The sequence below is a fragment of the Oncorhynchus tshawytscha genome, linkage group LG27, assembly GCF_018296145.1.
Source record: "Oncorhynchus tshawytscha isolate Ot180627B linkage group LG27, Otsh_v2.0, whole genome shotgun sequence".
NCBI classification, from domain to species: Eukaryota; Metazoa; Chordata; class Actinopteri; order Salmoniformes; family Salmonidae; genus Oncorhynchus; species Oncorhynchus tshawytscha.
This window is the reverse complement of record NC_056455.1, coordinates 10,600,126-10,672,214: the sequence shown is the minus strand read 5'-3', so window position 1 is coordinate 10,672,214 and position 72,089 is coordinate 10,600,126. Positions and strand designations below refer to the sequence as shown.

The following is a 72,089-nucleotide window of genomic DNA, read 5'->3' as shown; positions in this document are numbered from 1 at the left end:
AGTCGATGATGTGTACGCAGAGGAATTTGAAGCTTTCAATTCAACATCTATTCCACGTTGATTCAAAGTAATTTCATTGAAATGACGTGGAAACAACGTTGATTTAAGCAGTGTGTGCCCAGTGGAGTAGGTCTTGCACGATATTCTATGTAAATTGTACCAGTCAGCATTTTAAATCCTATTTGATCTTTTCAACTGGGAGGATAGAACACACTCCATTTGGTTTTATATTCAACTTACAGTAACATTTCCCTTAGACAAATGGCCTCTCAAAGGTAAGAAACATGATCAGTTGCAATGATGGATTGAACAAAGGGAGTCTTTCATACTATTTGTCACCATTTGATGTAAGAAAAAAGTAAAATAAGCACCATTGTGCAAAATGGAGCATGTCTGTCATGTGAATAGTCCTTGTTTTTCAGAACCCTGTCAATACAGCATCCTTGAAACACTGTCAAGGGGTTTGTTGACATTCTACCAGAGGGCCGAAGCATAGAGACATATTACCTGCCTCTTTCCACAATGTTCAGACTACGGTGGACTCATAATAGCTGGCAGTGCAGCTTGTCATTGACCCACAACAACATGGCTACATCCCAAAGTCATAACCCAACCAGCCAAAATCTCTCTGAGTGATTTCTTAACCACTGAATCAACAGGAGGATCTTATTTTGCCTCTGTGTTTTTACCTGCCTATTTAAAGACAATAACAACACTACCTGCATTTCTTTTCCGGCATCTTTGCCTAATGTAGATATATCTTTAGGTACCATACATGTCCATTGTGGTTGTTAATTAAGCTGTTACTCCTGGGTCTGCATGCTAGAGAGCCCTGGGCCAGAATGCAGTAACCAGGGCCTGCTACTGATTCATTTGGGGGCTTCTCTCCAAGGCCTGGCAGTCACATGAGGAAGCTGAGCTCTACTGCACAGAGCTGGTCTCCAGGGATGCCTGTCAAGGATTCTGGATTTAACAAGAATCATAGATTCAGTTCATGTAAATCCTACTTATTGCTCAGTAAGGAAAATGTGATATGCTGTGAATTGGAACTTTTAACCCCCCCCTCCCACACACACACACAGTTTTGTTTGGGAATTGTACATGCACCTAGATTTTCAATAACTGTGTAATTGTGTGGTCTGTCCATGCACTTGAGTGTGGTGAAAAACCGTGCTTGGCAGCAAGACAGTGAAATAAAGCAATGCACATCCCCATATGTCTAGCAATTGGTCCACTTTTGATGACCCTTCTGAGTGTTCACATAGGTCACAGGACAACGTTCAAGTATGGTTTATAGATGTGATTACTACAATGCATGTTGTCCAAATATGCTCAATGCTAAACACATGTTGCCTTCACAAAGACGTCTCAGAAAACGAGACGTGCGATGAGTCATATGATCCGCACCCCCTAAAGGCATATTCAGTGGTGTAAAGTACTTAAGTAAAGTCGTTTTTGGGGTATCTGTATTCACTTTACTATTTATATTTTTGACAACTTTTACTTCACTACATTCCAAAAGAAAATTATGTACTTCTTACTCCATACATTTTCCCTGACACCCAGCAGTACTCATTACATTTTGAATGCTTAGCAGGACAGAAAATGGTCCAATTCACACACTTATCAAGAAAACATCCCTGGTCATCCCTACTGCCTCTGATCTGGCGGACTCACTAAACACAAATGTAAATGATGTCTGAGTGTTGGAGTGTGACCCTGGCTATACGTACATTTTAAAAAACATGAAAATTGTGCTGTCTGGTTTGCTTAATCTAAGTAATTTTCTATTATTCATACTTTTACTTTTACTTTTGATACTTGTGTATTTGAAAACCCAATACTTTTAGACTTTTACTCAAGTAGTATTTTACTGGGTGACTTTCACATTTACTTGAGTCATTTTATATGAAGGTATCTTTACTTTTACTCAAGTATGAGAATTTAGTACTTTTTCCAACACTGGGCATATAATAATTTCTCGTGATTCAAATGGGACCTCGACACAGTAGTTACACAAATATATATTGTTACGAACCCAATAACTAGCCTATTAATATTGTTTCACTTGCTTTGTCTAGGGGTTCTAGGCCTAGTGACATGGTCTGTTACCTGAATCAATGTGTGCATTTATGTGAGAAATCAGCTTTTGATGACAGTGTTGGATGCACATGTGCCCAGGAGACAGCTACTTACCGAGTTAAGGGCCAGCTCCATCTTGAAGTATTGGATGGCCATATATGAATTTTGTTTAAGTGAGAGCGACAACTTGGTAATATTTTGCTGGACAAATTTCTATTGTCATTATTACATTGTCATACCAAGAGAGCACAGCCTACAATCATTAGTCTTACTGTGTTAATCATGTTTGGTGTCTGATTCGAGCATAATAATCAAGAGAATCATCTAAATTCCTTCCGATTTAGCTTCAAATGCATCATGATGTCCTCTGTTCGCCGGTTCTACTGAAGTTCTAAATATAACTGCTGAGGCAGAAAGGGTAAATGTATCCCCCTCGCTGTGTGAGGGTGGCTTGTCATGTGAGATTTTTCAATATACTTTACCCAGCAGAGTTCCCCTGCAAGGTCTCTGTGTGTCCCTCTCTGTCTAAGTAGTCCTGCTTCAAAATGGGACTTCAACAGTGCTCATCGTGAATGACAACGGAATCCGACATCAGCAACAATAGAGCACTCAATAGGGCCATATCTACAATAGGATTAGATGTGGGTGCGAGTCTTGGCTGGAAGGGTTTCATACCGTGCCTATTGCTTCACACGTGTCTTGATGTTTTGGACAAGGAAATATATATTTTTCCTGACTAACATTGTTATAAAGCATTCCCGATTGGAACAATTCCAAACTTTTTTATCATCAGAATGTGTAACACTTACATTGTAACAAGTGTTGTTATGACATTGTTCTTACGCTGTATTAAGGTTCAGGATTACTGTAATTACAGTAACTACAATACTTGTTGTATTACTTACAAGTAAGATCAGCATCTGATGTATGCTTGAAGGACTGAAACTAAATGTGTCATCCCATCTTGTGGTCCTGTCCAATGTATTATGTGCATTGACAAGAAAAGGCACATTTCATCTTGCTATGCCACCTGGTATTTTGTTTAAAAGCTGTGTGTGTCTGTGTTTGTGTGTGTGCGTGTGTGTGCGTGCTCTTGGCCTGCTAACTCTCACACCCTCAGATTGTTGTATCTGGCAGGCTGTCAGTGTGGAGAACTGCGAGCAGAGATGATTAAACAGTAAACTGGGGCTGTGTGCCCTTCTCTCTCTGCTCTGCCTTGTCTGAAGACCACTAAATAACACTAGGAGGACTCATGTGCATGAGTGTAGTGAAAGAATACATGCCACCATCTTCTATTCACTCACACATACAAATCCATTCATCCTATGATGAATAGAGGGAAGGTTCTTGAAGACAAACATACACTGAGTGTACAAAACATTAAGAACGCCCTTTAAATGGCACACATACAGTCGTGGCCAAAAGTTTTGAGAATGACACAAATATTAATTTTCACAAAGTCTGCTGCCTCAGTGTCTTTAGGTATTTTTGTCAGATGTTACTATGGAATACTGAAGTATAATTACAAGCATTTCATAAGTGTCAAAGGCCTTCATTGACAATTACATGAAGTTGAAGCAAAGAGTCAATATTTGCAGTGTTGACCCTTCTTTTCAAGACCTCTGCAATCCGCCCTGGCATGCTGTCAATTAACTTCTGGGCCACATTCTGACTGATGGCAGCCCATTCTTGCATAATCAATGCTTGCAGTTTGTCAGAATTTGAGGTTTTTTGTTTGTCCACCCGCCTCTTGAGGATTGACCACAAGTTCTCAATGGGATTAAGGTCTGGGGAGTTTCCTGGCCATGGACCCAAAATATCGATGTTTGTTCCCCGAGCCACTTAGTTATCACTTCTACCTTATGGCAAGGTGCTCCAGCATGCTGGAAAAGGCATTGTTCATCACCAAACTGTTCCAGGATGGTTGGGAGAAGTTGCTCTTGGAGGATGTGTTGGTAACATTCTTTATTCATGGCTGTTTTCTTAGGCAAAATTGTGAGTGAGCAACTCCCTTGGCTGAGAAGCAACCCCACACATGAATGGTCTCAGGATGCTTTACTGTTGGCATGACACAGGACTGATGGTAGCGCTCACCTTGTCTTCTCCGGACAAGCTTTTTTCCGGATGCCCCAAACATTCGGAAAGGGGATTCATCAGAGAAAATGACTTTACCCCAGTCCTCAGCAGTCCGATCCCTGTACCTTTGCAGAATATCAATCTGTCCCTGATGTTTTTCCTGGAGAGAAGTGGCTTCTTTGCTGCCCTTCTTGACACCAGGCCACCCTCCAAAAGTCTTCGCCTCACTGTGCGTGCAGATGCACTCACACCTGCCGGCTGCCATTCCTAAGCAGGCTCTGTACTGGTGGTGCCCCGATCCCGCAGATGAATGAACTTTAGGAGACGGTCCTGGCGCTTGCTGGACTTTCTTGGGTGCCCTGAAGCCTTCTTCACAACAATTGAACCGCTCTCCTTGAAGTTCTTGATAATACGATAAATGATTGATTCAGGTGCAATCTTACTAGCAGCAATATCCTTGCCTGTGAAGCCCTTTTTGTGCAAAGCAAGGATGACAGCAATTGTTTCCTTGCAGGTAACCATGGTTGACAGAGGAAGAACAATTATTCCAAGCACCACCCTCCTTTTGAAGCTTCCAGTCTGTTATTTGAACTCAATCAGCATGACAGAGTGATCTCCAGCCTTGTCCTCGTCAACACCCACACCTGTGCTAATGAGAGAATCACTGACATGATGTCAGCTGGTCCTTTTGTGGCAGGGCTGAAATGCAGTGGAATTTTTGGGGGGGGATTCAGTTCATTTGCATGGCAAAGAGGGACTTTGCAATTAATTACAATTAATCTGATCACTCTTCATAACATTCTGGAGTATATGCAAATTGCCATCATACAAACTGAGGCAACAGACTTTGTGAAAATGTATATTTGTGTCGTTCTCAAAACGTTTGGCCACGACTGTACACAACCAGGTCTCAATTGTCTCAAGGCTTAAAAATCTGTCTTTAACCTGTCTTCTTCCCTTCATCTACACTGATTGACGTGGATTTAACAAGTGACATCAATAAGAGATCATAGCTTTCACTTGGATTCACCTGGTCAGTCTATGTCATGGAAAGAGCCGGTGTTCTTAATGTTTTGTATACTCAGTGCAGAGTACTATATGTTGATGTAGAAGAAGCCTCTAGAGAGGAAGGTTGTACAATTAGAAACACAACAGTCTAAGGACTGGCAAGGACCAGGATATATTGGTCACATCTGGAATCTTAACGGTGGTTGTGACAATCCAAACCATCTTGTAGGTCATTGTGAATGTACATTGCTAATTCAGAAGAAAATTAGGTTCTCCAGTGCATTCCTCTCCTCTGACATCAGTTTGTCATAGCAAGAGGCTTTTGGGGATTCATTTTTACAGTTTATTAGTTTATCACAGACTATAATCAACATAGTTTTGATTTATGCACAGCAATGCATCAGAAAACATTCTACATCGTTTGGATTTGAGGTATAATTTAATGGAGATTACTCAAAGTATTACATCCATTGGAAAAAAGTCAAACAAGCTTATGCTATTATCTCATTATATTGAACATCAAATGTCTCAGATTAATATCTTGCAGTCCCTTTTAAAGATATCTCAACTATGACAGTCATTTACTTCATCATCTACTTCTTGAGGCACAAAGCACCTGATGCAGAAATTACTGTATACCAACAATTAGAGTTTCTACTATCATTATTAATCAGTCTATTTAATAGTTTATCTGTTGTTTTCTCATCCTGTCATTCACAGTTTAATATTTTAAATTCTCATGTTGCAATATTCATATTTCAATATTATTACCATAGGCATTCGCTGTGATGTTTTATTTAAAATCAATAAAGGCACAGATCCTTTCTGCCATGTCATTTAGACTGGAACGTTCCGTTGAAGGTATAGGGTGTCAATAATGACTTCCCCAGCTGTAACTGCCTCCCGCACGATAAGCAAAGACAAACCTGTCTGGAAAGCCAGCAAATGCTGTGATTCAACACAGCCTGACCATATTCTTCACACACAGCGCCTTCACAGCAAGGGAAGGTGTTTACGACTTCACGGTCACATCTCACGATGCAAATTATTAGTTTTGATTCCATATGTCCATGGCTGGGATATGTTTACAATGATATAGATGTGTTTATTTACTGATATTTTGAGAGTTTATTTAGATGGGCTTAGTTTTAGATATCTAAATATCTATTCTGCTCACTCACAGTATATCCCACATAGAAGGAAGTGCTCTCCTGATAGCAGTAGCTACAGGCTTGTGGACATACAGAGAGCATGATGGGTGTGAATGACCACTGACCACCTGTTTTATGTCTTAGCCCGCTTGCTGTGCAGCATATTTCATGGCCTACTGAAAGTGTTCATTTTAATCAAAATTCCATTGATCTTTTTGAATTGTTTCTATTTCTCCTTTATTTAACCAGGTAGTCCAGTTGAGAACAAGTTCTCATTTACAACTGTGACCTGGCCAAGATAAAGCAAAGCAGTGTGACAAAAACAACAACACAGAGTTACACAAAAACAAACGTACAGTCATTAACACAATAGAAAAATCTATGTACAGTGTGTGCAAATGTGGAAGAGTAGGGAGGTAAGGCAATAAATAGGCCATAGAGGTGAAACAATTACAATTTAGCATTAACACTGGAGTGATAGATGGGCAGATGATGATGTGCAAGTAGAGATACTGGGGTGCAAAAGAGCAAGAGGATAAATAACAATATGGGGATGAGGTAGTTGGGTGTGCTATTTACAGATTGCCTGTGTACAGGCACAGTGATCAATAAGCTGCTCTGACAGCTGATGCTTAGAGAGGGAGTTATAAGACTCCAGCTTCAGTGATTTTTGCAATTTTTTCCAGTCATTGGCAGCAGAGAACTGGAAGGAAAGGCGGCCAAAGTAGGTGTTGGCTTTGGGGATGACGAGTGAAATAGACCCACTGGAGTGTGTGCTACGGGTGGGTGTTGCTATGGTGACCAGTGAGCTGAGATAAAGCAGGGCTTTACCTAGCAATTCATCTATTCTCCCTCATCTAATTTACAAAACATTTTGGTAATCGAACTAAACCATCGGTTTGTTATTTCAATAAGTTGATCATGAATCCACAGCTGCTGTGACTGCACTACACTGCACAAAATTATTCAGGGGCTTAGTAAATATTATCCCCCAAAATATATGATTTTCACTTACAAATTCAGGTTTTACTTCAAAACTTGTAATACCTTAATTAATTTGTATGTGTTCAAAGAGCATGACATTTGAACATGTCAATTCAATTTAAAATTCAGTGTATAATTTACTACATATTCACAATATTTACTCTCAGCTTAATAATTAAAGAATTTCACAACAACTTGCCATGTGGCCTCGTTTTTAGAGGATTGTGGGTAATTCTAAATTGTTTGACTTTATGATACTTTTACACAACTTCATATGCATGTTTCTGCATCAGTATTAAGCAGCTTGTTGTGCTATGAGGTATAATGGATCATGATGAACTGATATGAAAACCACCAGGCAAATTGACGTTCAACGATGAGACCACTCATTCCCACCATCAACAAGGTTACACAACCCTTAATGCTAGAGACACATGCAGCATCTTACAATGGCCACAGTTCTACCTCCACTGACTGCTAGTGGAATGTGCACTGTGTTCAGCAATGGGTTAAAATGGCAAATAATAAAAGACATTAAAAAATATTTGACATGATCACTGAAAGTAACTGATCAAAAAGATGAAGTAGATCGAACTGTTTTGGAATTGTATATTATACATAGTAATACCTCATGTTGGAAATACTCAAAAAGATGATGCAAAAAGCTCATTTAAAAAAAAGTAGAGTTAACACAATATATATTTTTTTTTACAGTGTATAGTAATTCAGTGATCCCAGTCATCTGGAATTTAACAGGAAAGTGAAACACAGGGTCTGTGAGCGGACCTAGGTGCAAAACAACTTAATTGTGCACTCAAGGCCATCTGTGAGAAGCACAAATTGTAGGCATGACATTATGTGAACTCCCTACCAAAGGGCTTGTTCAAGCCAAGGAGATACATTGGCAATGTTAACACAAACAAATATTGAGCAGTGGCTTGTGTTTGTGTCACATGCTCTGAGCACTGAAAGAGTGTGTTCTGGCCTTTGCCTCAGGACTAGGATGGAACAATCTGGGCTTTGAAAGAAGACACGGCTCCTTTCTTTAAAGGGAAATGCTAAGAAGTCAAAACTCCCCTGCGTTAATATTTTGAGGAATTTGAACGCCTCCTTACATGTTGTAATTGATGCAAACCTCTCACAATTGATATAAAGCCAATAACCATACTGAATTATGATTTATGCAATGCAATCATTATCTATTCATCATTAGAAGTGAGATAACAATCTACAAAATTAGAATTTTTCTTCGGCCTACAGTACATGTAATACTATTTATAAACGTTACACTGTGGACCTAATTGCATCTATGACAAATAAACAAAATACAGGTATAACCTTTTCTTTATCCTTAGGCATGAAATTAACAATTTGACAGAGATGTACACTCCCATTCAAAAATTTGGGGTCACTTGGAAATGTCCTTGTTTTTGAAAGAAAATCACATTTTTTTGTCCATTAAAATAACATCAAATTGATCAGAAATACAGTGTAGACATTGTTAATGTTGTAAATTACTATTGTAGCTGGAAACGGCAGATTCTTTCTGGAATATCAACATAGGCGTACAGAGACCCATTATCAGCAACCATCACTCCTGTGTTCCAATGGCACGTTGTGTTAGCTAATATAAGTTGATCATTTTAAAAGGCTAATTGATCATTAGAAAACCTTTTGCAATTATGTTAGCACAGCTGAAAACTGTTATTCTGATTAAAGAAGCAATACAACTGTCTTTCTTAAGACTAGTTGAGCATCTGGAGCATCAGCATTTGTGGGTTCGATTACAGGCTGAAAATGGAAACAAAGACCTTTCTTCTGAAACTCGTCAGTCTATTCTTGTTCTGAGAAATTAAGGCTATTCCATGCGAGAAATTGCCAAGAAACTGAAGATCTTGTACAACGCTATGTACTACTTCCTTCACAGAACAGCGCAAACTGGCACTAACCAGAATAGAAAGAGGCGTAGGAGGCCCCGGTGCACAACTGAGCAAGAGGACAAGTACATTAGAGAGTCTAGTTTAAGAAACAGACTCCTCACAAGTCCTCAACTTGCAGCTTCATTACATAGTACCCGCAAAACACCAGTCTCAACGTCAGCAGTGAAGACGTGACTCCGGGATGCTGGCCTTCTAGGCAGAGTTCCTCTGTTCAGTGTCTGTGTTCTTTTACCCATCTTAATATTTTATTTCTATTGGCCAGTCTGAGATATGGCTTTTTCTTTGCAACTCTGTGGTCTGTTAGTTCATGTTTCAACAATAACTTGTTACAGAGGGCAATTGGTTTTGCAGCAAGGAGCACATACAATGTAGAAACATAAAAAAACACATTTGAATCACAAAGATACTAAATGTAAAGGTAGTACATACAATGCAAGTCATTAGTCATGGGTTGGCAGCCATCAATATTAATGTTCAACATGAGCACTAGCAATAGTACAAAGCAAGGCCTTACATAGAAGGTAAGTACATTTTCAAAAACATCAATTCAACATCATCATCATCAAAAATATGGTGACCTAAAACTAAACATAAAAAATGATGATTACATGATCATCATCATCAACATCATCACCATCATCATCAGCCTATGTAATGGAATCCAATACAATAAAGCTAGTTAGGACATGAATCCAAGGGTACTGTGAAATGTATAGCGGGGAAATAGTTGGGTTAGTTAAATCTGATATATATTTTAGTTTAATCGGATATTAATTTTTGTTTAATCTGATATGTATTTTCTACACCCCCATAAGCACAATGATAGGAGATCAGTGCAAGAGCAATAAGGATTTTTAGGGGCATTATGATGGTGAAACTGAAACACAAGTGCCCCCAAAAGCCCCTCATTCTCCCTGCGGTGTTACATTTGAACTTCACTGGGCACCACCGCCTGCCACTATTTTGACTATTTATTCTGCCCCAACATAATCACAGTATCATACCAACAAACATAAACTTGGGCTAATTGGTTTTAAGATGAGAGGGTGAGTCCCAGAAGCGGGACTTTGCGGGCCAGTTGGATTCTGATCAAACTCATCTCGCCCACAAGATCCCGTGACTGAGACCACACGAAGGCCATTCTCATACACATGACAATTACTTATAGATACAATATTACATCATCATCAGCTTTTGTCCTCAACTCATTTTCAAAGAGTGCAATTTGTGTGTAGGCTATTGCATAACTGACATTGGGTTATGGTCTAGGTTGGGGTTTTGTCTGGCTATAAAACCACTCACTGTTATTGAGAATGTGTCAGTGTCAGCCTGCTATAATAATTAGTTAATCTAGCTACATCCTACAATAAGGCTGATTTCATGAGAACAACGGCTTTACAGTAGCCTGCGTATTTTATACACATTATGTGATTACTGATTATGCAATCCTCATGATTTAAATCACTGTGCAATCCTTGAACATATCCTTTCATAAACTACACACTTGATTAGCATCACGCTGACATTTCCTGTACAACAACTGGATTATAACGTGCACATTAATATCGTATTGCTGCAATATACCCCTCTGTATAGAATGTAAAACAACGTGTTTTAATATACAGCTCTTGTGTGCATTTAGTGAATTCACTGGGCGTTAGTTGAGTCCCAGACAGTGTCTGGTGCTCCATAGAGAGTTCAGGTACTCTCAGACACAATCTGTCTGCTACTCTGAGAGACCACCCCTTGAAAAGAACAGCACATTTAATACGACAAACTAATCATGCAAACCTAATATCAAAACAGTAGCATTATCTAAACATTCACAGACAAGTTTAGCGTTCATTGTGCTATTGATGATCCATAACAAAGTCCTATAATTATTAGATCATCGGAGTGACAGCAATAAGAATTACCCTCGCACCTGCTGGCCCTCCCAGCCCGGGTAGACAGACGACTTGTCAGCCCCTCCGACCTCTCAAGCCAAACATCTTCCGTGAGTCATGGATATAACCTCGCTTTAAACTTACCATGATAATATCAGACCAGTCAGCAGGATAGGAAGGAACGACTGTCTGATTTTATCTGTTGTTGTTTCTTTAAGTATCCGTGCTCCTAGTGGTGAGCTCAGCGGTGTCTGGCGGACTTGACTCAATGCATTAAAATAAAATCTCGATTACCAGTGCCTCAAACATTGCTTCGTGGTCACGCCACGAGGTAAGAGAGGCCGTGCAGGGGGTGATGCAATCTTAAAAACAGACAACAGCAATATGGCATTTATCCAAATATATTTGTTTTTGTTGTTAATTATAGGCTGTTGGAATTCAGAAAAACATTCTGGGGGGGGGGGGTCGTATCAGAGTCAGAGATGGCGTTGTCCTTCGTTGTTTTCTGCAGCTATCGGAGGAAAGTTTGGCATATGCTAGGCCCACTGTAAATGGAATTATGAGTTTTATTTTCCTGAAAGTATTATACAAATATTGAAACAGGGAAATGTATTCCTCGAAATCTATGGAGCTTCACACTGTTTTGTGCGTTTATGGTGCCCAGAACAGGGCTCCGCGCGCGCCAAAAGATTTTCACAATAAGGCTAATGATGAAAGGGTTTGAAAATGCAGATGAAATGGAATGTGACAAAAACAAAACATTTCGTTGTTTTAATGTAAAATTCTTACAAAAGTCCCCATGTCTCTTTTAAAATATGAATATATTGCGCAATTTAGCACTAATTTAGCACGCAATTTAGCACAAATTTAGGCAATTGCTGCCTATATGTCACGTTTCACTCTAGCTACAATGTTATGTACACATTGTAAAGGAAAGATTGTATGGACGCATTAAAAACATTAGTGTTTGCTACCCCCTATTGATGGTAAAGTAGTCCCACACAATGTTTCAAAAGTCATGTATGCAGTCGAAGTAAAAATCAGCGAAAAAATAGACTATTGTGGCTAATCACGCTTCCCATTATAAATTCTACTTCGAGTATGGTAATGTTACATAGATCTTTGATTTAGCAGAAATGCTATTGATAATCTCCTAAAAGGCACGGACGGGGTTCGAACCCGCGATCTTCGGTTTACGAGACCGACGCCTTACCACTTGGCCACCGCGCCTGCGCTGGTTAGCGCATGAAAGAGTGTTCCATATCTCATGTAGACGTACGTGTTACACAGCGAACTCGTGGTGGCCCTATGCAGTTAAATTCCACTGAATGTTTTAAATTTAGAATCATTTTTTTCATGGCTTATGCCGTGTGCATGTATTTTTTGTATGTTCTACACTCAAACTATTTAAATTGGAAATAGGTAATGTTTTGTTTAAGACAGAAGTAACACAATTTCACTTGAACGGGAGTAGCTAGTAGGGCCCCTAACAATGCATGTCAAATATAATGTATTTTAGGATAGGCCTATTTAAATGAACTGTCACTTTGGAAGTGACATTTGGTTTGAGTAAAAAAAAAAGAACAAGGAAAATAAAATGTTTTACATGAACCACAAGGGGAGGCTATTACACTGCAATGTCTTTCAATACTTCACAAGGCTAGCTAGTACACACACACGCTCATACACACACACGCACACACACACACACGCACACAATTTAGGCAATAAACAGTCCAATTAAAATTATTATTCAATCAGCTTTTTATATTTAAATTACCCTTCAAAAATGTGATATTCAATCAGGTTTTCTTTGTGGCAGACATGGGACACATTTGTCACAACATTTTAAGAATGACCCAGCTAGTAATGTAAAATGAATGTAATTGCGATTGGCCAAACATTTAGATATTTTTTAGGTGCAGTGAAATATGTTATTTTACAAGGTCAGCCATAGTATTACGGTGCCCTTGAATGCCTTGTTCAAGGGCACATTGACAGATGTTTCACCTCGTCGGCTCAGGTATTCAAACCAGCGACTTTCCGGGTTACTGGCCCAACGTTAACACGTCTGTAATTTGTGCTCAAAATACTTATTGAGGCCTAAACAGGAATGCAGAAACGACAAGACACCTAAGCAGAAATGCAATATAATCTGTAAAAAAAAAAATGTTTTGTTAACGGCAGTGTGTGTTCTGTGCTGTTGCCAATGTGTTCTTAAAGGCACAGATGGTTTGGTCAGCTGAGTTACACCAGTTGTTTTACTGGGTCCTTTAATCTTCTCTGTCGGTGGGTTCTTTGACAGTGGGAGTGGGCTTCAGTCCTACAGCCTGGAGGGAGGAATAAACAAACACCTTTGAGAGAGAGAGAGACTGCTAGTGGTGGGGGAGGGGAGAGAGGAGAAGGAGTCATGAGACAGGAAATGTAAGCATGAGATGTATCCTTATTTTCAGACTGTTAATTTCAGAACACTGGGAACAGACGGACTAACATTCAAATTGAATTGCCTTTTCTAGGGGGGTGTTACATTGTTACTGAGGGTACATCGTTATAGAAATACAAATCTGTATTTTAGAATACTGCAGATAAATGTAAGTGTTATTTCTGAGTCTGGGAAAATGCACCCCAGAAAAGCTAACGAGTTGAACTGCTCTACGGTATTGATAAGGATAGTCAGTACATTTGTATTGCCTCTACATTTAGGGATATAATATGCACGAGGCTGGTGGAGCTCTCACTATCTTCTTCTTCCCCAAAACCTCAGAGAGAAATGCTTGCCTTGGGGCTTTCATTTGATCAGATATCCTAGGGGTTGTTTCAAAGGCTTTCCAAAATGAATAAGACTCATTACCATTGGGAGTGAGTCAGTGTTGAAAACCAACAGATGTTGTGGATGAAACCTTGACCTGCTTATCCCTAATCATCAGTACCTAGAGATGAACAAAAGCTTGCTCTGTTTTATGTTAAACTATTCCTGAGGTTTGCTGGTGCTAACAATGTCTTTATTACACTAGTGTTGGCTTTTCTGCTTAGTAAGTATAGCAAGCAACTATACTGAGCCATATTTAAAACAAAAATGAAATCTAAAAGCACAAGTTGTGTTTAGTTTGTCTTTGCTTGCTACATCACAGCACAGGCTCGGCCAACATAAATAGAACTTCCACCACAGCTAATGAAGTCCCAAATAGTTGTGATTGTTTCGGAAGTAACATGAGCAGAGTGATTTGAGAAGGACAATAGAAATGCAATATGTCATGATGCAATGTTCAGGACACAAATGTTTTGAATGAGCTCTGCTCCTGCCATAGTGTCTATGACATACAGAATGTGTCAGTCAAGATTAGTTGTGGAGGGTGTCTATTGTTTGTTTCCGTGCTCATTGTTTTGTTTGTGACTGAATTGTAGGTTGAGATTAAAAGTGACTGCAGCTGCTGGCTGCTACTTTGTCCCCTGCTGATCATTGGTGGAATTTCATTGTGTGCAGTTTATCTCAGGGTTACATGTTCTGTAGTCTGGGGATGCTGATAGGTGCAGGGCTGCCCAGTTAGTGAAATGAGGTGAAAACAACACCAATAGTAGGAGATTATTTGTTAGTTCACAGGAATTGTGAAATCCATAAATACAGGGTATAAAGTGGTGAAGCGTGGAAAGTTATGGAATTTGTGGATTACAATAATCATCAACCACAACCCAAAGCATTTCTATGAGGCCTAAATTATGATCCTTGAGCTAAAAAAAACTATTGTTAAAACAATAAAAATTGGTAACAAATCTGTAGCTCACTAACCAAATTCAGGATAAGAAAGTCACTTGTATAATGAGGATGGATCTTATTGCATACAGTAGTGACTGCCCACAGACATCAATACATTTGAGTCATTCTTATCCAGAGTGACTGCACACATTTTTGTACTGGTCCCCTATGGGAATCAAACCCACAACCCTGGCATTACAAGCTCCATGCTCTACCAACTGAGCCACACAGGACCCGGAGTCAATATCAATTCCACGTTGGTTCAATGTAATTTCATTGAAGTGACACGGAAACAACGTTGATTCAACCAGTGTGTGCCCAGTGGCTAGAATCAACAAACACAGCAACACACAAGTTAGGTTATTCTTACTTTTCTGCTCTGCCAGGTCCTTATTATAAATGCCAAGCACCTGCCTATAACATCCAGGATATATCACTCTCTCCAGTAGCCAGAGCTCAAGGTTCTGTCCAGAGCTCAGTTGGTACAGAAAATGAGTCTCTGGCCTTGGACATCCTGATCCACACAGGAGGACATTCATCCTAGCAGTCATTACAAGCCATATCCATTGTCCATTGCACTTCTGTTGATAGGATTTTGTTCAGTGACTTTAACTAGGCTTTTACTGCCCATTATGGATGAAGAACAAAGGCTGCAGAACATCTAGGCTTTATAGTAAAGAACAGGTATCTGAGGCATGGAGAATGTAGGGGAACATTTGAAATGAAACTGAAACAATGGTGCCTGCTCCCGTGGAGTTTGTAAGGTCATACAGCATTGATTTTGTGCTCAGAACAGCTCCGTAAATCTGTAAACAGAATCGTAAATCAATTCAACCCTGAGAGCTATTTCTTAGCCTGAAATTACATCATTATGAGGCATTTTTATTCATGTGACGAAACACCAAGAAACTCACTTTCTCCCTCTGAGAATAAGACAACTATTTAATGTAGCTATCTTTTTAATAATGCATTGCCCCTTGCTATAGACACACCGGCCAAACTGCTCTTTGATAAGCAGGGCTTGTTTTTCCATTCATGAGGGGAAATATGGGAGTGAGTGTGTCCATGAAAACACAGTCGGCTTCAAATGAGAAATCCACCACTATGGAATATTACCTGATACACCCACAGAGTACAATATAAAACACTTGTGTGGCCAGAGGTCTTAGCACTTGTAGTTTATTTTGTCCAAACGGAGGTCTTTGAGTATTTGTCTCTGTGGTCATACAATGTAGATGTCTTCATTTGTGTATGTGGCGGGGTATTGTTTGCTTTGTATTTTTGTAGCAGTGGATCTGTTTGACGAGTCTCTCTGATGTAGTGAGGATGTCATAGTCAGAGAATGTGCAGAGAATGCTGGGAGGTGGCAATACGAACAAAATCAAACACAATATAGAGAGGACAATATGTTCCTAACACACCCATGCACACACAGACTATTTTGTCAAATGTGCATCTACAGTACTATAATAGTCACTTCCACCAAATTAAAGATTTGTAGACTGTACTTTAGCTCTAGATTTTGTTTCTTCTCTAATCCATTTGTTCAGGTAAAAATACAAAAAATGTCAGGCAAAACTTTAGATCAAATTTCCTCTCCGTGAATATTTCCTCTCTGTAGGTCTGCGTTCCATTGGGGGAGTGTTAGAGAGAATCTGCAGGATTAGAAGCAAATAAGACAAAATAAATCCTTGTGTCCATGACAACTTACAACTCATCTTCGATGAAGAGCGACGTAAATAAAATCTTTCTCCCCAAGTCAGGACTTGACTGCTCCAACATCTCACCCCTCCCGAACATTAATCCTGGCTCTCCTTGATACCACTGGCCAGCTGCTTGTCCTGTGATTGCTCTCTTCTTTTTAAGAGTTACATGTCTTTGAGCTTTGTAGCTTCTCTTGTTTCTATTACAGATGCTGACCAATGTGCCCAAAGGAGCGAAAAGAGAACCACTGAAATCAAGCGAAAATCTGAAAGTAAAATTTGTTTTAGTGTGGCGCAATCAAGGCAAATGCAAGTGGCAGGCGACACCATGGATGTTCGTTGGGGTAGTGTGAATGGAAAATCGGTCATTGTGGGAAGGGTTTGTTGAATCTGACCCTGGCTGCTACAAGACAAGCAAGTGTGAAATTCATATGAAAGGTAAGCAGCTGATAACGCTATACAACAAAGGCAATATCATCTCTCCCCCTTTCCCCCAATGTTCTTTTCACTCCTCTCATCTGCTTATACCTCTTCTCAGTGGCTGTTGTGTGTTTTGTGGCATTTCGCAATCTTCACTTTCCATTGAACACATACTAGCTTTGATCTAAAAAATAACCCAACTTCAGATTTTATAACAAAGCACAGCTATTTCCACCACTCTCCATGACTAGAGAGTTTATTTTTTAACCAGACTGGATAAAACCAGACTGGATTGCGGATGAGGACTCCGTTCAGCTTTGTTTGTTCAAAGCCACTTTCATTTTTATAATTGTCACCCCTAAGTCTCATCACAAACTGTGATCATATCTGCTAATAGTAAGTGGGCTATTTCTAATGTTTACCAAGCAATTAGGTGCAAATCACTCATGCCTGCGGGGACTGTTGCTATAGTTACAATAGGATTCTGCAGACTATCATCTGGTCCTCGCATCCTCCAATGGGGTTGCAGTGAAGAAGCTGCAACATGAAGTAAAGATGCACATCTTTCAGCAATCCACTAGTAAGAAACAGAAACAGGTTCATGAGTATAAGAAAGTAGTCGAGAGTGGCAAGCAGGCGACTGCGCCCAGTCATGGCGGACCAGAGAAATCAGAACCGACGACACACTCAGCAGGAGAGCCAGGTGAGAGCTTCGACCATTTTTGAGACTTGACTGGTTATTGTACGAAAAAAGTACTTTACGGAACAAACAAAAAACTGTGACAGTAAAACAAGATTATCCTTAAAATCGAGTCTCCGACCATAAAAGGGGGAAAAGAGTCATGTGAGTGGGGTGTCAGAATGGATGAAGAGCGTTGTCGGGATGAAAGCAACAACAAAAACGTAGTCAAAGGCCTCTCAGAATTGTTTTGGTTTCAAATGGCGCGATCATAGAACTCCAGCTGAGCCCTTGTTTACTTACGATATGTTTTTTTGCTCTCGGGTTTTCGTACATCGGAAGAACGGAAGAACAACAAAGTCGGATTGGTTGGATCAAGCGTTTGTGTCTCTACCTTAGTTATCCGTAAAATTTGTGACTGAGACTGTACGGGTGACAACAAATTGGCCTAGATCAATCAAAGTCCTCTAAATCTCATTACTCGGAACATCTGACAGAAAGATGTATTCAATAGACCCTATTGAGGAGCTTTGAATTCGGCCTTCCACACATCAAAGGCCTCAGTGCTGAGATTAATTTTTGCTTGGAATCGCTATTTTTTTTGAGAAAATTTTGAAATGTGGTCAGTGAATGTGCGGCGAGGTAAAGGAGAGCGGCCAATGCTGCTTGTTTTGAGCTGCCCCCCTACCAGGCAGCACATGAGCCTGTCGATATGGCGGTTTGATGTCAGTCAGAAAAGAAGAACCCCCACAACAATCGCAGAGGGGGCCGGGACGGAGAGACAAGAACAGAGTAAGAGAAGGGAGAAAGGAAAGAACCATCGACAGATGAACTCAGTTGTGATTAAAGATGGCGGCTCTGCATACCGCAGACTGCGTAGCGCGGGACGTGATCCACAGCAAGACAATCGGAGCCGTCTGCATTTCAGCAGAACAAAAACAAGCATCCCGTAACAAGGTAAATTCAAATGGAGGTGGTAGTTATACTGTCTGCACCGCTTTGAACCTTTGAGAGCGATGGCTGCTTTTGCATTGTTTATCGCTCCATTTCTTTGTCATTTCGAAACAGTTTCCGTTTTTTCTGTCCCAGATGATCTTGCTACTGTCACGGGCCTCCTTGTTTGCCAAGGCAGAGCACATCAATTGTTTTGACTGCTTGAAGTGCATCCCAAGCCCAAAATACTGGGCATAATGACAAGCTTTCATGCCTAATTTCATGTGCATTTGTCCAACCCAACAGATCTTCTATGATCAGAGGACTTTCGCCATTGGGTGCACGGCCACCGCTGCATGTCACTTCAGGGTTCCATTCCATAACAAACAAAAAGCAGCCAGAATATGTAGTTATATTATATGCATGTTTCGAAGAGTAGAAACTATAAGTAGTAATATAAACTCAAGACGGCAAATCGTTTAATCCTCTGTGCCTAATCCACTCTTGGGTTTGTTAGTCACAATATATTCAGCAATGACAAAGAACATCAGCAGGACTCCAGAATACATTTTCGGACAGTCTTTCGGGGTATTGCTCTTTTAAGACGTTCAAGCACTAAAAAGAGCAGCATATCAATACACCAATAGAGACACTCTTTCTTTCAAGTCCCTTCTATTCAAGCAACTTAATTATTCTTGACCAAAGCTTGCACTGTGGTTCAACGTATCAGCCGCTGAAAACATTTGTCTGTGTTTAATTTCATTGAGTCTTGTTCATAGTTTTTTTTAATGAGAACCTTGAGACAAATACTTTTTTTTTTTTTTTTGCTTTTGTTCTTATGCAAACTTAATTCTTTGTGAGTGACTTGAAAACTACTGGTTTTGAAAACATGATATTGCCTTGTGTGTACAAAGAAATGGAGCATTCATTTTTAATGTATAGATGGGCTATTGTCAAGTGAAGAGGCCTCACTAGAGATAAGCCTATTTCAAGCAAGGCCTACAAAGGGAGTGAAAATCCACATTGGCAGCTGGAACAAAAGGCAATAGAAAAGAAGAACTGGGGATGTATTAAGTTGTTAAGATTATTCTATGAAAGGAAGCTTGCATCATTCAATTAGATGATTGCAGATTTTTTGTTGTTGATTGCAATCATGTTTTTTATCCTATCACGAAGGAGAGGAAACACAAAACATACTGATGAATGTGCTTTTTAATTCATTCGTCATTAGTTTTCATTGTCTGTATTTTAACCTCAAAACCCCATTATTTATCTTGGTTTATCCTAATTCAGTCCAATGATAATGCAAACAAATTAATCACATCAAGTAACAAATGTGAAATTAAGGATTTATTCATGTTTATTAAGAAAAATGACAGTGTATGCATTGTATGTATGCTTTGTCCATCCATCTCTGCATCTTAAAACTGTTCGTAGTGAAGCTAGAATGGTGGCAATTACTATATTTACAGTAGTATTGAGTCGATGCCAATTTAGAAAGATCTCTCTACAGCCAACAGTGGTTCTCCAGAGCAGTGTGAAAGGAAGTCAAAGGAACATCTGCAGGTCTCATTCTGTTCCCTCTCAATCTCAATCGGCCGTTATGGCTGTCATTGCCTGTTTATTGAAAGCTTGAGCCGCATATTATTCCGTCACAGCCACTGAAATAGTCGGAACAGAACTTGAGCATTTTGAATGGGTACATGAATTAGTGACATACAGCTGAGAGATCAGAATGTCTTTTGTCTTCGTTCCTGCTGATTAGGATGTAGGAGTGATTGTCCAGCATGTCCTCAAAGGAAGTTAGAAACTCTAAAATAAAAAGCAATGAATCAAGTAAGTAGGCGTAAGTGTAAAGTACATGTGCACAGTATCCTAAACTGGGTCGTAAATGCCATACACAAAATAGGAGTTTATGTGTCTGGACTTTTGGCAAAGTGGTATATAGCATGTTGGGTTGGCAAGCATCATGTAACTACAGATCCCATTCTCAATACTCTCCACATTTCTACAGGAATGAATAATGTGTCACATACTGAAGGAAAATAGAGAAATAACTCTGCAGTCAGTAAATTATCCCAAAAAGGAGTGAAATTGCAAAAGAAAGGCATGCCCGTTGTTGCTTCATTACATTTCAGCTGTTATTCTGGGATGTGACCTTTAACATAGTCACTTTCAAACTTGCACATTGGTCGTTTTTTCCCCCCTAACCAATGAGACTTTACTATCTTTAAGCAAACACAGCTCTCAGATGTGCAAATGAGATAAAATGGGTAGGCCCGTGGGAGAGCCCTGAGATTTATTTAGGATTTACAGGAAATGTGTCTGGAAAATGAGAAGCTAAGCAATCTTAAGGAGAGGAGGAGGAGATGAAATTGAAATACCACTTGCTATGCGGAAAGCTCATTTCATGTCATCACGGTCTAAGACAGTGCATGAATCCCCTGCGTGGCCTGGCCCAGGCTCCATTCTTGTGTGATATAACTCACTGGAGGGATCCCTGTAGAAGCATTTTCATCTGCTGTAGGTGAGCAGATGGCTGGGTCACAGACAATGGAGAACATGAAAGACACCTAGAGGCCTGGTTTAGGTTACCTTATCATCTTCGGCAGCTGTGAATTGCAGCACAGGAAATCAAGTGCGCCATAGCCCATCGGTGGCAAATGTTTAAGCTGCTGTTAATTCAGATATGAACATTTTGACTTCTGGTCTATGAGACACAAATAAAGATGGAGTATTCCGTTGCGTGTACCTGTTCGTTCTATTCACTTGTAACACGATGGATCTCAGTTCAGTGAATATCTGACTATGGGCTCAATTCAATCAAGCTCACATTGCAATGGCATAAACATGCTTTTCCACACTAGGTAGTCCCCCCCAATTTTATGTCAGGTCTGATTGAATCCCAGGTTTTACTTGGTTTTTACCACTAATGCTAAAAGGCCTCATGTTAAATTATAACTCAATTCATAACACATACTATGTTGCCGGTAAAGCAGTAGGGATGATTAATTGTCCATGAATATTCTCTTGCAATAAAGCAGTATGGTATTTTGCATGCACAGCACAGCAACTTTGTAAACCTTGCACTTTCCACACCGCATGCATACAATATGTTGATAGTGTACCTACAGATAATACATATTACTTGGACCATTACAATGGATTGAAGGAATCATCCATGGGTATAATATAAACATTGCATTATTGTACCCAAGGGTTTGTCTCCTGATAATTCAGAGAGGAAGACAAATTAAAGCATAGCGGAAACCAAGATATATTCCTCTGTATTGCATCAAATTGCATTGTTTCACGTGTACAGAAAAATCATCAACATTTGAGACATAGTTTAACAAAGGCATTCAAAAGGAAATCCTTCTCATGCACAGTATATGTCCCTGTTTTAGGAGCTAACTACCACCATGATGTAATGATGTCAGGTTAATGTGTAACGTAGAGGGTATGATAGGGTTAGGCATTCAAAAGGAAATCCTTCTCATGCACAGTATATGTCCCTGTTTTAGGAGCTAACTACCACCATGATGTAATGATGTCAGGTTAATGTGTAACGTAGAGGGTATGATAGGGTTGGGATTACCACCCTGAACATTATCTGATTATTATTATCTGATGTTTCTAAATAGGCTTCCTACACATAGCAACTTGATGATTCTAAATAGGCTTACTGACATCTTTCATTCAATGGGCATAGCACGTGTCTAAAGTTTTTTTAAGGGACCTGGAAATAAATATTATCCAAAAACTGCTCCCAAAAGTGATATTTTAATATAACATTGGTGATATGCTATTCTATTGATTTGGATACCGGGTGCCTCCGCAGGCTAATTCCATGCCATAGACAACGCCCTTCTGCTAAGACCAGCTTTTGGTTTGTCCTTAATACCCCCACAGTGCTGCCTGAAATTGGCACTTTAGTGCGCGTTTTTAAGGACACACCTCAAATATTTCCACCCCTCCCACCTCAGTGTAAGCGAGCTGATATAAGACAGGTAAATTACCGACCCTGGCGCAATGGTTTGAAAAGAGCAGAGTGCCTGCTTTAAGAGGTTGAAATTGCACAATATTGTGCATTTGAGAATTGTGCTGGGTTAACGGCCGCCAAAAATAGAGCCCTACACCTTTACGAGGCTGTCATCGTGACGTGCTGTGTCACGTACCATTCTGTTCCTTAGCTGGGTTTATGGTCAGGGAGGGCCTTGAAAGCTAGTTAATACCACTTGAGACAGAAAAACTGTGACATGGTGTCATGATTTTAAAGGTCAAGGAGAGACCGTTAAACTCCCTAAGTATATGGTAATGGTGGTATGTAAAAATCTCTTGCCACCCCAAACTTGATGTGTACCCCATCTTTATGTTTGTTACTGAACTGTGCTTTCCCTTGCATATCAACTGTGTATTCCAACCAAACCTTGTAAGGCAGGTAACAAGATTTGCCATACCTGCAAAGCAAATGTGATTTCGCATAACACAAGGGTTTGTTGGACCTTCACTGTACCTTTGCTGCTGAGGAATTGGCATTGGTCAGAAAAGTTAGACTGATGCCGGTTACACTTGTGATTACACACTCAGTGGAGTTTTCCTTATTCAAACTTGTTCTGAGGGCAGCTCTGCCTTGAGGGCAGGACAGAAGACAGCCCTTACTGTCAATAACACACCCACCCCTCACTAGCTTGTCAGCTGCCTTGTAGAGGGGGCAGGTACTAGCAGCCTGCACCTGTCATGTCATTTGTCAATCAGTCCCAAGGCCAATCAACAGGTAGCTGATAGGCATCTACAGCTGCCAGTCGCAATCCCTACACATCATAGTCGAGGAAAACTGCAGAACACAGCTGTCAAATGATTCTAATAGTTTGCTCTATGGGGGGAACATGATGTCCATACGTTATGTGCAGGCATCGATATAATGTAGAATGAACGCGCCACAAGCCAAATATAATTAATGTAAGGGTTAACGATTATTCGAAGGCAGCTTCAATGGCTTTATGTAATACTTTATGTAAAGACTGACCAGAATTGCAAAGGTAGTTCCTCAATCTGTGTAAATCGTTTCTCTTGCTGGTCAGCTGGTGTTGAGCTGAATTGGTATTCCCTGGACTCCAGGAGCCCTGGGGTTTGTTCGCTGTGGGGGGCCCAGCGATCAGGAAGGCCAGGGAGAGGGCTGTGTGTGCAGCTGCTGATGGCATCTGATGGGAGATCTGTTCTGCTACAGACCTTGTGCTATTATTCACCAGGTTATGGTAATGTTGAAAAAGCCCCTTATCTGGATGCCAGTGCTACATAGCTGAGAAATATTGAAATAAACACAGTCTTGAGTTAAAAAGGGGTACAGCAGTACGTCTCCTTCAAGGTGCTGTTTCTGGCAGGTTTTAGATATTATTTTGAGATGCTGGTTTATTCTCTAAATAATGGCATAAATTCATTTCATGTTTATGCATTTCTTCAATTTCTGTTTGAGTGAGGTGTCAAAACTAAAAGCACAAGTAAAATTTTCATTAGCATTTCACATCCTCAGAGCATTGTCGTCAAATTGAAAATATTTTATATTTGGTGATAATGCAACCAAATGTTTTCTTGTTCCTCTGTTTCAGAACCGAATGGATAAAAAATACATCCTGGTATGGCAAGATTCTCCATGGGCAGGCACCTTCATTTTGCTAGTATTGAGAGAGATGTTGTCTTTACTGGCACCTGATTTATCCAATGAGATTGCAATGGGAGCCTCAGCAAATGGGTGTCAAATTGGAGGAGAGAAATCCATTAAACAATGGAGTAACATTTTACTAAAGGTAAGGCATGTTGCTTTACATAATTAAGAAATATTTTCTTATTTTATTTCAGAACTTGTGGCATCTTTCAATATCGAGCCTATTCATCATGTCATGTCTTCAGTCACATGGGCCTGCAGCCTAAGACTTGAACTCTTATTTATAATGAGACACATATGTCAGGCAGATACAGCATGTCTGTAAGCAGTGCTGCATGTCCTCCTGTCTTCATCGTCATCATATAGAATAGCTCATGGTTAGGTGTGGTCTTTCAAATGGTTTTCTTCACCGAGAGAATAGAGCATTCTATTACTAGCACACCACTCTGCTGCTGTTTCTGTATCTCTTCTGAACATATTTCTTGGAAATGTTACACACACCGCACACTGCTTGCTGTGCAGTCATATGTAGACATTCCATGTAGACACTCCATGTAGACACACAATGTAGACACTCCATGTAGACACACAATGTAGACACTCCATGTAGACACACAATTTAGACACTCCATGTAGACACACAATGTAGACACACAATGTAGACACACAATGTAGACACTCCATGTAGACACTCCATGTAGACACTCCATGTAGACACTCCATGTAGACACTCCATGTAGACACACAATGTAGACACACAATGTAGACACTCCATGTAGACACTCCATGTAGACACTCCATGTAGACACTCCATGTAGACACTCCATGTAGACACTCCATGTAGACACTCCATGTAGACACTCCATGTAGACACTCCATGTAGACACTCCATGTAGACACTCCATGTAGACACTCCATGTAGACACTCCATGTAGACACTCCATGTAGACACTCCAGATAATAAATGCTTATACCATGGCAACGTTTGAATACTTGTTTCTGATTGGCTTGAAGGGCATTCTAGAGTGTGCATTAGTTCCCTATGGCGCACGGTAGAATTTTGAAAACAAAAGTGAATTGAAAACATTAATGGCATTGTTGAATTTGATTTTCATAATAGGAAGCTAGGACTGATGGTTTGGTTAGCTAAACTAGGAAGACTGTTAGCTACTTCAGTGGATGTTAGACAGGTTTCTAGCAGCAAATGAACACGTCTAGAGGCAAATGTGTTCAATTACAGCCATTGGAATAAAAGGGACAATTAACTTGTTGCTCTATGCGTTCTCTGGAAAATAATGCAACTCCGTGGAAGGTCAGGTCCACTACGCCAGTGTGTCGTTCATTAGTTTCCATAGAATGCATAGCCTCTTATCCCTTACATAATGAATACATGTACAAATGTCATAGAGGAGGCGTGATTAGCACCGGGGCACTGCACTCCAAGTCACTCTATGTTGACAGACAATTCCTCTAGTCAGCCATTCTGTGTCATTTGAGACCTCTGGCATGCTGTGTGCCCTTGTGGCTACAACGGTTGAATAATAGTGCACTTGAATGCAACTGCAAGGGCTTCGTCAGGAAATCTTCACAGAGGCAATTCTCTATAGGAGGAGAGAGAAAGTTCTGACGTGAAGAAATGTATGTCACTGTAGTTTACAACTTGTCCTCATTGTTCATGGCTGATTACAGCATGATGGAAATTACATTTGCATGAAAAATCACAACTTTAATGTCTCACAGAAGGGACAAACAAAATATAAATGAACTGTTTCATGTGTGTGTGTATAGTACCCGTTGGCGTGAGCGTACATCCTCTAAAAGTGGACTTCTAAATATTGGCATGTTGGAGAAATAAAGATAATAAGAAGTGTTATGGATGTTAAATTAAATGGACATACTTTTTGGGGAGACTGATGCTGCGCATCTCAAATGGCACAGCGGTCTAAGGCACTGCTTCGCAGTGCTAGCTTTGTCAGTACAGATCCTGGCTCGATCCCAGGCTGTGTCGCAGCCGGCCGCCACTGGGAGAACCATGAGGTGGCGCACAATTGGCCCAGCATTATCTGGGTTAGGCCGGCCGGGTTGTCCTTGTCCCATCGCACTCTAGCGACTCCTGTGGCGGGCCTGGCCCAATGCACGCTGAAACGGTCGCCAGCTGTACGGTGTGGCTGGCTTCCGGGTTAAGCGAGCATTGTGTCAAGAAGCAGTGCGGCTTGGCTGGGTTGTGTTTCAGAGGACGCACGGCTCTCAACCTTCGCCTCTCCCGAGTCTGTACGGGAGTTGCAGCGATGGGACAAGACTATAACTACCAACTGGATATCACAAAGAAAGGGGTAAAATAATATAACTACTAACATAACTACAGGCAGCCTGAATAGAATAGAAGGCCAGGCACCATCTTTTAAAAAAATCATCTTTAAACATATACAGCTTTCCTCCAGTGTTAGTTATAAAGACGTTGAAGACCCGTTGAATGTCGACACAAATATAAAAGGTTTTTGTCATTTAAAAAAAATCTGAAATATTGTAACAAAATATGCACATGAAACAATATTCAAGACAAACAAATTGTTGATACACTCCTCTCATCTTTCTATCTATAAAAACAGCACTGCATTGTAAGAGAAATCAGAATATATTTTCCAAGAGAATCTTATCTGGAATGCAGCATTTTCAAGATATCAACAGAACACTTCTCAGAACAGAAGCAGTCAAAATGTGGTGGAAGCTAAGATATGATACATCAATATCCAACCCATCCACAACCGTTATGGATGTTATGGCTATCATTGCGCTGAAAAAGGATACTCATACAGAAACCAGTTATAGACCATATGAAACCTTGTTGAAAGTTGGCTTTACGGAGAAAGTTTCAAGATGATCCAATATACGGTGCATATTTTACCAAATCTTTTCCTGGATGGATGTTACGTTGCCTGTTCCAGTCACCCCACTATCTTTATAAGATAGTAGAAAATTAAACAAAACTTTGGTCTGTATTGCTTCATTAACGTCTTCAGAACTAACACTGGAGGACATCTGTGAGTGGGAAAACAAGCTCTGTGAGCCCTTTCTGAAAAACCTTTTTTTGAGACTTGGTAGCCTACTCTGTAATGGTCCAAATATCCTACATAAACTGGTCAAATAAAGCTTGAACTCCAACATATAGAATAATTATCAACGTGGTTTCATTTGGAAATGACTAACTTTATTTGTACATGCTCAGGTTGACCTTCCCACGGAATCACCCTTATCTTATTTGTATTGCACAGTGGTGTATATTGAAACATACCATGGTGGCATAAAATCTGCACTTCAAAGACAATCCTCAAAAGAATATAACAAGAATTGACCCTTCATACGATTTATTTCTCAGTCTTTCGTATTTGTCCATCTTACTTTAAAAAACAATAAAAAAATGTATTGACCTGATAAGAAGAGTCAAAGAAAAAAAGGATGAGGTCACTGAATTCTCAGAAGAAGACGGCTTCAGGCCAATCATATAAAGTGGATCATTTACAGTACATGACACACACCTTACTGTTGTTAAACAAAAATGCCATTGGAGGTGAAAGAGTTTATGAACAAGAAAAGATAACTTGTGAAATACCAGCAAATAGCCTGAGCAAGGTCAAAACATTTGTTTTTTGTAAGTGCACACAAAAATTCAGACCAATGAGATTTTTTTTTTCAAAATAATTATTTTTGGTTGACAAATGTGTCATTAGTTGAATAGAAATTACAGTTGAAGTCAGAAATTTACAAACACCTTAGCCAAATACATTTAAACTCAGTTTCACAGTTCCTGACATTTAATCAGAGTAAAAGTTCCCTGTCTTAGCTCAGTTAGGATCACCACTTTATTTTAAGAATGTGAAATGTCAGCATAATAATAGAGAATGATTTAGTTCAGCTTTTATTTCTTTCATCACATTCCCAGTGGGTCAGAAGTTTACATATACTCAATTAGTATTTGGTACCATTGCCTTTAAATTGTTTAACTTGGGTCAAACATTTCGGGTAGCCTTTCACAAGCTTCCCACAATAAGTTGGGTGAATTTTGGCCCATTCCTCCTGACAGAGCTGGTGTAACTGAGTCAGGTTTGTAGGCCTCCTTGCTCACACACGCTTTTTCAGTTCTGCCCACACATTTTCTATAGGATTGAGGTCAGGGCTTTGTGATGGCCACTCCAATACCTTGACTTTGTTGTCCTTAAGCCATTTTGCAAGTATGCTTGGGGTCATTGTCCATTTGGAAGACCCATTTGCGACCAAGCTTTAACTTCCTGACTGATGTCTTGAGATGTTGCTTCAATATATCCACACAATTTTCCTCCCTCACGATGCCATCTATTTTGTGAAGTGCACCAGTCCCTCCTGCAGCAAAGCACCCCCACAACATGATGCTGCCACCCCTGTGCTTCATGGTTGGGATGATGTTCTTTGGCTTGCAAGCCTCCCCCTTTTTCCTCCAAACAAGGATGGTCATTATGGCCAAACAGTTCTATTTTTGTTTCATCAGACCAGAGGACATTTCTCCAAAAAGTATGATCTTTGTCCTCATGTGCAGATGCAAACTGTAGTCTGGCTTTTATATGGAGGTTTTTGAGCAGTGGCTTCTTCCATGCTGAGCGGCCTTTCAGGTTATGTTGCTATAGGACTTGTTTTACTGTGGCTATAGATACTTTTGTACCTGTTTCCTCCAGCATCTTCACAAGGTCCTTTGCTGTTGTTCTGGGACTGATTTGCACTTTTCACACCAAAGTACATACATCTCTAGGAGACAGAACGTGTCTCCTTCCTGAGCGGTATGACGGCTGTGTGGTCCCATGGTGTTTATACTTGCGTACTACTGTTTGTACAGATGAACGTGGTACCTTTAGGCATTTGGAAATTACTCCCAAGGATGAACCAGACTTGTGGAGGTCTACAATTTTTTGTGGCTGATTTCTTTTGATTTTCCCATGATGCCAAACAAAGAGGCAGTGAGTTTGAAGGTAGGCTTGAAATACAGTGGGGCAAAAAAGTATTTAGTCAGCCACCAATTGTGCAAGTTCTCCCACTTAAAAAGATGAGATATGATGAAAATTACAGGCCTAGGTACACTTCAACTATGACAGACAAAATTAGATTTTTTTTCTCCAGAAAAATCACATTATAGGATTTTTAATTTATTTATTTGCAAATTATGGTGGAAAATAAGTATTTGGTCAATAACAAAAGTTTATCTCAATACTTTGTTATTTACCCTTTGTTGGCAATGACAGAGGTCAAACATTTTCTGTAAGTCTTCACAAGGTTTTCACACACTGTTGCTGTTATTTTGGCCCATTCCTCCATGCAGATCTCCTTTAGAGCAGTGATGTTTTGGGGCTGTTGCTGGGCAACACAGACTTTCAACTCCCTCCAAAGATTTTCTATGGGGTTGAGATCTGGAGACTGGCTAGGCCACTCCAGGACCTTGAAATGCTTCTTACGAAGCCACTCCTTCGTTGCCCGGGCGGTGTGTTTGGGATCATTGTCATGCTGAAAGACCCAGCCACGTTTCATCTTGCCCTTGCTGATGGAAGGAGGTTTTCACTCAAAATCTCACGATACATGGCCCCATTCATTCTTTCCTTTATACGGATTAGTCGTCCTGGTCCCTTTGCAGAAAAACAGCCCCAAAGCATGATGTTTCCACCCCCATGCTTCACAGTAGGTATGGTGTTCTTTGGATGCAACTCAGCATTCCTTGTCCTCCAAACACAACGAGTTGAGTTTTTACCAAAAAGTTCTATTTTGTTTTCATCTGACCATATGACATTCTCCCAATCTTCTTCTGGATCATCCAAATGCTCTCTAGCAAATTTCAGACGGGCCTGGACATGTACTGGCTTAATTAGGGGGACACGTCTGGCACTGCAGGATTTGAGTCCCTGGCGGCGTAGTGTATTACTGATGGTAGGCTTTGTTACTTTGGTCCCAGCTCTCTGCAGGTCATTCACTAGGTCCCGCCGTGTGGTTCTGGGATTTTTGCTCACCGTTCTGGTGATCATTTTGACCCCACGGAGTGAGAACTTGCGTGGAGCCCCAGATCGAGGGAGATTATCAGTGATCTTGTATGTCTTCCATTTCCTAATAATTGCTCCCACAGTTGATTTCTTCAAACCAAGCTGCTTACCTATTGCAGATTCAGTCTTCCCAGCCTGGTGCAGGTCTACAATTTTGTTTCTGGTGTCCTTTGACAGCTCTTTGGTCTTGGCCATAGTGGAGTTTGGAGTGTGACTGTTTGCGGTTGTGGACAGGTGTCTTTTATACTGATAACAAGTTCAAACAGGTGCCATTAATACAGTTAACGAGTGGAGGACAGAGGAGCCTCTTAAAGAAGAAGTTACAGGTCTGTGAGAGCCAGAAATCTTGAGTGTTTGTATGTGACCAAATACTTATTTTCCACCATAATTTGCAAATAAATTCATTAAAAATCCTACAATGTGATTTTCTGGATTTCTTTTTCTCATTTTGTCTGTCATAGTTGAAGTGTACCTATGCTGAAAATTACAGGCCTCTCTCATCTTTTTAAGTGGGAGAACTTGCACAATTGGTGGCTGACTAAATACTTTTTTGCCCCACTGTACATTCACATGTACACCTCCAATTGACTCAAATGATGTCAATTAGCCTATCAGAAGCTTCTAAAGCCATGACATTATTTTCTGGAATTTTCAAGTTGTTTAAAGGCACAGTCAACTTAGTGTATGTAAACTTCTGACCCACTGGAATTGTGATACAGTGAGTTATAAGTGAAATAATCTGTATGTAAACAATTGTTGGAAAAATTACTTGTGTCATGCACAACGTATATGTCCTAACCGACTTGCCGAAACTATAGCTTGTTAACAAGAAATTTGTGGAGTGGTTGAAAAACAAGTTTTAATGACTCCAACCTAAGTGTATGTACACTTCCGGCTTCAACTGTTCATTTCCCTCCACGTGGGCCAGCCCACTACCAATTAGAGTTCTAGCCAATGAGCGCTAGCCCCTCGCATTGAGTCACAGCTAGGAAGAGGCCTGCCCAGCATTATCCAATGAGATTGCAGTGCAGGCCCAAATGCTCAGTGGACGAGAGAGAGAGAGAGAGAGAGAGAGAGAGAGAGAGAGAGCAATTACTTTGTTCACATATCTGCACATATGTTGCGTAGTACACAATTTTCAGGGACCACTTTTGGCTATTGAGTGATACTTTCAGAACTACTGGCTAAAAAGTATACGGATAATCTCTTTAATAAAATGTGGATTGAAGCACATACAGTTAGTTATATCTAACCTCAACCAGGTTACAACACTGGGTGTAACTTAGTATACAGCAAAATGTTGTTTACTCTGATCATTTTACACAACACCAGGACCTCCAATTCTTGAAGGGCTGCACATATGCTAGATTTGAGTTGGCTCATTCAGTTCAGGTGTAAACCCCCCCTAAAATATAATGTAGTTGAAAAATATGTACAGTCATTCTCTGTACTTTTTGAATGATCTAATCTAATCAAACAATCAAGACCAGTAATAGCTTTCTGCATTCCAATGGCCTTTGATCTCAGTACAATAAAGCCTTGAGATTACAGACCTGATTGTTTGCAGGTGTGTGCAGCTAGTTTGCAGGTCTAGATCAACACACAACATGTGAATACACAGTCAAAACACACATTGCCCTTGCAAATATACATTCCAGTAATAATACATGTTCATTCTTACTCCCTTTTCTTAAAGGGGGCAAAAGATTCAAATAGCAAGTTGAAAGGCACATGCATGATCTTTTGTCTAAGCATTTCTCTCCTTTGGTTCAGGTGGAGGAATACAATCACAGGCATACCTTTGATCTGTATCTCTTTACAAGCTGTGAGAAGGGAGCTGGAAGAGTTAAAGAGTAACATCATACCACCCTGCATTTCTCTTTGGTAAACTCCGGCAGAGCTGATAGAATTAAATGATAAGATACAATAATTCATTGCCTGTTGTAATGTAGTGGACGTATGGTGATAATAAACCTCTCTCTGGCTCTCTTCTTGTGTGACCTTCAAGGTAGATAAGCTGCACTCCACGTTCATATTCCCCGTGTGTTGATATTGATGTTTCACGGACATTTTCAAAGTGAACTAACCACAGTACAGTGGCAGCAGGCAAACACAATAACTCCATTCTTCATTATTCTGTGCCAGACGTATACATAAAAGAACAGGGGGAAAGGACAACCACATGAAATTATTACATGCCTTTTTGAATCTATATTCTCAAAACAGTTCCTTGGCAACAGTTCTTGTGAAAATATTGTAAATAGCATTTGTATAGAGACAGGTGGTCGACTGTCTCTTATTGCCACATCATCTGCTTTTACATGGGGCATTATCTCTGTAAGAATTTCGCTTATACATTTTTTTCATTTGACCCTTTTCTGCCAAAGGATTTCCAAATAACGGTATAGATGTAACGTTATCATTCTAGGCTTTTGATTTGTTTAGAAGGTTTGATCCGGTTGTCTTCGTAATTATCAATACATGTGATAAAAAAAAATATACATTGTCGCCTGGGTAGAGAAAGCTACAATATAGAATATTTGAAGAGAATGCACATCATCCCTCTCTCTCTAGTTCAGCCCCCCCTTTCCAGTTCTTCTACACCGCGGCAGTATGTTTTTTGAACGCTCGTGGCGCTGTACATCTCCTGAACCACCACACAGACAGGAGTGAGAGACAGCCATGGAGAGCTGGAGAGCGGACTGTTTTCTTTGTTATTTTTAAACTCTTGCTATTCGCATCTATGACACGATTCACAGTGAGCTGTACAAGCAAAAATTCCCGATGCACTCGAAAACGGCAAGTAGGTTTTCACAGGTGAAGTATAGAGCACTTTTTTTCAGCTCATGGTTTGGGATTGCGGTAGCCGGAGATGATATGTGCCATCGCTTTGCTGTGTGTGTGTGTGTGCGCGCTAGTCAATTCCGAGATCGAGTGTTCTATCTCTGCTGCGTCTTTTATCGATTCTGAAAAATGGTGGGGTGTTGGTCGTGAACAACTCTGAACATTCATTACCTAAGATACTTACAGTTTAGTAGGCAAATAGTGTTGCAAAGTTGTGTACCAGTCGGTCGGCTGCGGAAGGGCCTGGCTGTGTGTACGGAGTTTGTTTCTGCCTCCCCTCCCCCATCCGTTCTGCTGCTGTGCTGCTCATACTCAGAGGCCAAGACATGAATGCAATGAATGTGGGGCTCACTTCAAAGCATTAGGGATGGTAGGGAATGGGTGTAGTAATACAGTTATAGTAGCGACAGATTACGCTCTTTGGAAATGTTCGTGCATATTACGAAACTGAAGACCGCAACACAGTATTTGTGAATGTGCGCATGATAATACTTGCACGATCTACGTGTTCACAGTTGTAATCATATCACAGCCTGTTCTTGATAATGTGATCTTGCTATTTTGGTAAATGTGCTACTACGTAGGCTACATTGTGGTTTAATAGAATTCCAGCATCAATATTGTTACTTTTTTTTGTTCCAGTATAACGTCAGCTTCCTACATGTTTGTTACGTTGTTGCTGGAAGGCTATGTTGCTAAGTTAATTGATTCCAACAGTGTTGTTTTGGTATTGTCCACAGTGAAAGTTGTGAATTCATTGCAGGCTTCGTTTTTCATTCTCACCTAAGCTTTCCCCCCTGATTTTTAAATTGAGCCGTTTTAATTAAAGCAGTAAAGAGGGGAACTTAGATTTATGGTTTGATATTGACATGATAAATTGCATATAATGTTGAGGATTGTACAAATCATTCTGAGTAGTTGGCTGAACTAATGCCCAGTGGTCAAAGCAGTTGTCATTAGCTAACGTCCACACCTACAGTGCCAATAAAGATCCAATTCTTATTTACAATGAGACCTCAGGTAGCAGGTGCAGCACATATAACACACACATAGGTTAAACAATATCATAGATACAACAGTCAAAAGTACACACAATGCCCAGCCAGTAATCCAGTCAGTAAGATATTGAGTAATGTGCAGCATTTAATTAAGAGTTAGTGGGAAAACACATGCAGTTATCAGTTAAAATCTCAGACAGTTTGTTTTTAAATGTACCAGTTGGCTCAAAAGAGCATAGTTTGTGTTTTTTTTAAAGCATGGTCCAGTCTCTAGCAGCAGGTAATTGAAAAGCATTTTCACCAAAGATACTGAGTGTCTTGGGGGGGATTGCCAGGTTTATGTAATTGCTGGATCTCAGGTTGGTGTTGGTGGTGCAGAGTCTTAGTAGCGATCTGAGATAAAGGGAGGCCTTGCCGAGGAGGGATTTGTATATGAATGTGAGCCCATGGGTTTTATGTCATACATGTAGGGATGGCCAGTTAATGAATAAGTCACAGTGATGAAGTTGGAATGGGGCACTAGTGACAAAGCTTATGGCAGAGGGGTAAAGTACGTCCAGTTTATTGAGGGTGGACTTTGGGGCCATATTGTAGATGACATTACCATAATCCAGGATGGGAGTATTGTCATTTGGACCATGGTGTGTTTTGCACTGTGTGTGAATTAAGATTTGTTCTGGTAGAGAAAGTCTATTCTGGACTTGACCTTTGCTTGAAGATTATTGATGTGTGTGTGGAATGATAGTGCCAGATACCCAGGTATTTGTATGAGCTGACATTCTAGGTCAATAGGTGTCTAGATAGATGATGACTTTCTAAAGATATTGAGAATCTTGAAATGTAACATTTTAAAGAGAAGTACTACTCCTGCTACTAGAATTGAGCGTATCACATTTTTGTGTATATTCATCATCACTGTCAATGTGAAAAGGAGAAATTGAGGATAGTTAGTGGTTCATTGCACTGTGATGTGTAAAAGACCCTGTCTGTCTACTCCATAGTTCCCGGACAGCCACAGGGGAGGGCCACTTCCTCCAGGTCTCAGCAGGGACTGAAAATATTTGACTCAAGGTCGTCCTCTGATATGATCAGTCGGAGTGCCTGCCTGGCTGCATTCACCACACACAGCAGCCATGGTCACAGTCATGGCAGATTTGGCTCTGCCTGCACCCCACAGTTCCTCTTTTAACCTCCAGAACGCTCTGCCCTTGTCGCTCTATTTCATGCTCAGGGTCGGCTCCTGTAGTACACTGCTCGGATCTGTGTCTGTCATCAGTGGCCTCAAGTGGAGTTTTTGTTCTCTGTGTCCTTCACATGACACATGTCAAACATGCAAGTATTTTCAACAGTGAAGAGGGGTCGATGTGCACATCTGTCTCTACTTACAGGGGGGGAAACAAAATAAGAACCCTGACAGTATTAAAGAATGGAAGGAAGAGGAACCCTACTACTGGGTGTCCATAACCCTTTTCCGTTCAGTTATTTTCAGCCAATCATTTGAAGTCAGAAATACATTCAATATGATTGTCACGAAGCAGTTAGGCTATCTATATCTGAAATAGTGTTCTTTATTTTCGCTACCTCTGCATTTTATAGAATAGATTTCATTCACACTAACATATAGCCTAGCTGCAGTTCAGAAACCCAACAATAAAAATATGTTCTAGAATCTTCTGATGTTAAGGTATTGCTGTGGGGAATCATTATGGAATGTGCTAATCTGTGTGAACATATGACACACAGATCACTTTTTCGTGTGCATCGATTTCTTCAATGCCCTTTGCTTTAGGGGATATTGAATTGTATTTCTTAGTAGTCAAAATATTTTTTCAACCTTTAAATGGGTGCTATCGATGTGAGCAATGAAATCATTTATTTAATCTCTGTTTTGGCAGGATTTCTTTTTGAAATATTAGACTTGTGTGAATTCTAAGCTTAGACATAGATATGCAGTCTGCTTTTATTTTCTCAGTATTGAATGGATTTCCAATTTGTCTCAAATGTTTGTTCTTTTTTACTAAGTTGTCAAAATGAGATAATAAACGTCTGAGTCGTTGCCTGTGAATACGTTTACATTTTATGTGTTTAAAGTTTCCACTCATTATATATTTTTGTATTTTTCTTACAGGAGAAATTCTTTCACGGTGGCATAAGTAGAGGGGTGGATCTGATCGTTCTGCACTGTGGGCTGTACTGGGACGGGGTGTATGGACGCTGTGAACATGAGCGTGGGCGACAAGGTGGGGGGTTGCCTGGTGGATCTGGGGGGCAGCTTCACTGAGGATGCCCCCAGACCCCCGGTCCCTGGGGAGGAGGGAGAGCTGGTGTCCAGCGATGGACGGCCCTACAGCCACGGTTTCTATTCCTTCAAGAACGAGGCCTCCACGGCCACGCCCAGACGACCTGACCTGGACCTGGGCTATGAGCCGGAGGGCAGCGCCTCCCCCACGCCGCCCTACCTTAAGTGGGCAGAGTCCCTGCACTCTCTCCTGGACGACCAGGATGGTATCCACCTGTTCAGGACGTTCCTCAAGCAGGAGGAATGTGCCGACATGTTGGACTTCTGGTTCGCCTGCACTGGCTTCCGGAAGCTCGAGGCCAGTGAGGGCCAGGGCGAGGAGAAGAAGCTGAAACTGGCGAAAGCCATTTATAAAAAGTACATCCTGGACAACAATGGAATAGTCTCGAGACAGATCAAACCAGCCACCAAGAGCTTCATCAAGGACTGTGTGATGAGGCTGCACATTGACCCGGCCATGTTTGACCAGGCTCAGACTGAGATTCAGACTATGATGGAGGAGAACACCTACCCTCTGTTTCTCAAGTCAGATATCTACTTGGAATACACCAGGACTGGGGGGGAGAGCCCTAAGCTCTACAGCGACCAGAGCTCTGTCGCTGGGGGTGGGAAGGTTTTACCAGGGTATTTGCCCACGCTGAACGAGGACGAGGAGTGGAGATGTGACCATGAGTTGGAGGAGCAGCAGGAGAGTGATCCCAGCAACCGGCTCACTCAGAAGCTGCTTCAGGAGACAGCTTCCCAACGCGTCACCAGCACCAAGAGATTCCAGGACAGTCACGAGTACAGGTAAATCCTCTCCCGACATCCTGTCTCTCTCTCCAGTCTCTAACTATCTAGCTTCTCTGTGCAAGTGCTGAATTAGAAATGAACTTGTCCTCCCCCCCTCTGTGCGAGTTGCTGCCTGAAGTTGGAGATGAAAAGTGGCTCTGAGTTTAGCACAGCGGACAGCTTAAGATGAGAGGAATGCAGTGTAGGCAGAGGCCTTTAAGTACCTGTGATGGTGAGGCAGTGGCAGGGGTCGAAGGGAGAGCATTTGCTGGTTGTTAGAAGGTGGAGGCAGCTGCTCTTTGTGTTCCCCACGCAGGTTTCCTGTGAATGGCAGGCTTTTCTAGTGGAAGAAAGGTTCTCTCGGAGAAAAGCTCAACATGATTTCTCTTTTGACTGTGGAAAATGGAGAAGTCTTGTTTAACTGCAGCAGAAAGTCAAAGGAAGTATTCCCTGTCTAAGGAAATGAACCTGGCACAAAAAAAGGAAGCACTCCCCATATTTCTCTTCTGGATGACTAAAATAGGATTGTAAAAGTACAGTCTTGTTTATCTGCCTTCCATTCTTGAATTAATAGTAATATGATGCTTGTGTTATATTTGACAGAAATCTTTGTGTCACAGCCTTCTGTCATTTCATTTGCGCAGAATGGTATTGTGCGACGTGACTGACTACTTAAAACTCTAATCCTCGCCCTGTTGGAACAGAAACAGCGCATCTGGGCTTTTTAGTCCACTATGCAAAGGATTAGGCCTACAAATGTTCCTGCCAAAGTCTGTGAATTAAATATAAAAAAAATTTTTTGAAGACATATTCGCACATCTCTGAATTTGTTCCGTATTTGTCACTAAGCAAAGCTGCTATCATCACCAGTTGTGAGAAGGATATGTGGAGGGATTTTGCGGATTTATTTAGCCTTGCTCTGAAATATGTAAGAACACAGCATTTTTACTTTTCAGATGTGCTTAACGATACTGTATTCACTGTTGGCATTGTCTGGTGCAGAGATTGAAGATTGCAGAATTCAATCCCTAGAAGTTGACCCACTTTTCCATCAACAGTCTTAGACAAACCTTGACATATGCAGAAGATGCAGTAGCACCTTAGTGTGCAGAGGATGTGTTGAAGAGTTGTGGTCGCAGGGCTGAGGGACTTGAAATCAGTCTTTTCAATTAGCCTGACTAAATGGTAACGTTTCCAAGTCTTTGTTCCAGTTTAGGACTAGTGTTGTGATTTTTGAAAATAGTCTACTCAGAAATAGCACATTGTTTAGGCTAAGGAATATTGTTTTGTCTGACTTTAGTCTATTTGGATGCTCCGAACTGAGTTTTTAGTATAGTTACAGTGTATAGGCATATATGTTGCCTTTTCTCATTTACAACGGGCCTATAAATGTGCCAGAATGAAAGACTAGGATATTTTAAAACCACAAACACTCCCCACTCCACCCTACTTCTGATTGTGTATTCTATGGCCCCTGGATATGATTGTCTTTAATTAGTGAGAGCAGTGCATTTTTAAGGTTGTTTTCAAATGACTATTTCATTAGGTCTAGCATTTGGCGGAAATTACAAAAAGATTATATCCTCCATTTTTAAATAGCCTTTTAGCATCACCCTTTGGGTTTTTGTGCAACTACATTTTGCACCAGTCAGATGTCTCTTAATGTGTGAAGACCAGAGACCAGGGAATTAAAAGGGAGAAAAACATTTTTTTTTCTTTCACAGTTGTGTAGTAATGCACAAAAAAAGTGTTGCGTGATATTTTTTACGTTGTTCGCAGACAAGCAGGTGATGGCTTCAGCCAGTCACTGTTCTTGTAGAGCCAAAGCTCTCTGGATATGTTTACATGCTATGAGGAGCATGAATACACATTTTATATGAAACTGTTCATTCTGAAAGACTCGTTCAATTCACACCTGACTCAGGTTCCCCGTGGAACATTTCTCCTGGTGCCCCTCCTCTCTCCAGGTCTCCCTCGGAAAGTAGCTTAGATGGTTCATCTCAATGACAATTTCTGGTTTGAACAGGTTAGATATATAGCCTCCATTCTTATATAACACTATCATCTTCAGAATAATTGTAGAGAGAATGTAATGAGTAACTAAGCTGCTAACAGGTCTGATTCCTTCACCTATGTTGCTGTGTAACCAATCAGTGGTGATCCAGGGGTGGCTGCACTCCAATGTAAAGGGGAGTGACCAAAGGACCAGTAATTATTCTCTAGGTGCAAAGAAATGCGCAAGTCGTTGGAACAACAAAAGGCCCTACATCTAATGCTTTGGCATTGAGCTTCTATCACTGTGCACCAGGAGGACAAGTTAATTTAGTTTTTCAGGACAGGGCTATTCAAAGTTATGGATGATGTTTTGATGGGCTTTCTGAGAGGTACGAGTAACGTTTTGGCGAAACGAAAGCCATCTGGCCTACTCGTCGGTCGTAAGAAACGTGATGAAATGTCATCCATTTACAGCTGTGCACCCACACTGTCATAGCTAAACAGCAGATAAAAATCAACCATGATGAAACCGGTGTTGGTTTGAAAGCATCTCTCTCCTCCTCTCTTTGCTCTCTCTCTGTGATTCTGTGAACATTGACATCATGGCTGCTGCTTCAATCATTAGAAGATTCTAGATCATGGGCTTGAGTGCTGCCTGGGAATAATCATCAGAGGCTTCAGTAATCCGAGAGCTGCTTCCACCCGTGATCCATCCCTTTCCTCCTCTCAGGCTGAACCAGGCTGGGCTTAGAGGCTCATAAACAGATGCCTCACTACCAGTCAGTAGGATGGATGGCTGTGGTTCATGTTCTGGTAGGAGGCTGCCATTTTCCCTGTGGTGCACTGAAGAGAGAACACAGCCAGGTTGTGGAATTGGAAGCCTTGGTTTCTAGGAGGAAGCAGGCTTCCAGGTCAAGGGGAAACCCTGGTAGAAAGGAGGCTTCCTGCTTGGCGCTCGCTCCCCTGCCGTGCACACTCCTTAAAACAGACTGTGGCCTCCTGCAGCTGCCCCTTTTCAGTTGCATTTCCTCTCGCAACGCTCTTTCCTTTAAATGATTCCCACTCAATTTGAAACCTTGGCCATAGAACGTGGTCGTTATCCACAACCACGTTGCACCTCAGCCACAAAATGTACATTTCTATGCATTGACGGCTCGTATTGGTTGGACTTGTTTTTGTTTGATAAATGTAGCATGAGGGATGCCATCATGGTTTGTGTTTTGTTCCTCAAAGCAGTTTTTTAGAGCTTCCAGAGCAAAGATGTGTTCTCCTCAGAGCCTCTGTTTTGAGAAGGGAATCGATTTTTACTACTCAACTGTTGAACAAAAAAAAAAAACATTTGAGAGAGACGTTTTTGACTTCAACGGAAACTCGCCTTTATTGCAAAATTGCTGACTATTCCAAATGAAGTACTTATCTGACCTCTTTCCCTTGTTTTCTTAGTTGTTCACGTTATGACATTTCATGTTTTGTTAGATTTGGCTTGTAAGCTAAAAGCAAAATTCATGCATGTTCGCCATGGGTAATTCAGTAGACTTCCCTTGAAGGGCAGATTATGTAATGGTTTACTGCTCACAGTGCTTTATGGACGGAAAATGCTAAAAGGCCATAAGCATCATTTCATGACTAAAGTGCTTTAGTATTAAACTGTAATCTCTTTTCCAGTGATAAACGCTGATAGGACTTATGGTTGACGGACAGGACAGGGCTCTCTCTGTTCAGGAAGCATGACTGGACACATGTTCTTTGAGAAGATTAGACCTGTATTTATGTCCATGTTATGTGGAATAGGAAGTGAGGCATGTTTCTGTGTTGTTTTTTTTCTCGGGGGAAATTTGACTCCGAGATTGTCGAGGACTTTATTGCTCTTTGCCCGAATAGTTGTACTCCACGTTTCCATCCATAGATTTCATGTGAGTAAAGTCATCCAGTTTAAAAATAAAACAGCTGTGATAGAAACCGGAAGTTTCAGTACAATTTAATAAATGCTGACAGATAAGTTGTTCGTTTGACATGGTGGGATCTCTTTGTTTTGGTCAAATGTTATTATGTGAGAAATGGTGGTGGAAATGCCTTTATGCGCAAATATTGATAGCCACTGTATCGAAGTAAACTTGGAGTCACTCGATCACATGGTGTGTGGTCCCTCCCACCACGACTCAGGAAACCATACAGTTTATTAGGCTACAGATGAAATAAGTTACGGTGAACTTCACAGGGTGGTGAAAGTGCACGGTGATGAGCTTGATGCTCCTTTCCAATAAATGTTTAGGGTCTTATTCTGGTGACATGATGATCGATGCTTGACCCCCATTTGACAAATCCAAAAAATATTCTCGCTCTTATCTGTGATGATATCATTTTTTATTTATTTTTTATTTCACCTTTATTTAACCAGGTAGGCTAGTTGAGAACAAGTTCTCATTTGCAACTGCGACCTGGCCAAGATAAAGCGTAGCAATTCGACGCATACAACAACACAGAGTTACACATGGAATAAACAAAACATAGTCAATAATACAGTAGAACGATTTAGTAAAATGATTTACCACTTTGCAATAGATGTTATTTTTCTTCGTCTAGGCAGAATATGGGCTGACTAATGATAACCAGACAGAAGTAGCCTGGGTTTGGTTTGGTCTCTCGTAAGACTGAGACCTTCAGAGTTCCCAGGGAGGGAGCACGCACTGACCACTTTAGGGATCTTTTTCAGTTTAAAGATGAAGAGAACAGAGGCCTAGCCAGATCTATAATTCATGTGAAGGGAGCAGTTTGAGGAGTGTGTTGAGGGAGGTTGAGTCAACGATGGAGGCTGTGGTGATGCGATGCCTCCAATAAGAATGAAATCAGGATCTCTACTGTACCTACCCTTAGAAACCCTCTGAAGGATATTCATTATGACAATGTGGGTGGTTTGGTGTGAAAGGCATGTATTACTACAGAGATACTACAGTAGTCTTATTTGGAAATGTTTCTTTGTTTTATATCTAAATTAAATTTACATTGTCACTCAGCTTTTATCGGCTCTTGTCCAGAACAACTAACAACGTCCTTCCCTTCTAATGCTATGATAATACAGTGCTGCAATAATCTTTGTAAAATGTACTTGCGTGTGTCTCATGTGAACCTGAATCTATTGTTTAATGGTGCTAATACACTCTGACATCATTGATTGTGTTATATCATGTGCTCTCTATGGTTAATGACTTTGCCTTAATGCTATCTCTCTGAATGTTGGCGTTTCTTCCAGACGCGTGCCGTGGCGGGAGCCTGTCAACCCGTACTATGTCAACTCGGGCTACGCCATGGCCCCTGCCACCAGCGCCAACGACAGCGAGCAGCAGAGCATGTCCAGTGCCAGCGACGTAGACACACTCTCCCTGACCGACAGCAGTGTGTACGTACTCGCACAGCCTCCGCGTCACCTCCCACTCACACGCGTGCACACACACAATCGGTCAAACTGTAATAGTACATACCAGAAGTAAGGGCAGAATGCCTTCGAGATATGAAGTTTAGCTTCCTTGTTCCTTGCTATTCAGCATGAGGACCTTCACAAACCATTTCATGACATGTGAGTGTGTGGGCATAGAAAATAGTGAGTGTTATTTTCAATTTCATCCATGCCCAGTGTATCTGAGCTCTACCTGGGTTGTATTCATTAGGGCACACAGTAGCAAAATGTTTTGCCACAGAAAACAGAATTGAACAAGTTCAGGTAGTCCCTCTTTTTGAGTATGTTTTCTTCCGTTTGGTGCCAAATGAATAGGACCCTAGTCTGACTAGCACCTCCTGCTGCACCCAGACTGGTGCCATTTCCCCCTGTCTGTTTGTCACTGGGTGCAGCAACACATCTCTCTCTGCTCCTCTCCTCAGAGAACAGCCATCTGTTCATTACCCACACGAGTGAAAGCTGCTAAATGTCATTACTTATGCTAATTATAGAGCTATGAACTGGGAGGTATGACAGGGCCACAGTATGTCATCTGAAGGCATTGACTTGTTACCCTTTAAATCAAGTTTCCTGGAATTCTGAGGAAATGGTGGAGAATTGGCGGTGAAAGGTTGAGTAGATTTTGACGGGCTCTCATAATTGTGTAAAATGAGTCGGTACACAATGAATGAAAATATAATGTTATAACGTTATAACGTCTACGTCTTATATGACATACCCACATTGCTTGACAATGGTTTGTTTCAAGATGGGTAAATGTATAAACAGTGCCTTTGGAGGATCCCATGTTGGACACAAGCTGTTATTTAGCGCAGCAATCCTCTTTCTTCCGCCTTAGCGGGAAGCAGCATGTTTCCTTTAGAGTAAATCGAGCTAGGATGTGTCGGCAGAGGGAAGCAGCATGTTTCCTTTAGAGTAAATCGAGCTAGGATGTGTCGGCAGAGGGAAGCCAGAGAAGAGAGAAGGCAGGAACGGTGCTGTAAGTTCAGAGATGGCACAGGGGAACGCATGTTTAAAGAAACATCAAAGGCTGCTCAGCAGGACAAAAACATGTGTCTGAAGCAGGATAGATTAGAGGCCATTATCAGCTGTTTGTTCCACAGCTCCTGGCGCAGACGAGTCAAACCCATCAGGGCCACTGAGACTTGGGATAAAACAATTCCTAGTGTTGGTGTCAGCGACCGCACCATTCTCTGCTTGTTCACTACTGTGTAGGGCCACAGAGGAAACCCTCGGGGTTTAGATACTCTGGTATTTACCGAAACCTAAATCCAGAAATCTCAACCCACTCAATTTACCATGAACTCCCAAAATGTTGTCCTTCTCTTAGGATGATTGAGCTACTGTTTAGAAAGGTTACTTTGAAGCTGCATTTACATATGAGTTTTCTCGTTTTGAATATGTTTGTAAAATTGTCCTTTTGGTTTTTGTTCCAGAGATGGGGTTCCACCATACAAATATCGTAAACAGCATCGACGAGAGATGCATGAAAGTGCCAAAGCAAATGGGCGTGTGCCACTACCTCATATTCCTGTAAGTTAACCTTGGTTTAGCTGCACACACACACACACACACACCCCTACACAAACAAGTATACACACACACCTGCAAGAACCCCACTCGCTCATCAAAGACTGCTGACATGGCTGTTATCTGGTATTCTAGAAACATCCGTCTTTCTCAAATGTTCCTATCTCTCCACCTTCCTGCATTTGTAAGATGCCTGACTGCATCTCTCTCTGGGCCTGTGTAGGGTGTGTGAATAGCTCATACTGGGGTTTGTGCTTTCTAAACTGTGCCTGGTACTCTCCCCAGCCCTCAGCTGTCTGTCTGTGTTGAAGCCCATCAGACAGCAGTGTTTCTCCTCTGTGGCAGTCCCGCCTCCCTGCATGCCTCTGCAGCTCCCTACAGGAGAACTGCCATCCTAATTGGGCCTCGGAGTCAAGAGTCCTGCTTAACAAGACTCTCTCCCTCACATTAGGATGCATTTATGTTTTTGTGTAGAATATATTATTTTTTTCATTGACTTCTGTTTTTCGGTACACAGAATACAAAATAATAAAGAAACTAACTCTATGCATAGCAGAAAAATGGAAACGCTGGCTGCCTTGTCCTTGATTGTTCTGTTTTTGTCTAATGGATTAGTCCCAGACACATACTGCAGTGGTAATGGAGAGACGTACAGTGCATTTGGAAAGTATTCAGGCCCCTGGATTTTTTCCCCCCACATTTTGTTGCGTTACAGGCATATTCTAAAATGGATTAAATGAAAAATAATCCTCATCAATCTACTAAATAATGACATTTTTGCAAATGTATTAAAAATCAAAAACAGAAATACTTTATTTACGTAAGTATTCAGATCCTTTGCTATGGGACTCAAAATGTAGCTCAGGTACATCCTGTTTCCATTGATCATCCTTGAGATGATTCTACAACTTGATTGGAGTCCACCTGTGGTAAATTCAATTGATTGGATATGATTTGGAAAGGCACACACCTGTCTATATAAGGTCCCACAGTTGACAGTGCATGTCAAAGCAAAAATCAAGCCATGAGGTCGAATGAATTGTTTGTAGAGCTCCGAGACAGGATTGTGTCGTGGCACAAATCTGGGGGAAGGGTACCAAAAAAATGGCGGCAGCATTGAAGGTCCCCAAGAGCACAGTGGCTTCCATCATTCTTAAATGGAAGAAGTTTGGAACCACCAATACTCTTCCGAGAGCTGGACAAACTGAGCAATTGGGGGTGAAGGGACTTGGTCAGGGAGGTGACCAAGAACCCGATGGCCACTCTGACAGAGCTCTAGAGTTCCTCTGTGGAGATGGGAGAACCTTCCAAAGGAACAACCATCTCTGCAGCACTCCACCAATCAGGCCTTATGGTAGAAAGACCAGACGGAACCACTCCTCAGTAAAAGGCATATGACAGCCCGCTTGGAGTTTGCCAAAAGGCACCTAAAGGACACTCAGATGATGAGAAACGAGATTCTTTGGTCTGATGAAACCAAGATTGAACTCTGTGTCCTGAATGCCAAGTGTCACGTCTGGTGAAGCATGGTGGTGGCAGCATCATGCTGTGGGGACGTTTTTCAGCGGCAGGGACTGGGAGACTAGTCAGGATCAAGGGAAAGATGAACGGAGCAAAGTACAGAGAGATCTTTGATGAAAACCTGCTCAGGACCTCAGACTTGGGCGAAAGTTCACCTTCAGACAGGACAACGACCCTAAGCACACAGCCAAGACAATGCTGGAGTGGCTTTGGTACAAGTCTCTGAATGTCCTTGAGTGGCCCAGCCAGAGCCCAGAATGGACCTGATTGAACATCTGGAGAGACCTGAAACCTGAAAATAGCTGTGCAGTGACACTCCCCATTCAACCTGACAGAGCTTGAGAGGATCTGCAGAGAAGAATGGGAGAAACTCCCCAAATACAGGTTTGCCAAGCTTGTAGCGTCATACCCAATAAGAATCGAGGCTGTAATCACTGCCGAAGGTGCTTCAACAAAGTACTGAGTAAAGGGTCTGAATACTTATGTAAATGTCATATTTCAGGTTTTTAAAATTTTGTGTTTATCAATTAAACAAAAAATCTAAACCTGTTTTGCTTTGTCATTATAGGGTATTGTGAGTAGATTGATGAGGAAAATAAAAAACATGTATTACATTTTAGAATAACCCTGAAACGAAACAAAATGTGGAGAAAGCCAAGGGGTCTGAATACTTTCTGAATGCACTGCATACACTGAGTATTCAAAACATTAGAAACACCTGCTCTTTCCATGACAGAGAATGACCAGGTGACTCCAGGTAAAAGCAATCAACCCTTGTTGATGTCATTGTTAAATCCACTTCAATCAGTGTAAATGAAGGTGACGATAGGTTATGTGGATCGTGTATGTGTGCCATTTCAGAGGGTGACTGGACAAGGTATTGCCTTTGAACAGGATACGGTAGTAGGTGCCAGGCGCACCGGTTTGTGTCAAGAACTCTAACCCTGCTGGGTCTTTAATGCTCAACAGTTTCCTTTGTGTATCAAGAATGGTCCTCCACCCAAAGGACATCCAGCCAACTTGACACAACTGTGGGAAGTATTGGGGTTAACATGGGCCAGCATCCCTGTGGATCTCTTTGACACCTTGTAGTCCATGCCCTGATGAGTTGAGGCTGTTCTGAGGGCAAAAGGGGGTAAAACTCAATATTAGGACGGTGTTCCTAATGTTTGGTACACTCCGTGTACATTCTTCGCTAATAGAGGGTAATAGCCAAAGTAGTGAAGTAATTTCTACAGCCAGGTCTTCTAACAGCCATAAAGCTACTCTGGGCTGTTTGTGTGTAAAACTTTGTCTGTGTTGGGTAATCTGAATCCAACTGAAAACGAATTCAAAGAGAAAATAGCAGTCAGAGCTGGAGAAGTCTCCGGCTTTGTAATCAGCATGTGGACATATCTTGTGTGCTTTGGTGGGGCCCTGAGTAAAACGGCCCTCTACAATATTTAGGCTATCCCCAGAATGTACTTTAATCTCTCTTTGCTCGATTACTACAAGAATGCACCTTACAGGCTTGAGTTGTGTTGGGAATACCAGCTAAGAGCTGCATATTCCCAGCATCTTCCTTTTGATAGAAAATGTACGTCACTTTGCTGCCTGTAAGTAAACATGCAATGATAGGGATTATTTTGAACGGACAATCACCTTTTAGAGATTAATTCTGGTCTGTGGTGTACCGGTGAGTTTTCACTGTCTTTTTCCAGACGTGGCCTGTAGCTCAGATGCTGTTAACCTTTTATTTAACTAGGCAAGTGGGGCACGGTATCACGGCGGGTCGATCTGGAGATTGATTTCGGTGTTTTTTTTTTTAATGGCTATTATAAAGTCACTGACCAACAAAGTTGTTTATGGCTGATATTTGACTATCTTATACATTTTCTCTAACTTTGGAAGTACCCTATGTTGAAACTTTTTATTATTGAGAAGAATGCCTGCGCCTTACAGCATACATTATGCAGAGCAGCCTATATCAGACTATTCAAAGTCTTAAACCATGTCAAATCAGACCTTGTAGGTACTACATTAGCTACTAAGCAACAGTCTTCTTGACTTTGGTTTGAGGTTATTGTTTTGGCACCTTCATTTCCATTACAGGTCCCCTGTTAGCTTTTCCCTGATAAACTGTCGACGTGTTTGATAAGCCTTTCCTCCTGTTTCATTTTCTCCCTTTTTGTTCCATCAACCGAAGTGAACAGCATAGTGACCACAGGTTTTTACCTTTCAGGAGAAAATGGTAACATTGTTATCAGCGAACAGACTACTGGTACAATTTGAAATGAACTGGAAAATGGTGTGTTCCCCTCTGTTAGCGCACAAACCGGATACCAAAGGACATTCACGTGGAGCCGGAGAAGTTTGCGGCGGATCTGATCAGCCGGCTGGAGGGAGTGCTGAGGGAGAGGGAGGCCCAGGAGAAACTGGAGGAGCGGCTGAAGAGAGTCCGATTGGTATGTTGTTGTCCACAGAAGTACCACCGTGCTTGTTGGTGTGATCCCCCTCCCTGGTGGGGCGCTATACCACTCGATACCATCATCCTCTTAACAACCTCTTACTATGTTCTCTACGGCTGGTCGCCGTTTGTCTGGCTGTCTGTCAGAAGGTACACTGTAATATCTCTGTTTGAAAGGACCGGGTTGATTCATTAAAAGGAAACGGACATTATTCCATTGTGAATCATTTCTAAAAGTGTAGCTCTGGCCTATCAGGGATCCATCCCCACTGTATCTTGGATCCCTTTGTCTCTGGCATCAGATGGAACACTCGCAGACAGCCTGAGCCACTTGTGAGCCTGGCGCACTGTAATGACTTTGTTTGAAGTCCATTGGACCGTGAAGAAATGCCTGCGCTCACCGCAAATGGAATCTCTTTCGGTACACAGAGCCAGGTCTTAAGTCTCAAGGCAGATATTTTATGTCGTTTGGCCCCTCCGTAAGAGGAACCGCCATCGTGGAACAGTAGGTTTCTCTTTATTAAGAGCTGGTGGCAGACAGGGGAATGACAAATAGTGACTCTAACTGATATTCTTACCTTAATCAAAGATAAGCTAGTCCCCCCCCCCAATTCCTCTCCTCTGCTCTCTTACCTGGTTTTCATCCACAGACTTACACCCTGATTTCACTGAATGTGGCCTCAATCCAATGTTGATTGATGGAGAGGTCACATCCGGTCTAGGCATACTCCCTCAGTAGTGTCTGAAAGGAACGGGTCAATACTGCAGGATAGCCTGTGGTATTATGGTGCTGTTGACTGATTAAACCATTTGTCTTTATCTCGCCTCTAAATAATACAGAACCTTTAGGATCAATGCATTGGTGCCACTGAGAGATCAATAACTTAATAGGTGTTTTTCGCTTTTCTTTTCAAAGCTCTGAATATTGGCCCACCTAATGTATAATTTACATGTTCAATAGCAGCAGTACGTTCCTCTTCCCTGAGGTGAGAGTGAGTGAGAGAGACTCGGTACATCACATTCATTAGTAGATGCCTTTTAGCAGGATGGGCTCAGCAGGTCTGGATCTGGCCTCATTTTGGCACGAACGGGGTAACTGAGAGTGCAGAGCAATGGCCTGCATAGCTGCTCTGAGCCAGGCCAATATCTGCATGCGCCAGTCAGACCCTCGTCAAAAAGTCCTTCGCTCCCGCCCAGGATTCCTCTACCTGGAGTGAGCATCAAAGCCTCCACCACATAAATTGCCCACTGTTATTTGCCAATGATTCCCATGTTGAAATGCCATCAAAGGTGTGTGGGAAGGGTGAGGAGCCAATGGGGGCTGATGTGTTTTAGTTAGGGGAGTGGAAGACCGGGTCAACACATCCTTAGTAATTCAGTTAGTTACAGAGACAGACCTGGTGAAATAAGGGCACAATGGTATGTACTGCTGCTACATGTCATACTGTTAGTTACTATGGCTGTACGTGTCATACTGTTAGTTACTATGGCTGTACGTGCCATAACGTTAGTTGCTATGGCTGTTCGTGCCATAACGTTAGTTGCTATGGCTGTTCGTGCCATACTGTTAGTTGCTATGGCTGTATGTGCCATACTGTTAGTTACTATGGCTGTTCGTGCCATACTGTTAGTTACTATGGCTGTACGTTTCATACTGTTAGTTACTATGGCTGTACGTGTCATACTGTTAGTTACTATGGCTGTATGTGCCATACTGTTAGTTACTATGGCTGTATATGCCATACTGTTAGTTGCTATGGCTGTTCGTGCCATACTGTTAGTTACTATGGCTGTATGTGCCATACTGTTAGTTACTATGGCTGTACGTGCCATACTGTTAGTTACTATGGCTGTTTGTGCCTTTTGTCTAGAAACTAGAACATAGCAGTGTTGTAGCTTGAAATACATAGAGCTATTTAATTGTAGTAAAGATTATGCTGGCAGGCGTGATGTAGAGTGAAATAGCTTTGCACCACAGAGGAAGAACATTCCCTCTGCAGCAGAGCCGTGATAATGCCACGGCACGTGTTAACACATGGTCTTGTGGAAGTGTGCCATCTGCTGGTGTGACTGATTGGAACAAATAGCCTTTTGAAATGACTTTAGCAGTTGTTCTTTCGCAATGTGGTAAGTTGGGGCTCCATTTATTTTCTTGGGAAATGACGGGACACTGAAGCTCATACATGTGGGCAGGGTATGTTTGGATATTATATACTGATATAATCTCTGATATGTCAACTTGTGGTATTGCTGTTGAGTTGGGTAGTAACCATTTTCAGTATATTTAATCATCTTTTTCTTTCTGGAAGGAGGAAGAGGGTGAGGATGCAGACATCTCCACATCCACCTCGTTCTCCAGTCACAGACTGCCCCCTGGTGCCCACCCACAGCACTACAACAACCCCCGCTACTCTGACATCGGCTACAATGGCCTGGCGCTGCGGCTTGACGCCCACGAGGAGAACCCCGAGAGCATCCTGGACGACCACGTCCAGCGAGTCATGAAGACCCCCGGCTGCCAGTCCCCGGGCACCGGCCGCCACTCCCCCAAGTCCCGCTCACCCGACGGCTTCCCTGCAGGTGGCAAGGTGCCCGGACCTGGGATGCCACTGCCCACAGGCCCAGGCAAACACCCAGCTCGGCTGGGGCCCAAAGGGGAGGCTGCCAGCCACCAATACCACCACAAACACGTGCACCACATCCACCACCCAGCCGGAGGGAAGCCCAAAGAGCAGGTGGAGGCTGACGCAGCCACGAGGGTCAATGGTAACTTCCACTGGGGGATGGAGCAGCACAACTATGGGTACAAATCTCGCAACTATGCTGACGGCATGGGCCCCAGCCCGATGGATCCTATGGGCTACAGGTACACACAGAAGCACACAGCCTCTTCATGTCTCTTTTGAATGAGGTTTTTAGATCTTCCATGTCTCTGTTTAAAAAAATATATATATATTTAACACTTGCCGTTTTAACGTTGTTGCCCTTTTATCATACAATTTTCGTAGTAGCAAAGGTAGCACGCTATCGAAGCGGCCATTTAAGAAAGCTGAGGAGGTGCGGACCTTTGAGGTGCCCGTGCCTCCGGAGGACGTGGAGAGGAACCAGAAGATCCTCCAGTGGATGATGGAGGGAGAGGCGGTCCGTAACAAGAAGAGCCCCTACGGGTGAGTTCCGGCTTTATGGGTCTTTCCCACGTAGGGAATCGGTAACGTACAACCACAGAGATGCAAGTCATTTGAATGAACTCGGATCTGTATTATGGTGGTATGTGTACATTTGGGTCAAACAATGACAAGGATGTCTCCCAGGAGCACCACAGGGTCCAAGAAGACCCCGTCGAGCCACGAGGTGTCGCGGCCCAGCTCTGTGGAGCGTCCCGGGGCAGTGCATCCGTGGGTCAGCGCCCAGCTGCGGAACAATGTGCAGCCCTCACACCCCTTCATCCAGGACCCCACCATGCCCCCCAACCCGGCCCCCAATCCCCTCACCCAGCTGGAGGAGGCTAGGAGGAGACTGGAGGAGGAGAAGAAGAAGACGGGGACCTTACAGACCAAACAGAGGTGAGTCGGCATTACCTGGGGAGGAAGGGAGATGTTTCTGTCACAGTCTGGTTCTTCAGGTCATGTCTAGCCAACCGTTGTATTGTTGTAGTGATTGTGGCAGCCATGTGACTGAATCACCAAACTCATCCTTTTGGTAATACAGGAAAAAAAGAGTAACGTTGTTATCGAAAATTAATGTTTCTGCTGAAACAGCAAATGTTTGGGTGAGCTAAAGCATGACAGGGTCACAGACTTCTAAATAATTAAATATTTTTCACTTTTTTTCCTTCACTTTTCTCATTGATCAAACCCCCTTTTGAGTAGCATGATGCACTGATCAACCTTGTTTTACATTTTCATTGCACATCTGTGCATGACCACTGGTGTGTGTATCCTGGTTGGTGTGGCCCTGTGGCTGGTCCGTGTCTAACTCCCAGGGTTGTTGGGTCCTCCAGGTATGTGATGGAAGTGATCCAGCGGGGGCGCGCTGCCGCCAGGCCCGCCCTGTTCCCGCCGCTCGGCGTTGTGCCTGCAGTCTCTGACACGGAGCTGTCCGAGTACGTCCAGTCTGGTTTACCCCAGTAGCCCTTAACACCCACCCCATTGGTCACAGCAGCACCCAAACCCCCATCCCATTGGTCACAGCAGCACCCAAACCCCCATCCCATTGGTCACAGCAGCACCCCACCTCACCACCTCCCATGTCTATCACCAGCAGCATCCAGACCCGACTGCTCTGTATCTGCACAGCCAAACAGAGGCCTGTCTGTATGACTGGACTCCATAGAGATTAATTGAGGCATATATGTTTGATTACTGGCATTAATACTTGTATCCCCATAATCTAGTTGTAGTTTCCTGTACAATAACATCTGTGTGTAGTTTAGTTTTTTTTGTCAATTATAAATTCATATTTGATCTGATTATTTGCTTATGTATGGGTGGGGATTAGAACAATCAGTCTCACCTCTTCAGCCATTTCTTAGTGAGACGGTGGGATGGCAGTTAGTGAGACGGTGGATGGCACTGAGAATGATCATACCTCTAGCTTCACACTGGTAAGCAGAGGGGATGAGAGGGATTAGAATGATATTAAGTGGAGAGAGATGGGGAAGATAGAACTGGGGAACAGGGAGGGAGGTAGTAGGAGGCAGCAGCTAGGGAGAGGTGTACTGTAAGCTGCGTGGGGTGAGAACGCAGAGCTTTTGATGTTCTCTGTGTGAAGCTGCAGTCTGTTTGATGTCCCGTGGCTTCTTCCTCCGATGGACAGTTTAGTGATGTAGGGGGACAGGATAGCTGCAGTGAGGACCAGATGAAAGCCCGGCTATCCTGGCATAGCCCCTGGGTCTCTACCACCCCATCCTATCACTGGGCCTCCACCACCTCACTCCACACCATCAAACCCAACAACAGGCTCGTGGGCATGCAGTTGGAACACTACTTACTGTAGTAGCCTGCTCCCTGCTGGTAGCATTTAGGCATAACACGTCTTCATCACAATCTCATTTAAACTCAGCATTTCCTTGCTGGAACAACATTACCTCCAAGAACTCTGATTGATAAATTAATACTTTCCCTGGACAAGGTCCTTAGGGCAATATTACCTGTACCAGAAGTGCTCAATTTGATAGCATTTTAGAGGAAATCAATGCTGTAAAGTCACACATTGTGGATCATGAAGTATTCAAATCATGAAACTGATTCTTTGAATTTGTTTGTCAAACATATTTTGCATTTATTGGTTGTCTCCTTTTTGGCAGACCTCTGGAAATCAAACTAAGGGCCCCACTAGGGGTCCCCGGCCCCCTGGTTGATTATGCTTCACCACCTAAACAGTCTGCATTTCAACTCTGGTGGCTGTCACAGCCAAAACATGTATAAGTTGTAAAGGGGGAGTATGAGTGACTTGAAATCTTGTTTTCCTACATCAGATTCTGACTGAGAGGAAATTCTACCTCGATGTCAGAATTATTGCCCCCCCCCCACTCGTACTCTGTCAAATGATCAGAGCTTGGAGTTCTGCTGAGGTCTTTGAAACATCTCATTCGAAAGATGAAAGGAAGCCTTGACTTGACACATTTATTGAACCTCTTACTTGTTTGTTTGCAGACATAAAGTGACGAAGAAGCCCGCGTGTGAGAACATTACGGTGGCCTACTACTTCTGTGGGGAGCCAATCCCGTACAGGACTTCGGTCAAAGGTCGCATGGTCATGCTGGGCCAGTTCAAAGAGCTGCTGACTAAGAAAGGAAGCTACAGGTGAGGTCACTACTCTACCTGGTGAGGCACAGGAAACTAGATTTACAGGATGATGTTATGTAACATTTTAGTATATTAAACTCTGAAGTCCTTGAAATTGAATATCACGTTTTTGTTGTGTTTATGGTAATGTGGAAAATTATGAACCACATTCCAAAGTCCATTTTTCATCTTATGTAAATTTTGTGCATAATAAATCAAGCTTTTTCAATGCACTTGAACTAACAACCAACTGTTCTCTATCCAACCGACTCTAGGTATTTTTTCAAGAAGGTAAGCAATGACTTTGGGGTGGTGTTCGAAGAGGTACGCGAAGATGATGCTGTCCTGCCCATCTTTGAGGAGAAGATCATTGGGAAAGTGGAAAAGATTGATTGATTGACATGGAGGTGGAGAGGAAGGAGACGTTCACAAAGTCGGCCTGCGATGGAGCTATCGACGGATGAGCTGTTCACTTGAGAGAGATGGAGAGAAAGTGTTTGACTAGAGGGAGGATTGGCCGGGGAAGAAAAGGTACGGAGTAAGTCGCTACAGGAGGGAATGGATGAAGGGAGGAGGAAATGAGAAGAGGGCATAGTGATCACTGTGGGAGACACTCATGACTCCAAGGCTTTCATATCTGCTCAGTGCCACTGCATTGTGCAGGCAGAGTAGGAAAGCATTGGACAAAAAAAAGCAGACATTCTCTCCTTCAGTGTCTTTCTGAGTGTAATGTAATGTAGCATTGTACAATTTGACAAGAAAAAAAATGCTATGAATCTGCTTACTAAAGCAGCATATTATTTTTGATATGACGTATCAGAAGGTATCCTTTCTAATGTAACCAAGCGTGTCATTTTTCTGTGTTCGTACCAGATGTGTACAGATTGTCTGTTTAAAACATAACGATAAAGTTTTATATTATCTATTTAAATATTTTAAAAAGCGGTCGTTTTAATCCTATTAAAGCAGTGGCGCTGTTCCAATTCGACGAGATCCAAGTGTTTTGACAGGGCTGTTTTTCAAGTATTGTTGGAACTATTATACAGCCCCATGTTCTACCAAGTGCTTTTTACAGGAGCACTCAACCTTGCCAGTCCTCTAAAGTTAAGTGGCATTGAGTTCTCATGCCGCACTTATCACTGTATTATGCATTAGTGTCAATGGAGCAAAATGAAAAGGAATGCCTTCTTGAGGTTGCCCTCATGTTTTGTGTTTTTCAATTAGGAAGGGACTCCCCAGCAGTAGCTCGATCTGTGTACAATGTACTGTACTCTGAGGTCTCTTCCCCATAGTGTACGTGTGTGTGTGTGTGTGTGTGTGTGTGTGTGTATGCACATTAAATACATTATTATACCCATACCTGCAGACACCTGCCAACTTAAATTGATCCCCACTATGTTCGGTCACTTTTAGATTTTGCTACAGTTAGGTCTTAATTGTAGCAGATCAGTGCAGAAAAGAACATCTTTGATCAGAGATAATCACAACCAGTTGTGTACATGCTACTGACAGTTCAGATCTAGATTCTATTTACAGTCTAGAGCTTTTGTTAGGCATTTAAGACCAGAGTCCATAGTAGAAGTCTCCTGAAGGTTCATACACGGGTGTCTGTGTAGAGAAAGGGTCTGTGTGCGGAGGTTTGTCTCAATAGAGCATTGATCATCTAATGTGTGTTCACATGCATTCAAAAAGGCTCCTGACCCCATGGTTTCACTCTGGACAACGAAAGGACATCATATATGTTTACCTAGTTGATATATCACAAATACAGCTGAATAATGACTTGTAGCCTTTCATAGCTCTATAGAGCTAAATTTGGTGCCTGGCAGAAATTGTCTCTAGAAATAACTTTAGTATGAAGTGATCTACTTTTTTTGATAGGTCACAATACACCAAAGAGAACAGTAGAAGTTGATATGTTTGTCATCCCCTTTTCTCTTCTTTATTTACCCTCATTCACATGGGTACTCTTTGATTATTCTCCAAATCCCTGTGTTGAAGTGGAATTTTCTTGTACAATTTTCTAGGGCAGGGCTCTCCAACCCTGTTCCTGGAGAGCTACCCTCCATGTAGGTTTCCACTCCAACCCCAGCTGTAACTAACCTGATTCAGCTCATCAATCAGTTGCGCTAGATTAGTGTTGGAGGGAACCTGCAGGACAGTAGGTGTCCAGGAACAGGGTTGGAGAGCCCTGTTCCAGGGCGTTGTGCTGGGGTCAGTGCAAGGTGGAATGTGCTAACCTTTGTTTGATTAGGATGGTAAGGACCTTTTTCATCAGAGTGCTGTATTGCTGGGTGTTGTTCTCTTATCAACACCACGTATAAGAGGACGATCTCCTTTTCTGAGATGCTGTTTTTGTATTTATTTAGATGGATATTTTTAAAGAATCTGTATGAAGTTAACATACGTAGTGGACAACCCTCTATTGCTCCTGTTTAAAGATTTGAATAACCATACTTTATGTTTTCATAACGAGAGGCATTTACTCCATGATCTTTGACAATATTGGTACTCGACCATCATCTGTCACACTACAATGTAGAATTTGGCTCTCTGTTATGATTATCATTAGATTATTAGATGTTCACTGTTTGTATGTATTTCCAATGGAGGGCAGTGATTCTTACTGTGAAAGCCCCAAAGTGAACTTTCCCCCCACTTATGGTCATTGAAATGTATATAACAACCATCACAGAGTGCCTTTTATTGCCATCCTCTCATGACATCCGCTGTGTGATTCTCAAGTGTTACCAGGGCCTTGCTTTATATTTTTATTTCGCGTCTTACAAACCATGTTCTGTTAAAGTGTTTCCTATGTCACATCTCACTTTGGATAAAAATGTTCTATGTAAATATGTAAAAATTGTACATGTCATCAACCAGCAATTCACTTAGGAGATATTCATTACCCCGGACCTGTTTCTTAGTGCTGAGTTGTGCGGTTATCATTTAAAGGTACTTGAACAATAAATATATGTAATAAACCTGAACTTCTCCATTACCTGTAGTCATTAAAATGTGTTAACTGTTTATTACTGATTTTTAACTATGAACTAACAACACTTTATGAAATACTTAATGTCCTACTAAAGTGTACTTTACTATAATGTGTCGCCCACAAAGTAGATTTAGCAATAAATAAAAAATCTGCAGGGTTTGACTGGCACAGCTTCAACTGAAGGTGGCAGTCTTGATCCGCTGACGTTGTGAGCGTTGCTTGAAGTGGGCTGGTTCTCACCCGTACTGGTAGCTGCACTTCTCAAGTGTTCTGCTGCTTGACTACTGGGAACCTCTTATAGAATATTGGCTCTAGAATATGACACCTAAATATCCAAAATTAGTACTGTAACCTATTGCAGTCCATGTCAAGCAGAGTGAGAGAAACATTTCCTAGCGTAAGGAGTAGATTCTCCAACGTGGCTGAGATGACAGCAGTTACAGACCAATCTTTTGATAATGGTTCTGGTGGTGAACTTTGGAGAGTGTGGGTGTTCAGGCTTCCAGATTGAGGTGATTAATTAGAACATTGCTACAGAATCTAATCTTGAGAATCAGAATCACTCTTGATTGACTCTTGTTGTGGATTGTATTAGAACAGGTTTGCTTTTTCTGTTCATGTGTTTGAATCAAGTTTGTATTTCAGGTCTAATTACAAAGGAAGATGTTGCAGTGCACTCTTGTCAGTTAAAAATCCTTACTAGTCTATTGACACACCCGTGAGTCAATCTAAGTAACATAATAAAAAAGTCCCCCATCAAAATCCGTCAAATGAAACTAGAGAGAACAGTTTGCATGGGTCGCAATCCACTGATTCCGCATGTAGTCTGCCTTCCGCATCTGCGGTGGAAGGTAGTCGAGCTACAGCTGTATTTGTCAGAACATGGGACATCCCGAAAATCGGTCTTCTCACAGAAACTTCTGTAGCATCCAAACGGTTTGGCCTACAAAACTATGCCCCCCACAAGTGTCACAGGACTAGTCTGAAGGTAACCTATACAAATGAATGGAAGTATGGAAGTGGATTTGTGCCCCAAAAATATGGGGTTAATTATGTGAGAAGAAAAATAATCCTGAGCTTTCTTTATATCTCCTAGATATCGGACAGACACTTCAAAGCCTTATTCCTTATGATAGATGTTTTTTTCTTGTCTTTTTTTTGCCATTTTTGATTGTGTCATTCAATGCGTTTCCATGGGCTGTAGTATATATATTTTGGGGGGGATACCTAAAGGGGTCCTAAAGTCCCAAATCAAATCGCTAAATTATCTATGGTATGACCATCTTAAAACAATTGCATATGTTAGCTTTGTACCCCAACGACTTTTAGAGGTTAACCTGGCCCATTACTGGCTACATCAGAAATAGCGGCATATACTAGTAGTTACATTTAATGAATGACAGACTTGATTGATTCACTTTGATGTAGACTTGCGGAGGGATAATGTTGTGATAAGAGTCAGATTTGAGTATTTGTAAGATGGTGTATATGTGAATAAATGTTATTAGGTTAAGATGGTTTGTGGAAATACTGAACATTTGTATAAAGTGGAAGCAACGTTACATTTAAAACAAGTGTTTTCAGAAATGACAGAGTTTCTAAGTTCAAAACTGATAAGTACATTTGTAGGATGTTCTCCATTAATCTTCAATGACACTCTTCAAGTCTCTGCCGTGTGGATGATTTATTCATCGAGCAATCTCCTTATAAAGAGTTCTGTATATATCTGCACATTAGCTACTGTTACTGCTCAGAAATATCTTCCTTTGTCTTCCAATCCCTAGTTTGTGGCTTGTCCTAGTCCCAGACAAGGGTTAAAAACACTGCTGCTAGCAGTCTGTTGGTTAATTGTGTTCTCGCTCACTTCTTTCCAATCCAATAGCAGTACCATGGAGGCCCCTGCTGTTTCAACCCAACAGGGCCCCAGCTCATATTGACTTGTAATTAATTCTGGAACACAATGTTGGGCTCCGTTTAGAAAAGCAAGCAGCTTAATTGAAAAAGTAAGATCATTAGTGTGTTCTCCAGCAGTGTCTAAAACTAGCCAGACCAAATAAAAATAAATAGGCCTTCATTAGTGGTCGCCACAGCTCCAAGAGATATATAAATATACTATACAGTTGAAGTCGGAGGTTTACATACACCTTAGCCAAACACATTTAAACTCAGTTTCACAATTCCTGACATTTATTCCTAGTAAAATGTCCCTGTCTTAGGTCAGCTAAAACGCACACGCGTTTTCAGTTCTGCCCACAAATTTTCTATAGGATTGAGGTCAGGGCTTTGTGATGGCCACTCCATTACCTTGACTTTGTTGTCCTTAAGCCATTTTGCCACAACTTTTAAAGTATGCTTGGGGTCATTGTCCATTTGTAAGACCCATTTTCAACCAAGCTTTAACTTCCTGACTGATGTCTTGAGATGTTGCTTCAATATATCCATATATCCACATAATTTTCCATCCTCGTGATGCCATCTATTTTGTGAAGTGCATCAGTCCCTCCTGCAGCAAAGCACCCCCACAACATGATGCTGACACCTCCCGTGCTTTACGGTTGGGATGGTGTTCTTCGGCTTGCAAGCATCCCACTTTTTCCTCCAAACATGATGGTCATTATGGCCAAACAGTTCTATTTGTGTTTCATCAGACCAGAGGACATATCTCCAAAAAGTAAGATCTCTGTCCCCATGTGCAGTTGCAAACCATAGTCTGGCTTTTTTATGGCGGTTTTTGAGCAGTGGCTTCTTTCTTGCTGAGCGGCCTTTCAGGTTATGTCGCTATAGGACTTGTTTTACTGTGGCTATAGATACTTTTGTACCTGTTTCCTCCAGCATCTTCACAATGTTCTTTGCTGTTGTTCTGAGATTGATTTGCACTCTTCGCACCAAAGTACCTTCATCTCTAGGAGACAGAACGCGTCTCCTTCCTGAGCGGTATGACGGCTGCGTGGTCCCATAGTGTGTAGACTTGCGTACTATTGTTTGTACAGATGAACGTGGTACCTTCAGGCATTTGGAAATTGCTCCCAAGGATGAACCAGACTTGTGGAGGTCCACAATTTTTTTCTGAGGTCTTGGCTGATTTCTTTTGATTTTCCCATGATGTCAAGCAAAGAGGCACTGAGGTTGAAGGTAGGCCTTGAAATACATACACAGGTACACCTCCAATTGACTCAAATTATGTCAATTAGCCTGTCAGAAGCTTCTAAATCAAATCAAATGTATTTATATAGCCCTTCGTACATCAGCTGATATCTCAAAGTGCTGTACAGAAACCCAGCCTAAAACCCCAAACAGCAAGCAATGCAGGTGTAGAAGCACGGTGGCTAGGAAAAACTCCCTAGAAAGGCCAAAACCAAGGAAGACACCTAGAGAGGAACCAGGCTATGTGGGGTGGCCAGTCCTCTTCTGGCTGTGCCGGGTGGAGATTATAACAGAACATGGCCAAGATGTTCAAATGTTCATAAATGACCAGCATGGTCGAATAATAATAAGGCAGAACAGTTGAAACTGGAGCAGCAGCACGGCCAGGTGGACTGGGGACAGCAAGGAGTCATCATGTCAGGTAGTCCTGGGGCATGGTCCTAGGGCTCAGGTCCTCCGAGAGAGAGAAAGAAAGAGAAGGAGAGAATTAGAGAACGCACACTTAGATTCACACAGGACACCGAATAGGACAGGAGAAGTACTCCAGATATAACAACAAGCCATGACATCATTTTCTGGAATTTTCTAAGCTGTTTAAAGGCACAGTCAACTTATTGTATGTTAACTTCTGACCCACTGGAATTGTGATAGAGTGAGTTATAAGTGAAATAATTTGTCTGTAAACAATTTTTGGAAAAATTACTTGTGTCATGCACAAAGTAGATGTCCTAACCAACTTGCCAAAACTATAGTTTGTTAACAAGAAATGATTGGAGTGGTTGAAAAACAAGTTTTAATGACTCCAACCTAAGTGTATGTAAACTTCCGACTTCAACTGTATATCCAAGTTGTTTTGCAAAAACCTTGCACTTCACAGCCTTTTGCAATGAACATCAATTCGAGGTTGTCTGTAATGATCAAACAGACCTGTGCTTTTCTTCTCACTTCTGATGGAGACTCTGTGTTCTTCCCAAACCTGTTTGATCTCTCTTCACACCATCCCAGTGGATTACTCGCTTTGTATGATTGTGTTATGTCCTTTTCCAGCATCCTCGGTTCTTTACCATGGACTAGTGTAGGTCTACTGCGTTTTGTCAGACCATAGTGTTCTTCATTGTCTTGACACATGCACACAAGCAGCAGCATGCACCTGCTTAAAGCATGAACATGCACTGACATGCACTTACTGTACCTAAAGAAAAGCCACACTGAAACGTTGGCTAGGCTGGTGACTTCATATACAGCTATATCAGTACGTCATTGTACACATTGTACATGCAGTGCTTAGTATGGAGACCTGGACTGGACTGCACATCAAAAGTCAGAAATGAATGTCAGCCTGTCAGGTCACTATTGTCCAATGTTCCAGGCTAGCGGAAGGTAAATGCCAGTCCAACCTCCTTTCAGGCATAACCTTCCATACAATACCACACTACCTCACGTACTTTACAGGGTCACAGACCTATCAATGGAACGTATCCTTTGTATGTAACACCCACGTAGGCAATGTTCTGATGGAGAAACCAGTAATGACTGGGAGCAGTGTGTGAGAAACAGAGAGAGAGAGAGCAAGGTAGGGAGGAAGGAAGGATAATGTATTTTTATTACATGCAGTCCTTGTATTGCTGACTAATTTATGCATGTTTTAGATTGCAGCACGGCGGTCAATAAATCCCACTGAACCTGAGAGTCTGAAATCCCCATGATAACCAAATCTAAACACTCATATGTTATTTAATCGCGATACATCCTTTAAAGCAATATGGCCTCCATCAAGATACCATGGTGAAGATGTGCTCTCGTGAAATCAATTATTGCTGGTCGTTAGACTGTGCCAGGACTCCCATTCTGCATTCACACCGTTATACAGTCGCTGTTGTTGTGTGTGGGGGTGTATCCAGTGTTGATAATCACTGGAGTCTAAAGCACACACAAAAAGCAGCTGTGCACTTTACTCCCACCCAACAGAAACAGTATGCCTCATTAGACTCAGTCAATTCATCATGCATGGCCGAGAGGAATGCACAGACAGCAGCACATACAGGATGTCCCTTGTGTAGGAAATGCACAATTGCAGTACTTGTTGTTTATGACATATTCTGCTTAATGTTTGTGGGCAGCTAAATAGAACCATGCAAAAGATGTAGGTAGGATCCTCATCATATAGGTGTCAATACAACTGTCAACTGTGTACGAACTGGGTTCAATGTACCATGGATATGACGAAAGACAAAGGAATGGAGAAATGTCAGTCAGGTTCTGTGCGGGTGAGAAAAACAGCGTTGATGAAACCACAATGTAAACAGGCAGACCGTGAGCCCACTTCCATGTGGTCAAACCAGTCAATAACACAATGGATGTGTCAAACTAATTGCAACATGCATCTTTTCTAACTAGGCCATTGTAACGACAGGTTCAGTTGAGCTATTTTAAGCTGTATATTTTCCCACTGCATGGGGTTGTGTTAATTGTTGTGAAAAACGTCTTCATGTGACTCAGCTCAGCCCCTTCATTTCCTACCCATTTCCGAGACTTGTAACATGAATTGTTGTATTTGTATTTATTAAGGATCCCCATTAATATTCCTCCTGCAACATGAAGGCGGTTGTATACAATTAAAAATATTACATGACACTACATGTCATAACACTTTTCACAACACATTAAGTGTGTGAGGCCACTACTACCACATATCTACAACACAAAATCCATGTGTACGTGTGTGTAGGGTGCATGTGTGTGTGTGTATGCGTGTGTCTGTGCCTGTGTGTGTATCTTCACAGGCCCCGTTGTTCCATAAGGTGTATTTTTATCTTCATTTTTTTATTTTTTTATCTGACACTACTGCTGGCATCAGTCACCTGATGTGGAAAAGAGTTTCATGTAGCCATTGCTCTATGTAGTACTGTGCACCTCCCATAATCTGTTCTGGACTTAGGAATTGTGAAATGACCTCTGGTGGCATGTCTTGTGGGGTATGCATGGGTGCATGAGCTGTGTGCTAGTAGTTTAAACAGACAGCTCGGTGCATTCAGCATGTCAATACGTTTTACAAAAACAAGTAGTATTGATGTCAATCTATCCTCTACTTTGAGCCATGAGAGATTGACATGCATATTATTAATGTTAGCTCTCCGTGCACATTTAAGGGCCAGCCTTGCTGCCCTGTCCTGAGTCAATTGTAATTTTTGTGGCACCTGACCACACGACTGGAAAGTAGTCCAGGTGCGACAAAACTAGGGCCTGTAGGACCTGCCTTGTTGAAACTTCATCCTAAATCAAATAGTATGAACATGTTAAGATTGTATTGTATATTCATTCGACCAGCTGCATTTAATAAGTGTTTTGAGGTGTGCGTATGACAACTGCTTGTTTTCATGACTTGCTCTCAAGTCATTTTCAGAACACTCTCAGTTCAGGATACTCTGTTCAAAGTGCAGCACTCCAGCACATCACACATTTCTCACGGCTTTGACAAATGTCAAATCCATTAAAAACACCACTACATCATGAAAAGGCTTTAATAAAGAGAGACATTTGTGGAAGGTCTGTGACAGTGTTTCCCAACCCTGGTCCTCGAGTACCCCCAACAGTACACAGTTTCATTGTAGCCCTCGGAAACACTGGTCTATGAAATCAGGTCCCTCATAATACCTGGGTTCGGATCGAGGTTGAGTCATATATTCTCAGGGATCCATCGATTCTTGGAGAGGTCATGTAAAACATTTATAATTGTGTTATAAACCAACATTTCACATCAAAAGGGCTTTAGTCACTGGATGTCATTAGTGATGGAAGTGATGGCTGTGACTGATATTTCACCTCCACTATGTTTTTCATACAGTGATGGCCATCACTTTTTTTCAGACTCTTTGGTTTTTTGATCACTCCTGTAGTCATAGCTGCTGCTGTATCAGTCTTAGCTGCTGCAGGCTATTGAAGCGATACAGAATCAAGACTACTCTTTTGCTTTCATCCAGACTACAGCATCTAAACCACAGGTGTGCTTGAGTGCTCTTCAAGTGTTGTGAGTGCTAAGAATTATGCTCCTTTCGTTTCACATTATCTTTCCCACTGATGTTGCCATATATGGATGTTTAGGGGTAATGTTTCTAATCTGACGATTATCTAATCTCATCCTGCCTCTTACACCTTTTGCTTTGTTTCATTTTTTGCTGTTATCTTTTTTTGTATGCATGGAATCCCTTTTCAATATAATCATCTTCCTAAACCACTGCAGAATATTGATCGAGCTGTTATCTCTCTCTCTCCCTCTCTCTCTTGCTCTCTTTCTCTCTCCCTCTCTCTCTCTCTCTCTCTTGCTCTCCCTCTCCCTCTCTCTCTTCAATCCCTCAGCACTTGAGCTGCAGTATTCCAATGCTCTCCATACTTCATTTCCACTCCATCTCAGCCCTCACCCCACTTTTCTGCTTCAGAATATTGAACTTCAAGAGCTATCTTCTTTTACCCCATCTATCTCCTCTCATTTTCATTTCTTCTTGTCCTTGGGATATTCCCTTGTGGCAGACAGAATGGCTTCAACATTTTTACTCTCAAAGCTCTGGATTTCAGTCTTGCTCCTTAATGTGTAGCCAGTGTTTCTATAGATATAGAGATTCTTTCTGTTCTTATATCATAGTCTGTCTTGAATATACAGTACTTGTCATGGATCCCTCTGGAACTTTCATCACGCACACCTGTCCCCTATTCCCACTGATTAGTATTGTATGTGCCCTTTGGTTTCCATGTTCTTGTCGATTATTGTTACAATGTCCGTTGGTGCGTGTGAGTAGCTGTGCTGTGTGTTTTGGGCTTTCGTGACCTTGTGGATTGCGCATATGATTACGGGTCTTGTCCCGTGTGATAATCATTGTTATGTCCCATGTTATTTTCAAGGTACTCCTCACTCTCTTGTTTGGGTTTCAACCCTGTGTTTTTGTTACATATTTGTTTGAGATCAAACAATGCTCAAGAAATCATATGGAGGTCAATTATACTACTTTATATGCTGTATACTGCATGTGGCCTTCATATGTAAATAACGGTGTTATGGTAAAGCATACTAATGCATACTTTTCAGATTTTATTTTGTGTGGATCCCCATTGAGGCTTTTCCTCGCGTTCATCAGAAATTAATAGAGATGGCGACCAGCCTGTTGTCTGCAGAATGCCTTCATTCATTTTGCGTGTGTGTGTGTGTGTGTGTGTGTGTGTGTGTGTGTATTTTCCTCACCATGCCGCTGCCTGAAGTTTGATTTTCACAGTGCTAGAGATCCAGACAGAAAGCAATCAGGGCTTTGGGATGTCACAGTAATGTCTAGGCAAAAAATGTATAGTAAAAAATGGAGAATTGGGAAAAGTGAACATTATCCAAAATTCTGCTTGTCTAACACATTGATACTCCAGCCATAAACTGCATTCATTTGGGTTTCTTTGCAAATGTTGAGGTTTACGTCTACATAAAACATAACATCTACACAAAATTCTAATCTGTGGCTAGATTCTTATCAGCCTATGTGTTGTCCTCAGTATACAGTAATCCTACGCTGTTATATCCGCCTTTCGTTCCAGTACTCTACTGCCTGTGACTGGAACGAATTGCAAAAATCGCTGAAGTTGGAGACTTTTATCTCCCTCACCAACTTCAAACATCAGCTATCTGAGCAGCTAACCGATCGCTGCAGCTGTACATAGTCTATTGGTAAATAGCCCACCCATTTTCACCTACCTCATCCCCATACTGTTTTTATTTATTTACTTTTCTGCTCTTTTGCACACCAATATCTCTACCTGTACATGACCATCTGATCATTTATCACTCCAGTGTTAATCTGCAAAATTGTAATTATTCGCCTACCTCCTCATGCCTTTTGCACACATTGTATATAGACTCCCCCTTTGTTTTCTACTGTGTTATTGACTTGTTAATTGTTTACTCCATGTGTAACTCTGTGTTGTCTGCTCACACTGCTATGCTTTATCTTGGCCAGGTCGCAGTTGCAAATGAGAACTTGTTCTCAACTAGCCTACCTGGTTAAATAAAGGTGAAATAAAAATAAAATAAAAAAATCTTGCTCAGAGGTAAAAGGGAAATACCACATACAGCCTAAAAAATGCATAATCATTGATTTGTGGACCTTATAAGTAACTCGTACTCCCTGTGAAGGCTTCAGCCTTCACCATAGAAAATAGAGAATATACTGCTACTGACGCAACTCTTTTCAATTCTCTTTAAACAAGAACACGTTTCAATTCTCATCAAACCAGCAATGGCAGGATCATGCCGAGAAGAATCCAAAGCCTTGTACAGCATCAGAAACCAAATTTTCCTACCCTTGACCCAGCATGTTTTCCTCCATGTTATCGGGTTTGTCAAGATATTGTATTCTGATCCATCAGACTTTATATCATGTAGTTGGTTGCCATGGTGCTGTGAGGGAAGCCTAGGCAGAGAGCTCTGTCAATATTGTACCTACTGCTGTTATTTTTAAGTGATTTTTGAAGAATGTTTTTTTTAAACATTTTTTTTGGGGGGGGGGGGTGATAACCTTGAGCTACAATATCGGGTGGTAACCCATGGATTTGCAGGATTGACAATGGACAAGTCTGTTTACTTAACTATAGCTAGCTAGCTAACATTAGCTGGCTAATCTAAATTTCAATGATGCACCAGCTGTTTTTTTCTACCTGCCCAGGTTTCTGGAAGGATGTGGACTGTGAGGGGATGGCAGAGGCTCGCTTTGTAGGAAACCGTTCTTGATTACTGCTGACTTGTGGTGGTCTCTAAGGTGCTTATAGCTGATGAAGCATCACCCAGGTGCGTGCTACACTTTTCAGTGGTGAATCTGTTCCCAACCGCGGAGGAGGAGTAGCTGTGAACTTCAGAGACAAAGGTGCCAGATGAATAGCTCTGGGCCTGCCTGTCTGATTAATCTTACTCCCTAGCTGGACCATCGACGCCACCTCGACTCAAGATTCTCCTGTACAGAACTGCATCATCATCATCCAGCTGTGGAAGACCATCTCCCTTGAATTGCCTGCTCAATGACATCTTTTTTGTTTGTGTGACAGAGACTCTGTGCGAAAAAGTGCTATTATTATTATAAAGATCCTATTCAATTACTAGAGGCGCTATGTTATAAACCCTCAAAGTTCCAGAATGGAATGAAAATAGCAGCCATTGTGGTCAGGCATACATCCAAACCAGTCTAATTGGAATGAATGGCAGTAGAGGCATAGGTGATGCATTTCCTTATTTTACTGATGCGCAGGGAAATAAAAGTAAGGCATGTGCAGGGCTGTCATTTCAGCTAAACCTAGGGTATGGCAAAGTGCAGGGGGTGTCATTTCAGCTAAACCTAGGGTATGGCAAAGTGCAGGGGTGTCATTTCAGCTAAACCTAGGGTATGGCAAAGTGCAGGGCTGTCATTTCAGCTAAACCTAGGGTATGGCAAAGACCTCGGGTGTCATTTCAGCTAAACCTAGGGTATGGCAAAGTCCAGGGGGTGAGGTTTATAGAGTTCAAGCTCATTTCCTGCATTTCTACACAATTCAAAACTTTAAAATGCATTTTGGAGAACAGCAAAAACAACCAAAATTTACTCCAGCCATCATCACCTTGGCTACTGTAACTTCATTCACCTCAGTCCATAGGAGACTTAACATTCTACAAAAGACGTCATACAGAAATTCTCTGCTATATGCACTAGCTCAGCACTGGGATCAAAAACTCTAATTTAGTTTCATGTCAAGTCAAACAGCAGTTATCTAGCCATCTCGAGACATCTTCCAGATCTGCACTGTTTTTTTTTTGTAACAGTATTTTTATTGGAATTTCACAATTTTCACCCATATTAAGAGATACAACAACAGAGACAAAGCACACAGAACAAAAACAAGAAAAACAGCACCCACTTACACATATCTACGTGCATATATATACACATACATACATATACCCATTCAAATATACACACAACAAAAAAGCTCAGTTTAAACCAAGAGGTTAGGTTCCACACATGGAACGTACAGTGTAGTTCTGAAATACATAGATCCCCGCCATTCTAAGAGAATCCTTGCAGCATAATAGCTGATACCTCAGGTTCTAGGTAATTTAGATAAGGTTCCCATATTTTGTAGAACTGGTCTGTTTTAGAATGCAATGTACATGTCAGATATTCCAGAGGCACCCATTCAAATAGTATCTTATGCCAATCTTTAATAGAAGGAACCTTATCAGTAATCCACTGTAAAAGGATGTTTTTCCTCGCTGCGAAGGTAAGGATGTTGTAAAGCCTCCTTTTACCGACAGAAGTAACATGCCTACCAGGGAGACCTAACAGTAAAGAAACTGGGTCCAATTCTAGATCAACCCCTAGGATCTTTTCAATTTCTTTCCAGAACACCAGACCAGTATCTTTGTATTTTGGTACATGACCATAAACAATGTGTTAGGGTGCCTGTATCAGTTTTGCATTTAAGACACTGAGGGGAAGAGGAAGTGGGGCTAAAAGCATGTCTGCGATTTGGGGATATATGCAATCTGTGTATTATTCTTAATTGGATTGCTCTAGTATGGTTACATATAGATATTGTTTTTGCATATCTCCAAATGTCCTCCCACATCTCTTCGTCAATAGTAACAGACAATTCTTTCTCCCACACTTGTTTCACCCTCTGTGTGTTGACAGCAGAAAATGACCTTAAAGTATCATAAAACAGACATTTTCCTTTGTGGGAAAAAAAGCATTCTTTCAATGACAGACACATCAGGGTTACCAATTAAGGTGGTGCTCTTCAGAATATAATGTCTTACTTGTAGGACGCAGAAAAAGTCCTGCTTTGGGAGTCGATATTTCTCGACCATCTGCTCAAATAACAACAAAATCTTATCAGCAAATAAGTCATTTAGCCTGCTTATGCCCTTATTAAGCCATAAATTAAAGCCAGCATCCAGCAATCCTGGACTGAAATCTGGGTTGTTAAGAATTGGGGTAAGAGCAGAGGTTAGTTTGGACCTTCCCAGGAAGCGTTGAACTGACCTCCATACTTTGAGTGTGTTAAGTGTAACGGGATTATTGCAGTGATCTTCTACAGACTTGAAACTTCTGAAAAATAAAAGATCCTGTAAGGGGTATTTTGAAAGAGAAGTCTCAATGTCTAACCAAATAGAGGAGTCATCATTTGTGATCCAGTCAGAAATATAACAAAGGTGGGCACACCATTGATAGAACCTGATATTGGGCAGGTCCAAGCCGCCCATAGAACTTGGCAGCTGCAATATTGCCATCTTAAGTCTTGGCTTGCGTTTACTCCATATAAAAGGAACTGAGCCATCCATTTACATCCTTTATTACCTTATTGGAGAGTAATACTGGGATCATTTGGATTGGGTAAAGTAGTCTAGGTAAAATGTTCATTTTCAAGAGGGATATTCTACCCAAACAAGAAATCGGGAGAGAGTTCCAGTGCTCCAGATCCTGTCTTATTGTATCAAACAAGGGAACGAAATTGGCTTTGTACATTAGCTGGAATTTAGGAGTTACAAATATACCCAGATACATGAAACCTGAGGGAGACCATTTAAAAGGGAAGGGGGGAGAAGTATTATGTACAGAGTGTAGGCTACCAAGTGGCATAGCCTCTGACTTAGTAAGGTTAATCTTGTAGCCTGAGAATTCGCTGAATAATTCAAAAATATTAATAAGAGATGTAATTGAAGTCTCGGGACTAGAGATGAATATCAGGACATCATCAGCATACAAGCTTATTTTATGGTGAACATCACCAATGAGCAGCCCCTGTATAGCAGGCGTTACCCTGATGGCCTCGGCCAGTGGTTCCATAACGAGTGCAAAGAGGAGGGGGGATAAAGGACAGCCCTGTCTGGTACCTCTGTGTATAGAGAAGCTATTTGACCGTAGCCCATTAGTAAGGACAGCAGCCTGAGGATCATCATATAAAACTTTCACCCATTTTATAAAGTTGTCCCCCAGACCACATTTATTTAGAGCAAATAATAGGTAAGACCACTCCACACGATCAAATGCTTTCTCAGCATCTAGTGAGAGCACAAGACCATCCACAGCACTTTGTTGGTAGGCTTGAATTACATTAAGAAGCCACCTGACGTTGTTGCATGACTTACGGCCCCTAATGAAGCCAGTTTGGTCTCCTTTCACAATTAGTGGCAGTGAGTCCTCTAATCTTGTGGCTAGAATTTTAGAAAGCAATTTTCTATCCACATTCAGAAGGGAAATTGGTCTGTATGAGGAACAAGACACTGGACATTTTCCCTTTTTGAGAATAAGTGAAATGTTGGCTTCTCTCAGCGTTTGAGGGAGTTGGTCATTTGAAAATGAGTGGTTAAACATATCACGCAATGGCTCAAGGATCAGGCCATGGAACTCTTTATAGAACTCACTACAAAACCCGTCTGGTCCTGGGGCCTTACCATTTTGCAGATTCTTAATTGCGAACATTATCTCTTCCTTGGTAATAGGGGCATTAAGGAGGGACCTCTGCTCTTCGGAGATAGTAGGGAGCTCAATCTTACAAAAGAGGTTCTCCATTAATTTGGGTGCATCCTTTGGCAGTTCTGAGGCATGAAGGTTTGTATAAAATTTCTTAAATGAGTCACTTATCAATTTATTTTCATATAAATGATTACCATCAGAATCAGTAATAGTAGCAATTGACTGAGAGTCAGCCCTCTTTTTAGCTAGGTATGCCAAGTACTTTCCTGGCTTATCGCCATGTTCATATAGCTTTTGCCTGACAAATCTCATTTTCTTTTCAGCGTCCTGTGTTAGGAGAGAGTCTAATGTTGATCTAATGACTGATATTTCCTTTAATAGGGCAGGAGTGGGCGTTTTGATGTAGTCCTTCTCTTTAGTTCCTAATTCACCCTCTAACATTTTTTGCTTTTCCCGCTTTTTCCGTCTCTTAGTAGCTGTGTATGACATAATCAGACCCCTGGCATACGCTTTACAGGTATTCCAAAGGAGCGAGGGGTTATCTGTTGATTGAGAGTTAATAGAGAAAAATGCTTTAAACTCTGTTATAAAATATGATGTGAATGTATGGTCTTTAAGAATGGTTGTGTTCAACCTCCAATGTCTTGACCGATTGAATGCCCCGTTGAGTTTTATGTCCAGGATCAACTCAGCATGATCAGATATGACTATGCTTCCTATCCTAGCGGATAAAACAGACTGCAAAGACGTCTTGGGCATAAAAAAATAATCTATTCTAGTCTGACATCCATGAGGTGCAGAGAAAAAAGTGAACTCTCTGTTGGAGGGATGGAAAGCTCTCCAGACATCCGCATACCCCAGATCATCACAAATAACTTTAAGTGACTTAGCTTGAGGAGAGAGTGAAGCTATACCACTGGGAAACTTATCAATAAGGGGGTTCAACAAGCAGTTAAAATCTCCTCCAACCACTGCAGTGTCTGAGTTTAATTCTGAAAAGTCTAGAAATGCCTTAGTGAGGAAATCAGGGGGGTGAGCAGGGGGGAAGTAAATATTCATTATGGAAATGTTCTGCCCTTGTAAAGTACCATTAATTATAACAAAGCGACCAAATTTATCTTTCACACAATTCAAGACCTTAAGTGGTAAGTTCTTTTTCACCAGAATTGCTACACCTCTACTTCTGGATGTAAATGATGAGAAAAACACTTGACCAAACCCTCCTTGTTGTAATTTCAGGTGCTCCTTATCATCCAAATGAGTTTCTTGCAACAGGGCAATATCAATATTTTCTTTTTTCAAAAAAGACAGTACTTTCTTCCTTTTAATGGGGTTATGGCTCCCTCTAATGTTCCACATACATACAGCAGTCTGTTATCTGCCATTGTATCTTGACCATTCAATATCCAGACTGGATCCTACTGTAAAAGTGGGGTAGTACCTTTTTCCATGTGTTGAACTCTCCTCTATCTCACTGAGCATAAACAAAAAATA

The 72,089-nt window shown here is 41.6% G+C and overlaps 1 protein-coding gene and 1 non-coding gene across 6 annotated transcripts; one reads left to right on the top strand and one right to left on the bottom strand.

Moving 5' to 3' along the window:
- Window positions 1–12,285: 12,285 nt before the first annotated feature.
- trnat-cgu lies at window positions 12,286–12,357 on the bottom strand. The gene has a single exon. It is a non-coding gene; the product is annotated as a tRNA-Thr (tRNA).
- Window positions 12,358–24,244: 11,887 nt separating this feature from the next.
- LOC112226036 (axin-1) lies at window positions 24,245–56,979 on the top strand. Of its 5 annotated transcripts, none has more exons than XM_024390232.2 (10): window positions 24,245–24,423; window positions 36,305–37,264; window positions 42,492–42,638; window positions 44,132–44,228; window positions 48,053–48,190; window positions 50,502–51,058; window positions 51,201–51,359; window positions 51,504–51,755; window positions 53,847–53,996; window positions 54,254–56,979. In XM_024390232.2, exons 2-10 carry the CDS (start codon window positions 36,384–36,386, stop codon window positions 54,372–54,374), a joined length of 2,502 nt encoding a protein of 833 aa, XP_024246000.1. In that variant the 5' UTR covers window positions 24,245–24,423; window positions 36,305–36,383; the 3' UTR covers window positions 54,375–56,979. The 5 variants fall into 5 exon arrangements, with proteins under 5 accessions (XP_024246000.1, XP_024246001.1, XP_042163154.1 ...); XM_024390233.2 differs by lacking the exon at window positions 24,245–24,423 and adding an exon at window positions 32,938–33,151 and having other exon boundaries at window positions 51,204–51,359; XM_042307220.1 differs by lacking the exon at window positions 24,245–24,423 and adding an exon at window positions 32,939–33,133.
- Window positions 56,980–72,089: the final 15,110 nt, after the last annotated feature.

Coding starts and splice junctions, on each gene's coding strand:
- LOC112226036 (XM_024390232.2), top strand. CDS start 36,384: ATGGACGCTGTGAACATGAGCGTGGGCGACAAGGTGGGGGGTTGCCTG. Junction 44,229..48,052: donor TGCCACTACCTCATATTCCT/GTAAGTTAACCT, acceptor CCCCTCTGTTAG/CGCACAAACCGGATACCAAA. Junction 51,360..51,503: donor AACAAGAAGAGCCCCTACGG/GTGAGTTCCGGC, acceptor GATGTCTCCCAG/GAGCACCACAGGGTCCAAGA.